At 35.2% G+C, this 72,089-nt stretch overlaps 1 long non-coding RNA gene across 2 annotated transcripts; it reads right to left on the bottom strand.

The window, feature by feature from the left end:
* Positions 1-27,324: 27,324 nt before the first annotated feature.
* On the bottom strand, positions 27,325-70,030 carry LOC123839788 (uncharacterized). 2 transcript variants are annotated; one of them, XR_006789743.3, is made up of 3 exons: positions 69,680-70,030; positions 43,884-43,963; positions 27,325-28,713 (listed from the first exon to the last, which is right to left on the bottom strand). It is a non-coding gene; the product is annotated as an uncharacterized LOC123839788 (long non-coding RNA). The 2 variants fall into 2 exon arrangements; XR_006789744.3 differs by having other exon boundaries at positions 69,731-70,025.
* Between the last annotated feature and the right edge of the window lie 2,059 nt (positions 70,031-72,089).

Below are 72,089 nucleotides of genomic sequence, written 5' to 3'. Positions count from 1 at the left end.
TATTATCTGTGAATGGTAGGATTATGATGATTTCTAGTTTCTTCTTTCTTTTCTACGTATTCTAAAATATCCGCCATAAGCATACATTGCCCTTAGAGCAAATTTATCAAAAACATTAAAATAACCTATATTAGTGAATTTGGGGGAGACATTTTGCATGCAAAATGTTAAGTCATGATAGTTTAGTTTGGTAAAATAGAAAACTTGTTTTTGTTGGTTGCTGTTATGCAAGGCTATTGCAGTGTTGTCGATTTTCCTTTTAATCTCTAGTGTTGGTATGTCTTTTTTCTCTCTCAATAGGTATTGTTAATACATTACAAATGAAATAATACCTTTCAAGATGGCTAGCTCAATTCTTGATGCACTGCCATGGTGTGGTAAATTTCCTTTCTACCTACTTTCATTTTATTTATTTGCTTATTTAAAAAGACGTTTTCATTTTGGATTTAGTTTTAGATTCATAGGAAAGTTGCAAAAATAGTACACAATTCTCTTCCAGTTTCCCCATTATTCACATTAAGATGTCATCTAACTTCGCTTTACTTATTCAAACCCTAAAATCCCTTGTTCTCTTCAAAGAAATATCTTCTTAACAGACATACTAAATTCTTGCATATGATTTTTCAATATGAAAACTAATCCTGGTAACATTTTTCAAAATGTAAATGTAAAGAAAGATAAAGAAATACGATTTCTTTGGAATTATAAACTTTATATATGATTCAATCAATATTATGAAAATGAATAATTTCATACTGTGAAATGTTACGTTTAAAGGAAGAACAGGGGAAAAAAACTACATTGCTCATTTTCAACTACTGGCAATGTTTGCCAAATACCACATACTTCATATTTGCCACTGTCTGTATCATACCTTTCAGTGACATTGCTCAAGACATACTGGATAGGAGGCTCTAATAACCCAAGTTTTATCTTTGTGTACAGCTCATAATTTAAATATATAGCAATAAATTAAAAAAAACATATATTTGTTGCATTTCTAGAGGACAGATATTATACCATGCAGTATTTCTGACACTTTTTTTTAAGCCCAGAAATATGCTGGATGAAGCAAATAGGAAGTTCTGATAAGCATGTGTAAAGAGATCTTAAATTTTATATTGACTCATTTGTTAGTAACAACATGCGCAGAATGAGTCAATAAGCCATCTATTTTTGCTTTAGTTTAGAAAAGTCTAGGAGGAAAAGTTATAAAAGTTGCATCCATTGCGTGTGTTTGTTTTGATTGTTAAAGAACTAAATCAAGTAAAGTTGCATGTATTCAAGATTTCATTGGGATTTTTAAGCTTGGTAATCATTCTACAATGCAGAAAGCAGCCCTGATGGCATCAGATTAAGAATCCAACTTGGTTATTTTTGTTTGGGTACTTATTTACAGATAATAATAGTATTACGGTCATAGAATTACATATCTGTAATGGATCATACAAACTATTCCAAGTCTTCACTTGGGAGAGATAGAGTTAGGGGTGCTAAACATTATTGAAGATCCATTCTGGATACTCCTGTTCCCCAACAGAATATCAATAGAGTATGCTTTTCACTAAATAGTATGTATATTTAAAATGCATTGGCCCTATGTAATGTCAAATTTATTGGAACAAAAAAAAATCCATTTCCCTCTTTGTTCCTATTTTTTCACCAAGCCAAAAATAACTGTAATCAGATTTTCTTTTTTACACTTTTGTCAAATATTCAAAATACAGGGTAGCATTTTTAAAACCTAGAAATGCCATAAATAGTGGTTTTCCTATGGATTTTCTTCCTTCTCAATTCAAATGATTTCATTTTGTATACGCAATTTTCTTTTCTGTCTAAATTCATTTTGAGTTGTGTCTTCATGGGTCCACCTGTCCTCTCTGATGTGCTTATTTAATTAATTTATTTATTTAGAGAGTGGGGGGAGGGGCACAGGAAGAGGGAGAGAGAGAGAAATCCAAATGGACTCCATGCAGAGCATGGAGCCTGACATGAGGCTTGATCCCACCACCCTGAGATCATGACCTGAGCTGAAATCAAGAGTCAGATGCTTAGCCAACTGAGCCATCCAGGCGCCCCTGACCTGCTTATTTTCTTTGCCAAATAATTACACCTCATTCAGCTTAGGTAATTGGTGGACGGTCAATTACTAATAGGTAACTTAAAATAATTTGAGTATTTTCAATATATTTGAGGTCTTAATTGAAACTGTGTTCAATAAACATTTTTAAAAAGTATTCATACTCTAGATAGCCCAAATTAAAGACAAACTATGTATAATTTTTGGGAAAAGTAACTAAAGTGAAAGCATAAGCATAAGTGGACTAAGCATAAGTTGTTCAACTGGAACCCATGCTGCTTTTTTAGGATGGTATAAGTTGAGTTCATGGTGGATTGGGTTAAGCTGCCTTAAGTCTGGTCCTGCGTTTTAAATGTGACTTAACATAATAGGAAGTAAATGTTTTCTGCTTTGTGCTTTTAAGTTTGTAAGGATTGGAAAATATCAGTGGACTTGTAGGGGAAAGAATCACCAAGCATAGCAGATCCAGGCCTCTAGACAGAAAGGCTGGGGCCACTATAATCTGCCTGGAGACTAAAAGGAGGAAAAATATTGTCCTTCCTCTGCTCATATAGGCCCTCACTGCGAGGTGAAGGAGCATCTCATGTGCACACTTGTACTTAACAGGCCTTACCCTTATATGGTCTGTTGCTAGGAATAACAATAAACAGTAGCTCATTACACAAGGTGCTGTCTCATTATGTGAGGAGCTACTCTGGCTTATTAAAAACAAAATACTGAAAGCCTAAAAGAAAACATGACCGAAACTAAAAGCAAACAACGGTGCATTTTACTTTAGATATATTGATCTACAAAAGACTGACATACTTAATGAATATCCTTAATGATTTTACAGTGGGGCAAATTATCTCTGAAAGTAACATGGCTTAAAAAGACGGTGTGATCTGGCACCCAGTGAAATCCAATATTCTTGTAAGCAACACTAGTCACCATGTTACAACTCTCTGGGAGCAAGAAAGCTACAAAATCAGGAAGGGAAATAAAACTACTTTGTTTTAGCCATAGTTTCCAAGTCAACTAAAATACTTCCAGGGTGCCATGAAAATATTTCCCAAACTAATCTAATCCTGGTCTTAGTAATTACTTTCACCCTTTCAGGCAAAATGCAGATGACAGAAAACAGCAAATTATTTTTAGGGGGATTTAATAGGGATGAGATATTCTAGTCAAAGAAAATTTTCATTATTTTAAATCATAACGTCTTGAGACTTTATTTTCAGGAAACTTTCCAAATACTTAAGGTATGATTGAGCTACAAAAAGGTTAAGTTAAAAGGAAGATAAATCAGTCAAATTTTTGAGATTGGGGTTATGTGAATGGTCTACAGAGGTTCAAAGAATTTGAAAGTGGGCAGAAAAAAAAATGCCATGAAGATACAGAAATACTTGATACACATTAAAGACAAAGACATTAAATTTGGATAAAACAAACCAAGAAAGGTTTTGAGCATTAGAAATAAAAATTAAGGAATTTCTGGTAGGTAACAATAATTTAGTGTATTTTTGGACACAACAGATCATGAACTAGATGTGATTTGTATCCTTCCAGAGATATAACTGGCCAAATAATTTTCTGCAAAGGAAAAAAAAAAAAAGAATCCAAAAACATTAAAATACATTAATGAACATCTTAGAATCATGTCAGTTCTATTTGCAAAATGAAAGGCTATCAGACATACTTTTCTTGAAAGCCCTAATCTCTATTTTGGCATTGTCCAGGTTCTGCAAGAACACAGTTTAGACCACTTGCTATGATAAAGGACTTTCAGCAGAACTCTGTCAATCCCAGGGGAGATCTTACATATCAATCTTTATTCCAATAGAAGTATTGAATTATTCCTATTATAGAGTTATACCTATAGAAAATTGAAGGTGAAAGAAAATTTAGTACAAATGCTCAGCCACTTCGGGGTTGCCTGGGTGGTTAAGTCTGTTGGGCATCTGCCTTCCACTCCAGTGGTGATCCCAGGGTCCTGGGAGAGAGCCCCACGTCGGACTCCCTGATCAGGGGGACGTCTTTTTCTCCCTCTCCCTTTGCCCCTCCCCCTCCACTCGTGCTCTGTCTCTTGCTTTCTCTCTCTCAAATAAATAAAGTAAAATCTTTAACAAACAAACAAACAAATGCTCAGACATTTCAATTTACATATAGGAAAACAAATACCAGAAAGAAAAAGAAATATTTCAATAGGAGAACTTACTTAATCTTCAAAGAAATCTTATGGAATTTATATTATTGCCCTATGGATAAAAATATAAGGTTCAAAGTGTTTAAAGAATTTGCCATAAGTTTCTCAGCCAGATGTCAGTGGATTTCAAATTCAAACATTATAATGGAGTATTTAATTCTCAATACCACAGCAATATGAGAAAATGTGGTGGACATAAGGCTAAATTCTCCTGATTCAGTTTCAGTAATTTTCAGAGCCTAGACAGGGGGATGTTTATTGCAGTAGATTAAGAAATATAATACATATAAATAACATATACTTATATATATCATAAAATAAAACAATTTATTTCAATTTTCCTCCTATCCCTACTTTGTCTCATATTCTTACCTAGTGTAGAGATAGAAAAAAAATTCAAAAATTTAACATAGAATCATAAATAAAGAATAAGCTATGTTGTAGTAGGATGTTAATTTTTGATTACAAATAACATCTGAGAGAATTTTTAATTAAAATCCATTGTAATGGCTAATGGAGCCATGGGAAGGAGAGACTGTGAAGACAGGCAGTAAATTGGAGGAGAAGGTGGTGTGTTTTGCAGGAGAACTGTGTTCCTATTCAAGTTTTCCCTTTAACTTGTTCTATGACTTTAAATAATTATGGAGGACCAATCCAATGCAATACCTAAGGATGTTCATCTCTTGTGTTTATGTCTTTGGGTACCCCTCTGTCTTTGAGTGTGGGGGGAACCTGTGACTTGCTTCTAACTAACCGCATCTGCCAAACGTGATGGGATGTTACAGTATATAAGACTTGATCTCAGCAGACTGAAGCAAGAGACTCTCCCTGTGGTTCAATAAACGAAGTAGCCGTGTTGGAGAATCCCATGTGGCAGAGAGCTGCAGACAGCCTCTAAGAACAGCGAAAAGCCAGTGTCCTAGGAATATAACTATGAGAAAATGAATTCTGTCAACAACTTGAAAGAGTTTGGAAGCAGAGTCTTCTCCAGTATAGCTTCTAGAGGAGAAAGTACCCTGTGACACTTTGAGTAGGGAGGAACCAGCCCCTGTGCCTTCACTCCTGACTCACCAAGACCGTGATACACAAAACATTTGTGGTAATCTGTTACGCAGCAATAGAACACTAACATAATGGCTTACCTTAATTTCTTTGGGACTGAGTTGAAAAATTAAATATATTTTGAATACTTTTTTTTTCTAAATTTTTTCTTGGTTGTAGGAATCTGGAATTTAAAGATTGTAACCTGAAAAGTCAATGCTCTCATGTAAGCAAGATTGTGAGCCTGAAATATAAACCCATGAAAGCATATATGGTGTAAGGACCATTAAAAAGGGCTGAAGTTTAACTCTGTGTTACCTTCTGTATGGGTTTCCTGGTGTAGCGACCTCTTTAAGTAGTCTGAACCATTTCACTTTGAGCCAGTAGGCAGATTTCATAAGTAAAAACAGCTATCCATTATCCCTGAACTTTGGGAAAGTGTCCCACAGACCTTGGGGAGATATCTGATTGCTCTGGCAGATGATCCTCCTAAAACTGACAGAATACTGGATCCTTAAGTACAGAGTTAAATGCATTTAACCGTCTTTACCTCGTGTGATTCCTCTACTTAAAATAAATTCAGTTTTCAAGTTCTAGGGTGGGTAGTGGTGCTTGTAGATTTGTTCAGGTTTCCTTAATGCTGTAAAACAAGCACAACAATAATTATACATAAAAAACCCTAAGAAGAGACTGTATTCTGCTTTTACAATGACTTCCTCCTACCAGGCTCACAAAGCTGAATTTCAATTTATTTATCTTTTTTTTAGACTTAGGCCAGATAACAAATCCAGAACATGCAGTTTTAATTTAAAGAATTCTCCCTCCATGCTTACTATTTGGTCTATTGTTTAAAAACCTTGGACTAGAATGTGTTTTCCTACAATTAGGAATGATTCTTTGCAAAGCAAGGACACACAAAATACCAGCGTGCTGCTTTATGGCTACCGTTTTATATCTTTATTAATTATATTTTAATAACAAATATACCTTGTTTGTATTTTGATAACCTGAGATACTTCGGTTGCCTCATCATCTCCTAGAGAAAAAAGTAAAGGAAAAACCTTATAAAACATTTTGTAGCTGAGAAATGTGAGCTACTCTATAAAAATTTCTGTTAAACATACATGAAACATAAGCATTTACTCATTTTACATTTCTTTATTTTCAAATAGGTATGTTAATTTAATAAAGATGTCACTAGGTCATTAAAAATTGCCTGTCTTCTCTGCATTCTTGCCTTTTCTATTCTGCCCTCTTTTATTTTGCCATTCTCCTTCCAAACACATTGGGCCTGAGTTCTTATAAAATGCATGTAATTTAAACTTTTGCTTCTCTTTAATAGCTCTTCAGGGATGTTGGAGAAAAGCAAAGTTTTATACATATTAAAACTAAAATGTGAACTACCAGTTTGGAATATAGACAAGAGTTGGTGGAGTTATGCGACGGTAGAAAATGGGTTTCCTTCCTGAAAGTTTAATTTGGTGGTATTTTCTGTAAGGTGCCCGGAGCACTTGTTAACATTCGTAACATGCTAACGAGATTTATTTTTCATAGAGAATATAAATTGGGCAGGAGAAAGCTTTGGGAATGAACAACAGGCTGGTATGGAGAAATGCAGGAATATGGTTCTACCTACTGCCCTTCCTTTTTCAAGCACATATGCACACCATTAAGCCTGAGCCCTGCTTTCATTTTCTCTCTTTGCTTTTTTTGCCTCTCTTTGCTTTTTATTTCTCTATCTCCCTTGCAGTTTCCATTTGCATTCCTTTCTCCCGAGGCCTTTCAGTATACAGTTCAAAACTGTACATTTCTGTCCATTCTAACACCCCTGGTAGTGTCTTTTTTTTTTAATTCAACATATTTAAAATGATCAACATATACTATAATTCCTTAAAACTTGAATTTGGTGTCTCTAACAATTTGAATTATACTTTAAGCACAAATATTTCATCAAAATATATTTGTCATTTTATTTTTAGATGTTTATTATATGAAGTGTGTATGTTGAGTAAGATTAAAACAGAGAATCCTGATTACCATTACTTGATATTTCAATTACAAATCTCACCTAATTACAAAATTAACATCATAAACATTGTATGGTTAATATTTGTGTATGCCATGCGTTATTTTTATGTCATTGTATTTTTATGAAATTTAGTGAACTTTGTTGAGTGCAGTCTTGGCAAAGCACTAGTCACTGATCTGTCCTGATCAAGTCAAAGAATATCCTCAGATTCTGAAACAGTCTTAGAGCTGAGAAGAGAATTCAGTTAGATCTGAATCTCATTTTTATCTCCAGTTTCACATCATTGCTAGAACTCAGCTTCATTTTCAGAAATTACATAAAAGAAACCCAATTTAATGAAGGAGACTTTATAGAACCATGGACTCAAACATGAATTCTAGTTTTTATATTTTGCTTATGGTCTCAGGAACACATTCACTTATTCCTGAAATTCCTATTTTACAGGAAGCTTTTAGTGGACATAGCATATTTTCAGCTGCTTAGGAAGCTAACATTCAGAAGATGCAGAAACTTGTGGCGCCTGGGTGGCTCAGTCGGTTAAGTGTCTGCCTTCGTCTCAGGTCATGATCCCGGGGTCCTGGGATCGAGCTCCGCATCGGGCTCCCTGCTCAGCGGGGAGCCTGCTTCTCCCTCTCCCTCTGCTGTTTCCCCTGCTTGTGCCCTCGCTGTCAAAGAAATGAGTTAAATCTTAAAAAAAAAGCTCTCTCTCTTTAAAAAAAAAAAAATGCAGATACTTTATAATTGAGACACTTCCTGAGATTTGTACTTCAAAACATAGCCACACAAAATAAAGCACATTTTACAATCACTAACCACTTTTGAAATTTAGAATTCATTTTCTGGCAAGAGCTGTGTAATTTTTAAAAATCTATTATTTCTTCAAACTCAGGGCAGTACAGCAAAGAGAAATAAGAACAGTTTTACAGCACCATCTGTTTAATACACATGTTCAGTATCAATCTAAATATCTGGATTTCTGTAAACAATAGAACAAAGTTTCTTTTTATTCTCTGGAAAAAATTTGTTTGTATCTATCACTGTTGATCTTTTCCCTTCAATTTCAAAATGATGTTCACTGAAGAAACCAGGACTTTTGTAACAGGAAAAAGAATAAAACAATGTTTACATTAATTCCCATTTCACAGAGGCCAGATCATGGACCCTGAATCAGGCTGCCTGGATTATAACCTCAACTCCAGCCCTTACAAAATATCTAAATTTAGAGAAATTACTACATGAGCCTTAGGTTCGTCCCCTATAAAATGGAGTTGATAAGAGTGCATAAATAACAATTATTTTGAGATAGACGTAGACTTTTTCATTTACTGTGAGTACCACACTCCCTGGCATACCATAAAATCCAACAAGTATTACTAACATCATTATTTTTCTTTAAGGATTTATTTTAGAGAGAGAGAGAGAGACACCATGTGAGCAGGGGGAGGAGCAGAGGGAGAGAATCTCCAGCAGATTCCAGCAGACGCTCTGCTGAGCGGGGAGCCCAACCCTGGGGCTCGATCTCACAGCTCTGAGACCACGGCCTGAGCCAAAATCAAGAGTCAGACACTTAATCAACTGAGCCACCCAGGTGCCCCACTAATATCATTATTATTAAAATCAAATTATTTTTTAAAAAATTACATACCATTTTGTGAAGATTTTATGATGTCATTTTCATTTTTTTCATGTGAAAGTGAAAAAATACATTATAATATTTAGGCTTACTGATAAATATGGTAGTAATTAAGTATCCACGGATATACATTGAAGTTAAAGCAAAAATCAATAAGTATTAGAATTTCCCATTTTTCCTTACACATATAAATACTTAAAGAGAATCTTAAAGGTCCAGGTCTGTGTATTCCATAATGAAACAAGAAGGATTTCTAACTGTTCACATTTTAACCCACTAAAGAAAGCAAATAAATACATGTAGATATGCATACAAATGAAAATGTAATTATAGATATTTCTCAACCTGCACGATATTTGAGTTCATTTTTCCTCCACTTGTCTTCTTCAGTATCCAACAAAATATATCTGTTGCAACACACCCACTAGTTTACTTGTGCTAGCATCCCATTTCGAGAGACTCTCAGAGTACCATCATAAAGTAAATGGCAGGTATTTATTAACTGTATTCGGATGTCAACAAACAAATATCATCCACTAAATATTTGAAAAGAAGAAAATAGGTAAAAGAATGTGGAAAAGAAGGTAACTATAAAAAAAAAAAAAAAAGGTAACTATCATTCCAAGGTACTTTTTAGAAATAAGGAAGGATCTAAGGAATATAAAGTTTTTATAATTTAAAGTACATGGGACAATCAATGAAGAAACCAGTATCTGAAAAGCATGCTAGTACTTTATCATTCTTTATTAAGAAATTATTGCAATGCTGTCCATAAATAGTGATATCAAATGAATCATTTCACATTTTATAATTACAAAAACACTTAATTTGGGTTTTAATAGGCTAAAGTACGTAAAGAAATATCAGTGTTTTAAATTTTGTGAGTAAATAGTAGCCTAGATTTTTGGAGCTCATCAAACAAAAGAGCTATACTTTCTTGTGTCACTTAGCCTCTGTGACTTAGTTTCATTATGCATAAAGAATTGGGTAAGCTCAGGGGCACCTGGGTGGCTCAGTCGGTTAAGCAACTGCCTTCGGCTCAGGTCATGATCCCAGAGTCCTGGGATCGAGTCCCACATCAGGGTCCGAGCTCAGCGGGCAGCCTGCTTCTCCCTCTGACCCTCTCCCCTCTCATGCTGTTTCTCTCTCTCTCAAATAAATAAATAAATAAAATCTTTAAAAAAAAAAAAAAAGAATTGGATAAGCTCATACTTAATGCTCTTTCCATTGCCAAATTTATAATTCTACAGGTTATTTTAAAATAAGCAGGAGTTATATTTTTATATCTAATATGTTCTTTTTAAAATTTAATTAAGAAATATATGCTTTTCCTATAGTTAAGTCTCTCAAGGTTTTTCTCCCTCTCTGATGACTTCCCATTGTTTTCCCTCCCTTCCCCTACAATCCTCTGCCCTGTTTCTCATATTCCACATATGAGTGAAACCATATGATAATTGTCGTTCTCTGATTGACCTATTTCTCTCAGCATAAAGGGGAGGTGGGTGGGGGGATGGGGTAATTGAGGGATGGGCATTAGGAGGGCAGGTGATGTGATGAGCACTGGGTACGCAACTGATAAATTATTGAACACTACATCTGAAACTGATGTACTATAAGTTGGCTAACTGAATTTAAATTAAAAAAGAAATTTTGAAAAGTATGAAAACAAAAAGAAATATAGGCTCTTTTTTTGCCTTACCCAGAGAGGGGTCCATACAGTGTTATTCTGAGTTTCTGTCCTTACTTAAAGGGAAATTTTCACCATGTCTAGAGCCCTTGATGTCCTACAAGTGAAGGAGGGGATCTCCTTAAATTTCTTACGGCAGGAATCCACTTAGACGGCACCAACCTTGACTTCCAAACGGATCGGTACATGCACAAAAGGAAAATGGCGTCTCCACCATACATCTGAAGACAGCCTGGGAGAAGCTCTGCTGGCAGCTCGCGCCCGTGTTGCCACTGAAAACCCGGTGCGGTCATGTCACATCCCCCGGGAATACTGGCCCGCGGGCTGCGCGGACGTTCGCTGCTGCCGCTGGAGCCGCTCCCGCTGCGGGCTGCTTCGTTGCTGGAACCTTGCGTCCATAGCCGGGTCCAGGCAGCCTTCCAGAGCCGAGACTCTGGTGGTGCCTGCTCCCAGGGCTCACCCAACCTCTCCAGAGGCATCGCGGGTTCACCGGCCTGCCCTCGCTCTGTGTGACAGGCGCTCCTCCACCGACGTGGCCGTGGCCATCCTGCGCAACCACCGGGGGCGACCTCGGTGGGCCTGAGGAGGCGGACGCCGGCTGGGAAGTTCTGCGCACGGGCGGTCCCGGTTCCCGTGAGCTCTCCCGGGAAGTCACACCAGCTCTCTGCTTCCACGGAGATCCCCAAGAGACTGAAGGAAGCGCAGGCTGCTGCGGGAAAGGCTGTGAGCAAGGAGGAATTTCAGGCCGAATGCACGGCCCCAGCTCCAGAGTTCGCTGCTACTCAGCCCGAGGTGGTGGTGGGGTCTGCAGGTGCATCGGGGCCCTCCGGGCGCTACGGGCCCTTGGTTCCCTGCGGAGGCCTGGTCTGCAGCTCCCACTGCTCAGGCCTGAGTGTGGGGACGACCACTGACCAGTCTGAAGCTCTTCTACTGACTCTAAACAGAAAGTGGAAATAAGGTTGATGGAAAATAAACAGCTTCTGGAAAAAAAAAAAAAAAAGAAAAAAAGAAAAAGAAAAAGAAATCTAGAATCTTTGCTCTAAGGAATAGAAAGTAGTAATTTTCTGGATATAGGCTCTGGAGGGTATGCTGTCAGATTTTAAATTCTGATCTTAATCATCATCATTGGGAACAGCCTAAAGAAAGCATGAGATACAATTTTCATTATTAATTGTAATGTCTTGTAGAATATAATTTTCTAAATTGATCTGTGATAAAGTCATGAAATATACTGAGTGGTGAAATCAAGTTTGTTTATTTCAAAATTAGTAAGCCTTATCGAATAGGAGAGCTGTGGAATAATTATTTTAGAATACATTTGGGAAAGACATCAACAAATTTCCCTGATTAAATTAGATTTGGACTTTAAAATCATGATTTGAAATCATGAGCTTTCTGATGGATTTGAAAGAATTAAGTTTAATGTATCTATGAGAAACGAAATAGTCCTGAAGACTATTTAAGTATTTTTTCTGCTTTGTTGGAATCCTCAAAATAAATATGGGAAAATGGCCAAACAATAAGAGGTGGAGGATTTTCATTAGGATGAGGCAGTAAAAGTTGTCAGCAGAGTCTGAAGTATCAGAATCTGTCCTTGCCAGAAAAATAATGACAAGAGCAGTTTAGACCTCTAACTAATCTACGTATTTTGTGAAAAGGGGAAGGGAATTAATATTAAATTGAATATTTTGTGAGATTGTAGGGAAGATTCTGTAGCAAGTTAAACATGAATTTGTCACAGGTAATAGGAAAGAGGAAAAAATTTATGAAAGAAGGGAAAATAAAGGGTAAAGATATAACAAAAAAGTAAGGGAAGACGTCAGGTGACGCAAGCCAATGTAGAGAGAGGAAACAAATTAAACTAGAGCTTAAAAGAGAATCTACTGAAACAGAGAAAAGTGAAAAAAAATAAACTCCCATTTTTCTTTCTTTTTTTTTTTTTTAAGATTTATTTATTTATTTGAGAGAGCGAGAATGAGAGAGAGAGAGAGAGAGTACATGAGAGGGGGGAGGGTTAGAGGGAGAAGCAGGCTCCCCGCCGAGCAGGGAGCCCGACGGGGGACTCGATTCAGGGACTCCAGGATCATGACCCGAGCCGAAGGCAGTCGCTTAACCAACTGAGCCACCCAGGCGCCCCAACTCCCATTATTCTAATGAAGTGCTAGAAAGTAGGCAAATAAAGGTGCTAAGCTCTTGGACATATTAAGAGAAAATTTCACCTTATTTATTATGGTAGTTTTGAGAATAATTTTCACCAGTTGCTCAGTAATTCCTAGATTCTGGTAGGTGAATATTTAGCAATCCAGTCGTCTCTGGTACCAGATGGAGTTCTTCAAGAATATATAGCTTGGCAAAATGGCAGGGTATACTAAATGAGGATAATTAGCAATTCACACTGACTTATAAGTAATCCTTTTGCTGACTGAAGGTGTTCTGAGTAGACCAAGAACAGAAGATGTTTAACAAAGTAATGGGCAACTTCACCCAAGGCTCTGGCACAAATTCAAATTAAGGGAAATAAATAATATTCAAGCTTGAGATAGCCAAACTTATGCCAAAGTGTTGGCATAAGTCTGCAAAAACAAAGTGAGAATGGAAATAGTTAACAATAAAATTTTGACATTAGAAATTCACTTAATTTTTGATCAAATAAGAAAGAGCTGTTGTGAATATCATTTTGTCATTAAAACAAAAGAGTTTTAATCAGTGAAATCTGTGTCTCCCTAAAAACATCTTGAAATATTAAACTATTAGTAATACAAGCTTAATAGAATAATGAAAATTTCTTAGGGTTGTAGTATTTCCGCTACATTTCTGTTCCATTAAGTATTTACATCAGGAATAAAAATAAGCAGTAGCATGTATTTTAAAGAAGGAAAATCCAAAATTATATCTACTAAAAATCATTATTGGATCAAATAGGAAATTAATATTATATATTTATCAAAATTGTTTATATGTATTAATATTTTTTTTAAGATCTTATTTTTAGTAATCTCTACACCCAATATGGGGCTCAAACTCACAACCCCAAGATCAAGAGTCTCATGCTCTACCTACTGAGCTAGCCAGGTGCTCCTACATATCTTAATATTATATGAATACTTTCTGTGGATTAGGACAGAACGCCTGGGCCAACATTTCAATGATGATTTAACATCATAATATAGAAAGGCAAATACATAATTTGGGAAAAGACAGAGCTGGGTTCAAATGCCAATTCTATTATTTACTCTCTGGGTTAAGATTGGAAAGTTACTTCGTTCTTCTGAAACATGGTTCTCTGTTTCTAAAATGTTGTTAAATGCCTAGTCGTAAAGATGTTTTGAAGATTGGATTAAATTAGTGAATGTAACAACCTAGTATCCCGCCAGGCATGGAGTAAAATATTCAAGATGGAAATTGTAATTGTGATTTCGTGAAAGAGTGACACCAACTCCATTCCAGTGTAATCTCGAAACCTTCCTAGCCTCTCTTTTAAATATCCCCACATGAAGGCAATGTTTTCTCAGTGGTCCTCAGATCTACCCCATCCCCCTCCACCCAGGCTCCACTGAAGTCTCTCTCTCTTTTTTTTTTTTTAAAGATTTTATTTATTTATCTGACAGAGAGAGAGACAGTGAGAACAGGAACACAAGCAGGGGGAGTGGGAGAGGGAGAAGCAGGCTTCCCGCCGAGCAGGGAGCCCAATGTGGGACTCGATCCCAGGACCCTGGGATCATGACCTGAGCCGAAGGCAGACGCTTAACGACTGAGCCACCCAGGCGCCCCTGAAGTCTCTTAATGTCTGCAATTGCCTGAGGAACCCGTGAAGTATATCTCCAAAAACTTAGTCGCACTTTGTATCGGTGATATTTATTTATTTGTCCAATTCTTGTGACTTCAAGGTTTCAAAAACCTACCCAATGCTGTCAGCTACCTCACTTAATCTTTGCTTTCTGTTTAGCACTTCTCTTTTCTGAGATACTACTGTTTCATAGGAGGAAACCAAGCCACAAATACTGTCAAATAAAAAGGGAAAAGACAGGGCGCCTGGGTGGCTCAGTTGGTTAAGTGACTGCCTTCAGCTCAGGTCATGATCTTGGAGTTCCAGGATCGAGTCCCGCATCGGGCTCTCTGCTCGGCAGGGAGTCTGCTTCTCCTTCTGACCCTCCCCCATCTCATGCTCTCTCTATCTCATTCTCTCTCTCAAATAAATAAAATCTTAAAAAAAAAAAGGGGGGGGAAAGACAGAGAGGATTCTCACCCTTCCCAGTTACCCTTCTTCTATTATCTTATGAAAAGTAGTTTTATCTTCTTATCCTCATTGTGGCTTATTTCATGAAAATCTGAATTGCTACAATATTTGTTTTTGTGTGTGTGAAAAAATGTGATTTGACGGATACAATTCTTTATATTGATTTAATTATGCAAGTTATAGATATGCAAAGGAAGAGGGACAGATTAGGAGTGTGTGATGGCATTATAAAACTTGTATGAAGTAAATGCAAATGTTGACTAAGTTGGGCTTCCATGTACAGTATTTGTTTTACATGTTTCTGCTTAAGATGTGCACTGCCTTACTGTATTCTGTTCTATTGTACTCCACTCTCTTCTGCAGTGTCTGATAAAGTGAGGATTGTGTTTTATTGGAGCATGTGACTCTGCATACTTGTACTGAAGATGGTAGTGAATTTGTGGAAGCAGATTGCATGTTACATGAGCCTACTTATGTCAACACGCAATGTCAGAATCCAACTTATAAAACATGCAATATGAATTAAATCAAAGATAGGTAAAAGCACTTTGGAATCATTAAGCAGGCTAAGTCTACAAGAGTTATCCTGGGAGGGGTTGGGGAATATTTATTTTTATAAAGTTTCTGCTTTTTAAAAATTATTTTGTTATGCCTGATTAGGCACAATTATCTTGTCCTTTTCTAAACTCCAAAAGCATTCCTATGTGTACAGTGTCATTAGCTGTTGGTAATATGCTCTCTTGTGATGGCACTTTATTCTCATCTCACAATGTTAATTAACTTTTCAAGTCAGACATAAAGTTTCCTTAAGGCAGGGCAATGTATTATACTAATTTATTCAATAAATAATTTTGATAGAAGAATAAATGGTTAGTGAATATGCAAATAATACTGAAGTAAAGCACACAAAAATAAGAAAGTTAATCAAAAAATTTTTTAAAAAGCCATTAATATTGTTCTCCCAACTTATGCTCCATCAAGGTATTATTTTAAAGAATTTGAGAAGCTGGGGATGGTAGAAAGAGTATGAATAATGAATGGAGGCAGTCAGACCTAATTCCAAACCCTAGCTCTGCTGCTTGCTGCTTGTATAATAATAGGGCAATTACTGAGTTGGGTGATTGTTAATTCTCTTATTGGTATGATATGTAGACTAGCAGAGATCTCATTTTTTTTTCCACTGGGAACTTGATAACATAAATATGTCTTAAATGTATCTCTCAAAACCTATTCGCTATGTCTGAGCATATAGTAGATGGTAAATAAAGGCAGGTTGTTTTTTTTTCCCTACTAATTTACCTACTGCTCTATAACTCCTCATCATGGGGATGACTTTATGGAAGGAAATGATGCTGAAGCAAAGATTTGGAACCTAGTAAAAATGATAATTTCTGGATTAATTTGTTAATTTCCAAAATAATGGAATATTAACTAAATCTATTATGTTCAACTTAACTCATGTTTCCTTATCAAGGTTATGTCTGACATTTTAAGTTGTATAATATTTTTTAGTTGTTTATTGCTTGTCAGATAATTTCTATTTTCTACATTTTCAATTAAATGTTATGTCTAAGAGAAATGCTAATTCATGAAATTATAAAGTTGCATGTGACATTTTGTGGAATGAGGTAATTTTGACTAGTTAAAATCATTAAAGTCTACTGATTTTGAGTTTCACAATTTATTGACAGTATAGTTCATTAACTGCTGGTTCCATAGATGATCTACAGTCAATGAAGTATAATTTCCTACACACATACTTAGAAAATTGCATTCAGCAGAAAGTGAGTACCAGAGGTCCCATCAGTATCAACCATTCTTCTTCTCCTCCACCTCCTCCTCCTCCTCCTTCTTCTTTTTCCTCTAGATTTATTTATTTATTTGGCATGGGGAGGAGGAAAGGGAGAAACAGACTCCATGCTGATTGCAGAGCCCAACTCGGGGCTCGATCTCATGACCCTTAGATCACAACCTGAGTCTAAACCAAGAGTCAAATGCTTAACCGACTATGCCACCTAGGCACCCCAGGATTGTTCTTCTGATAGATCAAGACAATTAATAGATTAAGCCATAGATCCCTAAAAATTCCATTAGCTAGGCAAACTTGTTCCTCAATTGCGGCTGATCCTCAATTGCTGCTGACAATTTGCAAAACAAAGAAATTGAATTTTAAACATGAAGATTAGTAAAAATGGGGAAATAAAAATATTCTTATTTTACTTAGTTTTCTAATTGTGCATTATTAAAATGATGGTGTTGCTCTATGTACTTCTTTCTATCATCTCTGTTATAATTCTATTTGAGGCCTCCAATGTATCTAGGTTGGATTACGTCAATTATGTGCTAACATTTTGTACCTGTATTAACACTTTCTCCCACCCAGCACCATCTACTTCACCTCAGAGGAGTGCCCTATTTCCTTTAATAACTATTCAAACCCATTCACATTACTTTTAAGGCACTGAGAATCTGACCTCAGCTCACCTCTTCAGGCTTCTGTCCTGACCTTGTCTCTGACTGCCAGTTCCCAGAAGCCTTACTAAACTTCCTTCATTTCTTTACATGTGCTCTGTTATCTCTCTCCTTCAGGTTTTTCCATACTTCTGCTATGACATTCTTTCCCTCCAAAATTAACCTGGCTAACTTGTACTCATCACTCAAATGTCAGCTTAGACATAATTTTCTACACTAGGTGCTAACCCTTGTTTGACCCTGTAATTCTGAGACAGATGTTGTTCTTACGAGCTCCTATAAAACACTGTTCTATGTCCACACTAGTGTGTAATTGCCTGTTTAATTGTCTGCACCCCACACCAGATGGCAAAGCTCACCCTTGAATCCCCAGTCAACAGCACAATGCTTGGCACATTAGTTAAAAAAAAAAAATAGCCATAGAATGAATGAATAAACTCTCATGATTTTGGTTTGCTTATTTTACAGGGAGAGGAAAACGCTTGAATGGGAATATGATTTTTATTTTTTTAGTTCTGCAAGACAATGTAAGAGCAGATAATATCATTTTATTGGTTATACTTCTTACAAATGACTCAACTATCTTTGTTTATATTGAACATCATTCCTAGGCTCAAAAATTATTCCCAAGTAATAAAATAAGTGGAAACATATTATAACATAATGCTCAAATTTGTTGAAATTAGAGGATATTTGTAACTTAGACCTATGTGAAGAGCAAAAACAGATTAGCGAGGCTTGCAGAGGATAACACAGATGAGAAACAAATTGTTTGACATTGCAGAAATTAACATCTTAGAAATTGGAGAGGACAACTTTGGTGGAAGACAAGGGGGAGGTGGAGGGAGATGCTGAAACGAAAGGTATTGCTTGAATGCTTATTAATAGAGTAGAATGGGGGCCAGGTCCCCAGTGACTCCTAATTTGACCTGGATACATTCCCCTTCACCACCAGTCCTAGGCAATGTGTTTTAGAACCTGAACCTGAAAGGTTTCAGAGAAAAGCAGAGGTAAAAGATGGGGCAAGAAAGAATAACTGAAAGTTAACACAATGAATTTTGTAGCCCCGGATCTCACAAGGACCCAAAATACAGGTGGGATTCTTTCCTGATCTCATTCCTTTTCTTTTTCACTCACCCCCTCAACCTTGTCACAACAGAGTAAAGGATCCCTCTTTGGAGAAAAAGAATGGCTTTAAAAGATTATCTTGCAGAAACTAAGTGTGGGAAGTAAACCCCATGGTAAAAAGAGTACAAATGATTTCACCACTTGACTAACTCGGTCCACCCATGGGGAATATTTGCAATTAGTTTTTTAGATATTTAACCTTAAGTATAAATTTCTTTTAAAAAATCTTCTAAAGTAAATGGGGAATAAAGCAAAGGAAACCATGAGAGACATTCAGCAGAGAAAAATTTCAAAGAAAATTTGGTCACCTATCAGAGAGATAAGATATTGCATTGTGTAACAATGATATGCTGCTCTAAAAAGAAACAAAAGAAAATAAGAAATATCAATTGGCAATTAAAATTATGAAAGCTGATGGGGTGCCTGGGTGGCTCAGTTGGTTAAGCTTCCAACTTTTGATTTCAGCTCAGGTCAGGATCTAAGGGTCGTAAAATTGAGCCCTGTATTGGGCTGGGTGTGGAACTTGCTTGGGATTCTCTCTCTCTCCCTCTTCCTCTGTCCCTGCTTCCCCTCTGCTCATTCTCTCTCTCTCTCTCTCTCTCTCTCTCTCTCTCTCTCTCAAAAAAAAATACATAAATAAAATTATGAAAGCTGAAATTTTATAAAAGTTCATTAGAGAGATTTAGGAGTTAAAGTTGATCTTTCAAAGGGTAAAAGAAAAGAAGTTGAGAAATAAGGAAGAAAAGTTAGAAGATTGAAGAAGTAATTGCTACATCTGATTAATAAGAGTTCCAAAGATCACAGTGGGGAGGAAATTTCCAGTGAAATAGCATAAGAACCTTTATTAGAACTCAAGGGTATAAAACTTGGTAGGAAATAGCCTACCAAGTCCAAATACAATGAATTGAAAAGGAGATGCATCAATAACATAATTTTGAAATTATAGATCACCAGGTCTGAGTAGTCAATTCTAGAATTTCACAGGGTAAAAATAAGGTCATGATAAATATTCAAGCATAGCATTAAATTACTCAAAAACATTGGGAATCAAGTTTGAATGGAGCACTGCCTTCAAAAGTCTGAGATGAAGTTATTTTTATCTTAAAATCTTCAAATTGCAAAAATGGCAAACCAAGGAAAATAACAAAATAAAGATAATTTCAGACAATGAAATGTCAACATTTTATTCTCCACTCAGCCTTTCCTGGGAATCTATTAGAAGACATGCTTAATCAAATACTGAAGGCAAACCAGTAAGTAGTAATGCAAGGGGGTTCCAAAATAATACATGAGAGTGTAAAACTATAATAATAACAAATCAACAGATAATATAAGATATTATGAATGGGTATCAGTGCACTGAAAATATTAATAAATAGGGAAATAAAAACCAGCCTCTATCTAAATAGTTTTTATAAGAGTTGAAAACAGTAGATTCAAAGGACAAACTACTTTTTTGTGTGTGTATGGAACAGATGAATGGATAGACAGGCTACTGCTAAGTTCTATTATAAGCTTTTCATCATAAATTTGTGCTTAAAATATGCACAAGTATTAATATAAAAATATAAAAATTAATTATAAACAAAATTATCCTTTTTTTTTTTCCATTCTGTATTCAACAGAAGCAGAAGTGATTGAATGACAGAATGTTTTCTAGGAAAACCACAAAATTTATACAAATAATTAGAGTCCAAGTACTCCATGCCTTGAAAACACAACACACAACATATTAACATATAATAAAAGTTAAATTTGCCAGAATGCTCTTTTTTGTGATATACTTGTTGATTGGTAAAGTTTTATAAGCCTTATTTAACTTATAATGTCCTTTGAATCAAATAACGTACTTTTGATATATGAATCCCCTTGAATTCTGGAAGATTTAAATCTGATTCAAATTTGAAGCAATGTTTTGAATGGATTTTAAACATAGCTAAAAAAAATCTTGAATTTTCATCTGTTAATGGTAAAAATCTGAAGGTTTCACACTAATTCTAGTGACTTAAGACAGGCTTATATTCAAAAGTCTTGTTTTTACATAAATTATCTTGTTTAAAATTCTTAGATATTTATGTTAATCCAGAGAAGAGCACAATGGAGAGAATTTAAAAATGTAAGCAACACTTTAAATCAGGAACATCAGTTATGTATACTAAACCAAGATAAATTATATAAAATTTACCGGTTCATCCTCTTCAGCTCCTTGAAGAGCATTTACAGTATTCTTAAGAAGGCAGAAGGATCCCTTCTTTCACAAAAAAGAACTATCCTATGGTAAAATGGTGCCACATACATTTCAGGATTCCTTGTTTAAAATTGGAACATAACAAAGTCCAATTTACTGAGGCAAATTCACTCAAATCAAAGGAAATTTGGACTTCTCCATTGCATCAACCTGTATTATCAAAGAACAAGTTGAACCTACCTTCTCTGTCCTAATTGAACCCTCCAATTCATTGCTCTCTGCTCACAGAGTAAAATATTTATTATTATGGTAAGTGGCATCTTGTGTCTCAACATTACTTTAAAATAACGGCTGATTTCCTCAAGTGTGTGACAGAGACAAAGGATAGTTCTAGATGGCAAATTGCTTTAATAAATAACTCAGAGAAATAGATTTTATAGAAGCCACCCTACCTAAAACAGTGATTTTTGCTATTTTTTTCCTCCTCCGTAATTCTTCCATGAACTCATCTAAAGTAATTTCCATTTAATTAGCAATTATTACCAATTAAGACACCTTGTATTTAGGGGACCGTAAGTTGTTGTTACTGAGTTGTCATTGTTACAGCAAAAGAAACAGACAAATTAATGGTAAAGTGATTTGATAGAATGAAATATATGAAAACTATCACACCCTTCCAGCTTCATTATTTGAAAAGAATGACCATGGAGATGTTGGTACACCATGCTAAATAGTTTGTGTATTATCCTTTTGTCTTGTCAGGAACAAATGCAATGTAAAGGGTTAGGATTTGAGTTTATATTCTATCTCTCAAATATCTGTTTTCCCCTTTGTTTCTTTATCAATAGACTTTCCCTCCTCTTTTTGTCTTTTAGCTGAAAAGACTATAGAGGACCCTATTATTTTCTTCCTTCACACAGATATACCTATGAAATTAGATTCTTGGCAATGGAATATGAGGAAAAAGTAACATGTGCAAGTTCCAAGTCATGGCCTTAAAAAGCAGTTGCTAACCTCCACTCCCTTTCTCACTTCCTGAGGACCTGAATGTTATTCTGGTCATGATGAGCTGGCTACAATCATGTGTATGAAAGCTACATCTGAGACAAAGCAGAGCAAGAAGACAGGACTCTGAATCCATGGACGATTTTTGGAGGAGCAACCTAATTCTTTCTGGACCATTCACCAACCCCAGAACTATTATGCTGAGAAATATATTAACATCTATTTTCGATAAACTACTGTATTTGGTGGTCTATTAGTTGTAGAAATTTAGTTTCCCTCCTATGCAATAGAAAAAAAATGGTATCTGGCAATTAAGTGCTTTTGTAATAAAATCCTAAAGTATATGGCATCGATTTCAGAATCACAAGCTGGACAGCAAGGATATGGACACCATAGTCTGGAAAGCTTTTGATCCTGGTTAGTAGTGGAAAATATTAAACCATTTTATAACAGTTTGGAAGGCGATCACATTTCTACATAATCTGTAGCTCTAGAAGTGGTTAGAAAATGTTAGAATATTCTTGTTTTTTTTGGTTTTCATCTTACAGCAGTTAGCAAGGTATCATCAGAAATATGAATTTATAAAAGAATCAGACCGAAGCAGAGATGGCAACAGATATAGTTCTTCTATGGAAGATTCTGCCATGCACTGCACTATAACGTGACCAGGGGTTTTATCATTAGAGGTTTTCCAGTGTTGGGATGACCAGTTACTTTTTAACCCCGAACAGCAGGATTTATCATTGTGACCTCAAGCGAGCTTCACAGCTTCTGTTTAAATGTCTTTGTTACCCAATGGGAATTAGCTCAGTAGTAAATATTAGATTCAGGTTGTTCTAGTTTCACAAAGCATCTTGTTTCAAGTGGCATCAAGGTAATCACAAATAGCTTGAAGGAGAGGGGGATATTCTCAGCACAAAGATGTAAAGCTTAGGAAACATTTAGATAAAGTATTTGGCTAAAGGCACTTGTACATGGAACTAACTGGAAGCATATATTTGGAAGCCTAAAGAGCTGAAGTATGTTGCCAAAGAAACCATAATCCTGGCTTGCAAAAGTCTATGTCTTTTAAACCCCTCCCCCCAAAAAAGGACAAATCTGCACTAGGACAAATTTGGGCAGATCTTATCAGAGCATACTCTTCAGTGGCAACTACAGAAATGGACACAGAAAGCAATGAACAAGCAGCGGCAACTGAGATTGCAGATGGTGTTAGTAGCTGCCAAAGAACAATTCTTCACAAATTCTGCCAAGCAGAATTTGATAACACTCTAGAACAGTGACTGTTATGTGTTCCTCATTCTTTCAGTTTTCTGAGTAAAGAATTTAATGCAATTACTCTGCTCATACTCCTTTTTTTTGTAAATTAAGCATAATGGGAAGTAGATAAATCCATTTGTTGAAGTAGAGGTCACCATAACATTACGGAGCCACATCTGGACCTGATGGAATGGAATGTTCCTCATCCAGAGATTGTGAATGGACCTTGAACTGGATGGAGAACATGGATAGGATGTTGGGATGTCTTCCTAGAATGTGTGTGTGTGTGTGTGTGTGTGTTGAGGATGTTTTATATATGAAAACAAAGGTACTTTTGTGTTTATGGGGGTTGGCTGAGGAAGAATTTTCCTTTTGAAATAAAATACTTGTCAGCTAGAGATTACATTCAAGTGTGGCCATGTGAATACATTCTTGTCAATAACAGGTGAAGGGAAGGTATGTATGCAAATTATAGGACATGTCTGAAAAGGAAGCTGCTTACTCTCCATTCTCTTTTTCTCTTTTCCTGATATCAGAAACAGGCACGGTGGTGTGAATGAAGTGACATCCTAGTAAATGGTGAACACTACATAGAAAGGTCCTGAATGGCTAGATTACCCTGTGAGTATTACCTTATTACTTGAGAGAACAATGAACTTTTATCTTCTCCAAATCTCTGTGCTTTCAGATCTTCTTATTAACAGTAGTATCTTTTACTAATCCCAGAGAAGATAAATATGAGATTTACAATTTAAGATGCTACCTCTGACTGTGGACTGGGTGACAGACTAGAAGGAAATAGAGAGTCCAATTAGACATCTAGAAATAGCCCTTGTGAGAAATGATGATATAAAAATATAACACAATGACAACAGCAATGAAGATGAAGAGAGTGTTTTGACAGATATTGGAGAAGTAAAAGTGACCAGACATTTTTAACTAATTAAACATGGAAGTTGAGAAATGGAGAAAGTTTTAGATGAGTTCAAAAATTTTCAGTAAATGCCTACCATTTGCCAGGCATTTGGTTATTTGCTGTGTGAAAAAAAAAAAAAAAAAAACCTTCATTGAAGACATTTATAATTTTGTTTATAAGATAAGAACAAATGCACACACATATGTATGAAAAAATTAAATCAGCATTTGCTTAATTACAAGAGTCAAAGACAGTCTAGAAAGGCTATCAGCTTTCAGCAGAGAAATTCATTATAGGAGACTTCATAAAGAATGTTCAACTTAAGCTATTGCTAAAATGATGAATCAAATTAAGATAGAAAAGAGAATAGATGGAAAAGATAAGCTAGCTGTGTTACTAGTGGTTAATATTAGCTATTTCAAAAGTCCCAGTTTGAAAATTTGTATTTAAATTGTCATAGAGATTGCCCATTTTTCAATCCATGAGATATTTCTTTTGAATAGTTTGGTAAAGTTAAAGAAAATGCTGTTATTCTAATTAATACACACATATCCCATGTCTAAATATCCAGATTCCCATATTTTACCAACTGTATAGGTTAAAAAGTAAATTATGTAATAGATATGATGGGTTTAGGTTTATTTTAAGATTTGGCATGATATTTCCCATGGTGTGGATCATCATCAAAGATTTCTAAAGATTAAACTGTTGTTATGTTTTCTTTATTCTGATTTAATAAGGATCATGAAATCCTTACATTGTATTTTAGGCACATAATAATGTATATCATTTATTGAATGATATTGCAGGTCCTGTTTGAATAACTTCATGTGTATTCACTCATTTAATAGAGAAACATGGAAAAAAGAAAGGAAGGAAGGAAGTTAGGAGGGAAGGAAAGAAAGAAGGAAGAGAGAGAGGTAGGGAAGGGAGGGAGGGAAGGAGATCAGTAAAAGTGCATTTTATAAGACTAAGTGTTTTTTTTTTAATTTTCTAAAAGTTGAGGATGACTGTATTCTTCGATGTTTGTAAATACTTACACAATTGATATTGCTGAAATGTGTATTCTGAAATGCTACGAAGAGAGGAACGTATTTATTATGTTCCGTAATATTTTTAAATCATCTTTCCCATGGCTGCTTCCTCTAAGTCCCTCCTACTTTGCAGATGACCCAGTCTCTTAATAATCCCCCTTTCAAACTCCACAAATTTATCTGTAGTTTGTATGTATTCACCTTCTACTTTTCCTTTCTCTCTCTACTTTTCATTCTATTTTTCTCTCTCCTGCCAGTTATATTCTGCCCATAAAATGTAAAATCCTTCTACATCTGCACTTCTCTAATTCAACCATTCCCCACCCCCCTTAACACTACTCCGCAACCCCAGCCATAATTTACTATCCCAAATGCCACGATAAGGATCAGAAGGCCAATCAGACAGTGTTAGCATATTCATCAGAGGATTTGTGGAAAGGAAAAAAGGCCAACGAACATTTATGAGTTAAATTTTGCATTATTCCTATCACAATTATAAGAGTGCTATGCAAAAACTTCTGGAAATAAAACTCTTTTTATACCTTGAGGATTCAGTGTCCAGGGCATTCATAACATTAAAATAGTCTGACTATAGAAAGTTGTTAATAAATCCCTGAAGGTATATTCCACATTCTGGGAAACTGAACACATACAATAGCAAGCAGTGTAATTCTATCTGGTTCCAGTAATTGCACCAATTTGTTTGAAAGATAGAAATGTGCCTTTACTTTAAGAAAAACGAAATTGAACATCCATATCCAGTGCCTGTAGCCAACTAACTTTGTTCAGGGGAAGTTCTTTGCAAAATATGATATTGCCCAAATTTATCAGCACTGTCCACTTTGGTTTTGTAAATGCTCAGTCATTTTTTAAGTTTTTTCTTTTTCAGTTGAATTCCTTCCTCATTTGTTAATTTAGCAGACAGGCATTTATTTCACCCCAGAGAGTATTCTAAACATGATTACCTGTTTCTAGGACTATGATAAGAATAGACAATGGCTCTAATCTCAATGAATTTATGGTCTTCACATATGTAAATACATAAAGATCACAACAAGTAACAGAGGCCTTAGTAGAAAGAAATGCATAAAGAAGGTCCATCTTAGAAATAAGTATAGAGGAACCACTGAGAAATCCCATTACCTGCTCTGTACCAATTCCAGCTCAAGAAAAGCTGAGACTTGAAGGCAGTATGTTAAGATTACTCAATTACTTATTTACTTAATTAATTTTGGAAAATTTAGCAAATGTTGGAAACTACACAGTTGAAAAAGTTCAAAGTTAACCCAACCCACCTCCCATTTACTACAAGAAGTGGGCCAAAAATTGGCAGATGCATGGCCATTGCTGATTCAAAAGAGTAATTCTACCACTTAAGGAATGTGATCATTAAATCAGCTAATTGTAGTTATTTAATGAAAAAAAAGAGAAAAGGAAGGAAGGAAGGGAGGGAGGTAGAGAGTAAAGAAGGAAGGAAGAGAAAGAAAGAAAAAACAGGTGTTTGATATTATTGAATTCTTTAGGCCCAAAGTGCACGTAGACTTAATTTGGCAAGGTTGAACCGCCCGAAAATATTTGATAGAATCCATCTCAGTTCTTTTTTTTTTTTATCTCAATTCTTAATGTTGAAATGAAAAGTAGTTTTAAAAAGGAAAGGAGGAATTAAGCTAAAAATGTAGAAGAAAAATACCCAAAAGATTAAAAGATGTCTTATCTCTTATCACTAAACAAAAATGTGGTCTGAAATTCTGCAGTCTTTTCCAATCCTTGACTTTGTGAAGCCTTTCCTCCTGATGAAAAGATGTTGCCTTGTTCTAGACAACTCTTCTTGGAATGCCCATTGTACCCTTAGCTTTCTTTGTTAGTTCTTGCTGAGACTACTTTCCATGCCTGTCATTAAATATAGCTTCATCAGTCTAGTGAGAGTATCTATACCCACTCTTTTAAATGCTATCTTTATGACCATGGAATCTACTAGTAGGTACCTATCTGGGAAATAGACTGACCCCTTATTTTAAACATTTTATGGATATCTCCAACAGGATGTTCATGAGGCACATCCCTACCAATCTGTTTAAAAAAAAAAAATCATCCAACTCCTTGCTTCTGTATGTTTTGTAAAGGGCTTCTTTAATAAATCTTTGATAACAACCAATTTTATTTCCCCCTTCACTGATGTATTTTGAGAATATTAACCTTGCATTTTCCTCTGTTTTCCTTTCTCTCCAGAATTATGTAATCCAACATTGCTCTGCCTCTAACATGCTCCTTTCCTCTAGTGTACACTCTGGTCTTAGCGTATTAAATTGTCCATGACCACTTATCCTTCAGAGCCTCCCAGATGGTATTGTTAGACCGGTCTTTTGACACCACAATGAAGATTGCATGACTCTTATATTGAAAGGTATATAAAGACTACTTATAGGCTGTAAAATTTAATTCAATTTATTCACATAAGCGTTGCGTTTAAGCATCTTTTTCATGATACATATTGAAAAACTTTTTTTTTGAGTCCTGTGATGCCATATATTCTTGTTTATTCTAGTACATGTGTTCACTTTCTTTTTTTTTTTTTTTTCTTTACACACTCTCTCCAGATCATCCCCATTATTCTCATGACATTTAAGTCATTCATATGCCAGGAGTTCCAAATGTATATCTCTAGTCTGATTTCCTCTAGAAAGCATACATTTAATTGCCTATTTGTTATTTCTATTTCAATGTCTTACCAACATCTCAGAACTAACTTGTCCAAAAAGAACATTTTTCTGACATCTGAAATCTGTGTCCCTCCCCAGATATTTCTCATCACAGTACATACCACCACTTTCCCACTTGTTGAAATCAGGAATCCATATTTATTATTTGTTTCATTCTTCATTCTCATCCCCAAATGCAACTCATCAGCAGATTTATAGTTGTATCTTCTGTACCAATTTGCTTTAGATCATCACTTCTCCTGGCTTGAACTATGACATCTTTCTAACTCTATGTTTTCATTCTTATTACCTTCCACATTCTTCACAAGGCAGCCAGAGAAATCATATTTGGATCATGTCAACTTCTATTCATAATTCATTAATGGCTTCCACTGTATGTGGAGTACAATTCAAATTTCTCAACATGGTTTTAAAAGCCCTGCATGATGTAAGGAAATGGTCCAGTTTCCTTCTTCTGCATATTGCTGTCCAATTTTCCCAACACCATTTGTTGAAGAGACTGTCTTTTTTCCATTGGACATTCTTTCCTGCTTTGTCGAAGATTAGTTGACCATAGAGTTGAGGGTCCATTTCTGGGCTCTCTATTCTGTTCCACTGATCTATGTGTCTGTTTTTGTGCCAGTACCATACTGTCTTGATGACAGCTTTGTAATAGAGCTTGAGGTCCGGAATTGTGATGCTGCCAGCTTTGCTTTTCTTTTTCAACATTCCTCTGGCTATTTGGGGTCTTTTCTGGGCCCATACAAATTTTAAGATTATTTGCTCCATTTGTTTGAAAAAAGTTGATGGTATTTTGATGGGGATTGCATTGAATGTGTAGATCGCTCTAGGTAGCATTGACATCTTCACAATATTTGTTCTTCCAATCCATGAGCATGGAATGTTTTTCCATTTCTTTGTGTCTTCCTTAATTTCTTTCATGAGTATTTTATAGTTTTCTGAATACAGATTCTTTGCCTCTTTGGTTAGGTTTATTCCTAGGTATCATGATTTTGGGTGCAACTGTAAATGGAATCGACTCCTTAATTTCTCTGTCTTCTGTCTTGTTGTTGGTGTATAGGAATGCCACTGATTTCTGTGCATTGATTTTATCAACATCTGCAAATCAATCAATGTAATACAATACATTAATCAATGAAAGAACAAGAACCATATGATCCTCTCAATAGATGTAGAAAAAGCATTTGACAAAGTACAACATCCTTTCTTGATCAAAACTCTTCAGAGTATAGGGATAGAGGGGACATACCTCAATATCGTAAAACCCATCTATGAAAAACCCACAGCGAATATCATTCTCAATGGGGAAAAACTGAGAGCTTTCCCACTAAGGTCAGGAACACGGCAGGGATGTCCACTATCACCACTGCTATTCAAAATAGTATTAGAAGTCCTAGCCACAGCAATCAGACAACAAAAAAATAAAAGGCATCCAAATCGGCAAAGAAGAAGTCAAGCTCACTCTTTGCAGATGATATGATAATTAATGTGGAAAACCCAAAAGACTCCACCCCAAAACTGCTAGAACTCATACAGGAATTCAGTTAAGAGGCAGGACATAAAATCAATGCACAAAAATCAGTGGCATTCTTATACACCAACAACAAGACAGAGGAATGAAATCTTGCCATTTGCAACCATATGGATGGAACTGGAGGGTGTTATGCTGAGCAAAATAAGTCGATCAGAGAAAGACATGTATCACATGACCTCATTGATATGAGGAATTCTTAATCTCAGGAAATAAACTGAGGGTTGCTGGAGTGGTGGGGAGTGGGAGGGATGGGATGGCTGGGTGATAGACATTGGGGAGTGTATGTGCTATGGTGAGCGCTGTGAATTGTGCAAGACTGTTGAATCACAGATCTGTACCTCTGAAACAAATAATACATTATATGTTAAAAAAAAAAGAAGAAGAAGAAGATAGCAGGAGGGGAAGAATGAAGGGGGGAAATCAGAGGGGAAGATGAACCACGAGAGATGGACTCTGAAAAACAAACTGAGGGTTCTAGAGGGGAGTGTGGTGGGAGGATGGGTTAGCCTGGTTATGGGTATTAAAGAGGGCACATTCTGCATGGAGCACTGGGTGTTATGCACAAACAATGAATCATGGAATGCTACATCAAAAACTAATGATGTAATGTATGGTGATTAACATAACATAATAATAATAATAATAATAATAATAATAATAATAATAATAAAAAGCCCTGCATGATCTTGGTCCTGCTTACCTCTTTTGTTTCATCTCATGCATCTCACCTACTGCCCTAATCCCCTCTACTCTACCATGCTTTCATGATCCAAGAATTTTGCATACATTTGCCTCTGCATAGAGTTCTGTTTTACCCATAATCCCAAGCTAAGTCTTTCTCTTCCTTCAGCTCTTACCATAAATATCTCATTATCAGAGAAATCTTCCCTGAAAATGTAAATAAGATAGGCAACCTTTCTTGGTATCTCTTTTTTGATCCCAATTGGTTCCCTTTTTACCCTTTATTGCGATTTATACTTATTTAATGTATTTATGTATTTATTTACTTGCTTTATTTCCCTACTACATATAAAGTCCTTGAGAGCATGTATTTGATCAGCTTGGAAGTCTAGGTGGAACCTGATATGGTACATGGCACAACATGGTAGATATTCAGAAACATCTAATAAATAGATGAAAAAACTCTATGTATCATCTCCCTTGTCTGCTTGATATTTTTTAGCGTATCTAAACATATTTTACTTCTAGTGTACTGGTTTTACTCTTCTTGTTTCCTTTGAAATCTCATTATACTTTCAAAGCTCCAAAGTAATGGAGCTTTCCTGAAAGCCACGGTCCTTTTCCCAAAGCACCAATTAACCAATTAGTTATAAAAGTAAATCTTTCAACAAATGGAATATAATTTATTTCTCTGAAATCTCACAGCACTTGGGGAAAGGGGTCATGTCCCACGGAATTCTCATATTACTGTGGGTGTAGGAATTGTGTCCGACAAATGTTATCTTTTTATCTTATACCAGAATGCTGCACTGTTCAACATTTGCTGAAGGGGAGTTTCTGATACACACACACACACACATGCACACACAAACATTTGTATTAAAAAATTCTAACTTATAATAGTTAACTACTAACCTGTTAATGTGTTATGCTGGCTGTGGATGAGGCATACAGTACATTTGAAACTCTTAAGATGTGATATTATTGGTTTTGTTTATAAGTAGCAAAAGAAATCATGAATAATTATGCTTCTGAAGTTTTTCATGAGTATGTATAAAAGCATAATTTATAGATACTAGAGACTCTAGACTGGAAAAAAATCTGCTCCTGCAGGATTCCTGGGATTAAACCCATGTTAATTGTAAGTGCATTGAATATCTATGGACCAGTGTTATGTTTGTATGAGTTGTATCTTTTTAAGGGACCGAATTAAAGACAAATCCAGAACACATAGTCATCCATAAGTAACTGCTCACTTGCTTCCCATCTTTACTGCAATCCAGTATAACACGAACCTAGAAAGTGGTAGGGATCCTGATTTGAGGTTAACTTAAAACATGAACATTAATATAATTCATCTTTTTTTCTGCTATTTTTTCTGTGATGTAAACATGTTTTATTGTCTTCTGAAAAACAGAGCACTCCTAAAACCACCAAACACAGAGAACAGGTGGATTTAGCTCATGAAGTAGTATGGTGCTTAATAACATAGATCTAGTAAAAGTACTTTCTTCTATACAGAAAGTGTTTTGGAAACAGAGCTAAGAAATTTTTGAAATATAAATCATTATTTTACTAGGATCTACATGTATCATTAGTTGGAGGGAACATATTTTTAGTTATTTCTACACAAATATATTCTAGCCAACTGTTATGGTAAACTAAAATTTCTGAGGGATGTGATAAGTCAAAGAGTGACCACTTTTTTATGAGCTATATTCAGCAATGTCTGCTTAAAAAGCAGAACATCTTAAAAGATCCTATCCTGTGATCTCAGTATGCAGATTATGTTTCTCCTTCATCCAAGGCTAATAACTACAACCCTTCATTACATAAGGTAAAGTAAATCCATGATTCAACAATTTGATCCAAAAATCGGGATAAAGTCTTAACTATCACTAATTTGCAAGTCTACTATCTGATTTAATTGCATGTTACTTTATCTTATTCTGTTTACTCATTAGGACTTTCTTTTTTCAATGCATATAGTGATTACTAATTATATATAACCTGTTGACTTCTAGTCACTTAAATTCTTTATTAGTGTTATTTTTTTGCAATCTAGTTTTTTGTCGTTATTAATTCTTTTACCCCTTATGATTGTTTTTGTGTTTTGTTTATAAGCATCACTAGAAAACATGAATAATTAAGCTTCTCATGTTTTCCATTGGGTGTACTTAAAAGCATAATCTAGAGTCATTAGAGAGAGTCAGCTGAAAGAAATATAACAAATATATTGTTTCTGTTTTGTAACAATTGGGCAACGTGATTATTTCTCTACCTCTGTTTCTTCTACAAATGTTTTTCTAAGTATCAGAATTCTATATCTGTCTCTCTAGGTCACACCTATGGTTGGAAGCTAAGTGAGAAATCAATTGTGAAAGAAGTCCAAATATTCAGCAGGAAAGATGAAACTCTAATATTTGAAAGAGTCCAGAAGACAAGTAGCTTTTCTGATATTTTTTATTGATTTAATAGTTCTGATATTATCATTTTTATGATATCCTTATATTTGTTTAAGGCTTCAATACTCTTCGGTAAATTTGTTTTCAGGAATTTATCAATATTGCCTTTTTATAATCATAGCAGCTTTGTGTGCCTTTACCATCTTCCCAACACTCTTCACTTCATTTTGGTCAAGGCTGCTAAAACATCAGATATATTGCTTTTTTAAGCAATCTGTCTTCTATCTACAGTTTTCAGAATTAACTTATTAATCTAGTGCAAGAGAGAGATGGCTTCCTGCAAGAAGAATGTGCAGGTTGAACATCTGCTGTGGGGAGAGGCAAGGGTCTGAACTTTGTGACTGTCTCAGGATGACTGTACAAGGGGTCAGGGGTCAGAGGGAGCAGCATCATTCACCCTCATTGCTAATCTGCTGAACATGGATCTGGGAGCTGGGAGATCAGAATGCAGAGAGATGGTTCATGCATGTGGGAACTCATAGTTTTGCCTTCAGTTAAGGGATCCGGAATTTAAAACCAGGTCATTTATATATTGTACAGAACACTAAATGTTTTGATTTTACAGATGGAAGGCAGAACTGAGATTAATGAGAGCACAACACTTGAATTTAGATCGAGTTTTTAATTCCATTTCAATTCCTGATTGGTAAAAGACCCTCAGTTTACTAATCTGTAAAATGTAGATAATAATAGCTTTCTACACGGCTATTGGTAATAAATGAAGTGATAATAACTAACTGCTTATCATAAATATAGTACAGAGAAAGCTCTTATAAAAGTTACTCCATTGTTATTTTGATGTAGAGATATTAGGTATTGCTGCGGTAAGGATGTACTTTGTTTTTTTTTCCTTCCTCAAGCTACTGTACTCAAACAGTCTCATATTGCAGACTATTTAGTAAAGAGGCTGGTAAGATGTCATTTTTACTTTGCAATACTTTTCTTCTGAATATTCCACGTGTGGAAATAATAGCTAAATGCAGACAAATAGGCATTGGGTCTTTGGCTACTTTGGATTTTCTATCAGTTACTGTCAAAATAAGAAACAGATGGCACACCAGAAAGAGGAGTGTTAGGTACAAAGAAACCACATAAGAAAGTGCCATAATCCACGTCCAGAAGGAATGCAGGTATTATTAGCACCTAGAATCCCAAAGAAATGAAGGAAGGGACCCTAACTGGAGACATCATCTTGCAGAGATTCCTGGCTTGAAGAAAGAGAGCCAAAATGAAAAAGTACACCATTCTCTACCATACAGTCCAGTTCTGGTACCCCTTGGTATTTACCCAAATGAGTTGGGAACTTATGTCCACACAAAACCTGTTCACGGAACTTTACAGCAGCTTTATTCATAATTGTGAAACTTGGAAGCCACCAAGATGTTCTTCAATAGGTTGATGGATAAATAATTATAGCCTGCAAATGGCAAGATCTCATTCCTTTTGATTGGAGGGTATTATGTTGAGTGAAATAAGTCAAAAAGAGAAAGACATGTATCATATGATCTCACTGATATGAGGAATTCTTAATCGCAGGAAACAAACTGAGTGTTGTTGGAGTGGGGGGTGGGGTGGGAGGGATGGGGTGACTGGGTGATAGACACTGGGGAGGGTATGTGCTCTGGTAAGCGCTGTGAATTGTGCAAGACTGTTGAATATCAGATCTGTACCTCTGAAACAAATAATGCAATATATGTTAAGAAAAAAAAAAAGAAGAAGGTAGCGGGAGGGGAAGAATGAAGCGGGGGAAATCGGAGGGGTAGAGGAACCATGAGAGACGATGGACTCTGAAAAACAAACAGGGTTCTAGAGGGGAGGGGGATGGGAGGATGGGTTAGCCTGGTGGTGGGTATTGAGGAGGGCACATTCTGCATGGAGCACTGGGTGTTGTGCACAAACAATGAATCATGGAACACTTCATCTAAAACTAATGATGTAATGTATGGGGATTAACATAAGAATAAAAAAAATAATAAAACAGCCAATATTATGTGACATTTACCAAAACCCACTAGCATTAAAAATAATAAAAAAATAATAATAATTATAGCCTGTCCACAAAATGGAATATTATTCAGTGCTAAAAAGAAATCTGCTATCAAGCCATGAAAATACATGGAGAAACAACATGCAAATTACTACAGGAAAGAAGCCAATCTGCAGGGCACTTGAGTGGCTCAGTCGGTTAAGCGTCTGCCTTCGGCTCGGGTCATGATCCCGGGATCCTGGGATCGAGCCCTGCATCGGGCTCCCGGCTCAGCGGGAAGCCTGCTTCTCCTTCTCCCACTCCCCCTGCTTGTGTTCCCTCTTTCGCTGTGTCTCTCTCTGTCAAATAAATAAATAAAATCTTTTTTTTTAAAAAAAGAAGCCAATCTGCAAAAGCTACATACTGCATGATTCCAACTCTAAAATGTTCTGGAAAAGGCTAAACTAAGGAGATTGTAAACGATCAATGGTTGTCAAGGGTTAGGAAAAAGGAGAGGAATAGCACTTGGAGGATTTTTAGGGCAGTGAAACTGTTATGTATGATACTATAGTGGTAGATATATATTATTATATACCTATCCAAGGCCATAGAGTGTATAACTCCCTAATGTAAACTATGAATTTGGGGTGATAATAATCTGTCACTGTAAGTTTATTGATTGTAACAAATCACCACTGTGGCTCAGGATGTTGACAGTGGGAGATGCAGTAGTTTGTGTGGGGGCAGGAGGTACATGGGAACTCTCTTGTACTTTCTACTCAAAATTTTGTCATAAACCTGAAGTTGCTGTAAAAAATATAATCTGCTTTTAAAAAGTACATGAGGGGCGCCTGGGTGGCTCAGATGGTTAAGCATCTGCCTTCGGTTTAAGTCATGATCCCAGGGTCCTGGGTGGAGCCCCACATCGGGCTCCCTGCTTGGCAGGAAGCCTGCTTCTCCCTCTCCCACTCCCCCTGCTTGTGTTCCCTCTCTCGCTATGTCTCTATCTGTTAAATAAATAAATAAAATCTTTAAAAAATAAAATAAAATAAATAAAATAAAAAGTACACGAACCTTACTCTCCGCTATAGCTCCAACCTCTTTCCTGGTTACCTCTGGGGTAAAACAACCGGAAGCCGTTAGAGTACATGCACCTTGTTAATATAGTCTATGCAGTCCAGCTGACCAGATCAGAGGGCAGGAGGAGAAGGAGGGAGAATAAAAAGATCTGGAGGCATAAATGGAAGATATCTAGCATAGACTTCTTATGGATGTTGCAACTATTAACAAAATTTCCTGACAGTGTTTTCATAACAACATTCCTCATTATCAGCAAGTCAGAGCATTGCATTAGAGCTTGTTGGAAAAATTCAATATGTGTCGAGTGGCCTTGACAACACTGATTAAAGAAAAAAAGTCCCATAGAAAGTACCATTGAATTATATGTATCATATTCAAATATAGCACATAATTACAGGAAAATATTAATACCTATAATAACATAAAAGGCAGAGTTCTAATAAATAGTAGGGTGACTCTTAATGTTTGGTTGAAATAGGATGTTCCAGAGAAGAGCACAAATAAAATAAAGCCTATTAACAGGGGCCAAAGATGAATTTATTCTTAATGTACTGTATGAGAGTGACTAGGAACCTGGATATGACAGACACACCTGGGTATGAAGCACAGCTGTGACAGTTTCTCACTAGATAATTCAGATAAACTGTTTTTCATCTAAAAAAATGAGAGGAATAATAACATCTATCTCAGAGGTATTATGGAATAATTTAAATTAGATAATATATATATATAATATTTAACAGAGTGTAATGGTCATAGAAATCCTTTAATAAATATTGACCATAATACTATTACTAAAATTATTATTAATATAATATCATCAGATTTGTTTTTATAAATCTCTGTTGAATTTTCCAGATGCTCGTGCATTTTGGTATTGGACATGGTTGATACAGTTGTAAAGAGCCCTGTTTTATCTCTTTGAGTATTTTATTTAGTAGATCACTTATGTGAGGAGCACATTTTGTGTCTTTTAAAGCTACTATTGGCCAGTCTGTACCTAGGGAAAACCGATCTTTATTATCTGTTTTATCACATGCAAGGGAAACATTGCTGCTAAAATCTTTAGATTGCTACCAGTATATTGGCAGTGAGAGTAGCAAAGAAAGAGCTTAATCGAAGGTCATTTACTCAAATCATATTTGCAATGTGGAATTTATGGCTGAAGAGAGAACAGAAGACAAACATAGAATTTGACATTTGAGAACAAATATCAAAGCATAAAGTATAGAGAAGGCCTATAGCTTTGAGATTCAAAACTATATGGAATTTTAACAGTAGCCATCAAAATACTTTATTTCAATATGATGTAAGTATTTTGATTAATATTAGTTTTCTGATTACAACACCATTTTGAAATAATAACAGCCTCGAACACTATCTAGATCTTCAGAGTCAAGTTTTATTATAATTAATAACAAAGATCAATCATAAATGATTCATAATGTAAGTACCAGGTATTTAATAACACTCTTCTTAAATAACAATCTAGAGAATATAAACAGTTGCCATTCATTCAAACTTTCTCTGGGATACTTACAGCCTCATAGATGTGTGAGTTACAGGGATACATGCACCTATTTTTTATTGAAGCTGCTTTTATAGGAAACAGCAAAGTGAGAAAATGGTTATATCAGTAGCAGTGATTTTGAAAGAATAGGAGGTATCTATCGGAGGCAAAGAGCCAAATATGGAATGTTCTTTCTGCCAAACTTTTCCTCTAGGACCAAATAGAAGAGGGATTTACCAAACTTGTTAAATTGATGTTAAGTGTGGAGCGATGTATGCCATTATTTAAACTAGAATATAAGCAATCCACTGCATTTAAGAATGGTGTAGTCCACGGGTCACCTGGGTGGCTCAGTGGTTAAGCAACTGCCTTTGGCTCAGGTCATGATCCCAGGGTCCTGGGATCGAGTCCTGCATCGGGCTCCCTGCTCAGCAGCGAGTCTGTTTCTCCCTCTTCCTCTGACCCTCTGCCCGCTTGTGCTCACTCTCTCTCTCAAAGAAAGAAATAAAATTAAAAAAAAAAAAGAATGGTGTATTCCAAATCCTAAACAAAAGGAAAATCCATGAATGATGCACAAATATGTACAGAAAAATTCTAATTAGTGAATAAACAACTAAAGGTCATTCTCATAAGAAACAGAAAAATAATGATATTCCACCATCTATGGGTTAAAACTACAACCTCTTTTCCTGAAGTTTTGACAGAGTGAGATGAAATGGATATTGAAAAAATATGAAATCATAAATTGTGAAACCAAACGTAGGAAGGAATTTCTCTAAGCTCATGATTCTTTTGTGGAAGTAGGAAAACGAAATGAAGGTGGAAATTACTGGGGTAATTGTAGGGACAAAACTAGCTAGGATTGTTTCAAACATTTTATGTCAGTTCTTCTCACAACACTAATACGTTTGTGGATTTTATTAAATACTTTATTGTTGTAGGGATTTGGGAATTTAACCCAGCCTTGGAATAATAAAAGGATGTGCCAGATTCACAGATCTATGGGGTATATTACATAAAGCATTTTAAATTGGGGAGATGGGAGAATAGTTCCAGAAATCCTTAAATATCATAAATTTTTAATCAATTTATGGATGAAGAACAATTTATCTTTAGTGTTAATGATTTGGCTTTGGGGAAATAAAAATGCCATAGGATGCTAATTTTAGTGAATTTACTAAGCATGGGTCATGATGCAAGAAAGAGATGGGTTCATTTTCTAGCATTAAAAAAAGCAACCTAGAAAGAAAGAAAGGGTACTATAGGAAAATATTAGAGCAAAACTGGATCTAACAATCTGCCAATTATGCCTTTGGATTAAAGGAATATTTCAGAGAAGAGAGCTCCTAGTTGTTTTTGTTTTTGTTTTCTCTCTCATTTTTTAGAGATATGCTGAACAGAGACCTTTTTCTTGGGGAACACTTCACTTACTCCAATGAGAATGAAAGCATGCCTGTTTAGCCCAGGTGGGGAATACCACAAGCCACAATAAAAATGGACTGCATTGATACTGAAGACCTCTGCTCTGTCTAAATACAAAAGACTTTATGTTGATAAGGGGTTGACTGGCAGTCATAAATCAATGATTAGAAATATTAGAATGTGTAAATCCATCAAGTAATTGCGTTTGCTTTTCTGGAGGAGATTTGGATTAAAATCTCCATTCAGAGCACATTTATTTTTAAGCTAAATGTTTTTTACATGATTTTTTTAAAATGTAGTGAGAATTGTCTCCAAATGGTACCTATTTTTGGAGAGAAATCCTGAAACAAAAGACACTTGTCCAGATTCTGTTGGATCAGGATGGAGTTGGATTGGAGTTGATGCAGCTGGGAACATCAATGAAAGTGGGAACTCCCTGTTTCCCAATATTAAGATTACTTTAATGTCCCTCCATTTTCTATCAATCTTGTACTTGTGACACATTTGTTACCTGACATGTAGAGTTGCTAATCAAGAAAAACACCCCCAAAAATACATAAAAAATAAAGAGGAATAAGGCATTTCTTCAGTTATAAAGAACATCTAAAGATTAGTTCTGAAACTGATGGTTACAAGAAGGGAGGTGGAGGGGGGTTAGGCTAAATGAGTGGTGGGGATGAAGGAGGGCACATGTGATGAGCACAGGGTGTTGTATGGAGGTGTTGAATCACTATATTGCACAACTGAAACTAATATTACCCTGTATGTTAACTAACTAGAATTTAAATAAAAACTTAAAAAAAGGTTTATATGCAGTATAGTTGCAATGAGTCAAGCATATAGGTATATAAAAAAAAAAGATTAATTCTGAACTTTGCATGAGCTGTTATTCCTATAGCCAGAAAATGCCAGAAAGTGTTAAATTTCAGAAATAAGCTAGTTTAAAAAAATTTTTTTAAAGATTTTATTTATTTACCTGACAGAGAGACACAGCGAGAGAGGGAACACAAGCAGGGGGAGTGGGAGAGGGAGAAGCAGGCCTCCTGCAGAGCGGGGAGCCCGATACGGGGCTTCATCCCAGGACGCTGGGATCATGACCTGAGCCGAAGGCAGACGCTAAACGACTGAACCACCCAGGCACCCCTAAAATGTTTTTAAAAATGGCATGCGATCTATCAAGTCCTAAAAGCAAAAGCAAAATGGTGATTAACGGACACTAGGATTGGGATGAAATGGAGAGGTTAAAGACAGCAATCAAGTAGAAGGAAAAAATCATGCTTCCCTTATGCTCCTTTTCTTTCCCTGTGAGCTGTTTCCAGGAAAGGACACAGGGAGAGAATGCTCCCGGTATTGAATCCTGATGTATAATTTATCAAATCCACAGGGTAACTCAGTCAATGATTTTTATGTTTTTTCCTTTATGCAAGATTGCACTGTACATTTTGCTTAGTCTGTTAAATGCGTAGGAAGAACTGAAGGCAAGTGTTATATCAAATTTTCACTTAGAGTCACCAGATGCCCAAGGATTTCAATTAGTTGAATTTTCATTTTGTAGGACAGCATTCTGTCCTGAAGTTTTATCCTTATCTTGTGCTTCCTCTGGTATTGTTCTTCAAGTAGGCAGCATTATTTTAAATTATTTCCATCTTATTATAATTTACACTTCAGTAAAATCAATCAAAAGAGTAAATTGTTTTCTTTCCATTCTACTTGCATTAATGAGATGAAAAAGAGGAAGAATTTCATAACTGCTCTGTTTGGATAAAGAACTTTAAATATAATTGCAAAATAAAAGAAAAAATTACTAGCTGAAAGTATTCTGAAGTGGGGAACAATATCACTTCTTGAAGCAAAAAGTAGGTTCTGCAAAGATTGATGTGATGTTTTCTAAAAAGAATCTATTAATCATGTTGAGGGAGCCGTAGAGAAAAACTCTCCAAGGCAATACAAGGGAGTTTGAATTTTGCCTCAAGGATGGTCTCTTTGGGGAGACTGACCTGCATACACTATGAAGGAGACAAGAAAACCGTATTATATTTTCTTCTTAATAGTTCACGGCTAGAAGTAAGACATGAAATACAGACTAGCAAAATGTCCTCTTGTTCTTATTAGACAGTCTGGGTAAGTAGATACAAACCAGAATTTACACAGATTATTAATGCAACTAGTCCACAGGTGTAATACCTAATAAAATTATCACAATGTGGCAGATGTTGAAATAAAAGTGGAAATAAAAGCAAAATAAAGGCTTTTTTTGGGAGAGAATAGTAGCATTGGTTTTTCATAGATATATTTTCAGAAAAGGAGATGAGATTTTACATAGGCTTGATTGCTTATTACCTAAATACATATTTTTTTTTTTACTTATTTGTTTTACTTGCATTTATCTAGTAACTAAAATAAACATTTGTAATTTGTTTTACCATCTGACACAACAAAATTAAGACTGGCAAAAGTAGCTGCAACCATTACAGGGTAGAGGTCCATAAATTAAATAAAAGATGTTATTATAGTTGTGGGACTTTTAAAGAGACTGGAACAAAATAGTAAAAAGGAATTGAAATTTCATATGTTTTGCAAATTGGAAGTTTATGAGTTTTGTATAAGTGGGAACATGCTTGAAAAGAAAGGGAATCCTAGAAAATTAAGAAAAAAGATTTTAACAATAGATATCCTTTTGGAGAGCAAGCAAAGATGTATGAGTAAAACGGATTCTATGGATAGCAATTGGATTTAAAATTTCCTCCATCTCTCACTGAATGCGGGGTTCTACTGAATAAGACACATAGCAGGAAGCTATTTCTATTCTTCACCCACAGGAGAAAGTATTAAGACCAAAATAATTGATAGATTCATTAACACTACCTGACTTAGTCAAATAGAGTTAATGTACATTCAGGGGATTCTGACCGGGAAATAGGTTTCTGTTACGTTTCAGGAACAATATATCTGACATAGCCATTTGGCTGTTTTGAAGAAATAGATGTGGGCCTGCTTCATCTCTACTGTGCATATTTGGTAGATCTGTCATGATTGTGGAACATAAGAAGATGCAACCATTAATGTGGCTTGCCTATTTATTTATTATTTATTTCTAGTGAAAGGAAAAGGATAGTGTATATAGTAAGAAGTAAATTGACATATTCCAGTATATGGTAATGTGAGATCTATAGGACATACATTTTGAGCAAGTTGGTTAGCACATGGGATACTTTCTGATAGCAGAGGTTCACCTGAGAACCCTCAAAATATTTTGAAGTTGTTAATTCATTAACTTTTCAATAGACTCCATAGTCATCCTGTATTCATAAAATGTTGAAACAATTGGATTCATGTTTAACTATTACTATATACTCTAGCCACATCATTTAAATTTCCTGAATATTCTCAATTAGTATAATTCTCTGCTTACTTGAAGTGACTACTGTAAGAGGTAAATAAAATTATGTATGTTAACTTTGAAAAATATAAAAATGTTACATAGTAATGATTAATGTCAGTGTTTGGGTTTTTTTTAACATTTTAACCTGCTCTTACTTTATGAACAAGGGTGTACCAATGAGTATTTAATTTATTTACTTCATATATTCACTTCTTATTTACCTTTTTTATTTTTTTGGTGGGAATATTTAAGTTCTACTCTCAGAAAATTTCAAATATACATATGGTGTTACCAGTCTCTCTCTTTTTTTTTTTTTTAAGATTTTATTTATTTATTTGACAGAGAGAGACACAGCGAGAAAGGGAACACAAGCAGGGGGGGTGGGAGAGAGAGAGAAGCAGGCTTCCCGTGGAGCAGGGAGCCCGAGCGGGGCTCGATCCCAGGACCCTGGGATCATGACCTGAGCCGAAGGCAGACGCTTAATGACCGAGCCACCCAGGCGCCCCACCAGTCTCTCTTTAATAACTAACTAAATTTAAGTTATTTTATTGATATAAGTGTGTATGTGACATTGTATTTCTGAAGTCTAAATATCAGTGAATTTAATATCTGGATGCACTGGCTAGATTACAGGCGAGTAGAAAAGTGAAAGCAATATGTTCATAACTTTCCTCAAAGACATATTTTGTCATTTACCTTTGTTTATGTGTGTAGCTTTAGTTAACTAATGTTTTTAATAACTTTTTATTTTGGAATAATTTTAGTATTATAGAAAAGTTTCAAAGATAGTATAGATAATTCCTATATTAGACAGGGTTCTCCAGAGAAACAGAAGCAATAGATGTGTGTGTGTACATATTACCATCACATATTTGTCAAAATCAACAAACCAACATAGGTACATTACTATTAACTAAACTTCATACTTTATTTGAATTTTGCCATTATTTTCTATTGATGCTTTTTTATTGTTCTAGGATCCAATCTAGGATGCTGCATTGTATTTAGAGTTAATTCATTTTAATTTTATAGTGTATTTCATCATATGATTATGCCACAATTTGTTTATTCTCCTGTAGATGGCAATTATTTCCAAGTTTCACTCTTACAAATATAACTAATTTTTTATGAAATAAGTTGAAATCATTTAGGTAAATTCATGAAGCAACTCTGCTCTTTCTTCTATTGTCTCTTCAATCTGTCTTATAGAAAAAGAAATCTGCTTTATTCCATACCATTCTGTGTAACTCTTAGTCTTAAAACCAGTTTCCTTTTATTTTTTTCATCTTTATTCAGGTATAATTGACAATTGAAATTGTACGATTTTAAAGTGTACAACAAGATGATTTGATATACATAAATATTGTGAAAGGATTCCCCCCATTGAGTTAATTAACACATACATCACTTCACATATTTACCTTTTTTATTTTTTGGTGAGAATATTTAAGTTCTACTCTCAGAAAATTTCAAATATATATACGGTGTTACCAGTCTCTCTTTAATAACTAAAATGTATAATACAGTATGATCATAAAAGCCCTGAATATTATTCAAATTAAATAGATAGCTTTTCCTCCATCTGGGGTGAGCTTCAGACCTAGAAGTGGCCTGTGAAGCGTGGGCATGGTTAGGAGATGTCATTAAAAGTGGATTTTTATTCTTGGAGATTGGCAAGGTGAAGGGAGTTCAGGATAAAGATAAGAATAATTATTCCAACTTGGAAATAAGGCTAAAAGGTGGGCAATATGTCATTTTAAGGTCATATAGGGACATTGTTTAACAGACCTATCTGAGGATTATCCAGAGAAATATATACTTTGTTGAACTCCCATTTTTTTTTAAATTTTATTTATTTATTTGAGAGAGAGAGAGAGAGAGTGGTGGGGGGAGGGTCAGAGGGAGAAGCAGACTCCCCGCTGAGCAGGGAACCCGATGCGGGACTCCTGACCTGAGTCCGTGACCTGAGACGCTTAGCCCACTGAGCCACCCAGGTGTCCCAAGTCGTCTTATTGTCAACAGTTTTGTTTCTCTTTCCACTTTCAATCATTCTTCTACCATGCACACAGCTTAGAAGGTGCAATAACAATTGTACCTTTTTTAATATAAGTATTTAAGGAATTTTACTTTATTTACAGTCTTCTCTTTTCCCAGCACCCACTCTGTAGCACTTCCACCCCAACATTCACTCAATTACAACGTAGCTTCCAATCCATCAGTCTCATTACCTTCTTCTTCAGTCTCTGCTTAGTCTGAGGGTCTCTTCTTTCTGCATTCACTCACTTTCCAGGTGTTCAACTGGTCTCACCTGTATGATGATAGTAAGTTTACATCTTCAGCCCTGACATTTGCTCCTGATCTCAAGACTCACATATTCTGATATCTTCACTTTGGTATCTAAAAGCCACCTGAAACTTAGTGTGACCAAAACCATAACCCTATACTCTCTACCTTCCACAAAAAAGGCTTTTGCCTTCAATGTTGTTCATCTTAATAAATAGTAGCGCTATCCATAGTTGGTCAAAGAAGAAATCCTTCAGTCATCTTTTTTTTTTTTTTTTTTAAGATTTTATTAATTTAAAAGACAGAGAGAGAGAATGAGCAGGGGGAGAGACAGAGGGAGAGGGAGAAGCAGACTACCCCCTGAGCAGGAAGCCCAACATGGGTTTGATCCCAGGACCCTGAGATCATGACCATTTATTTGAGAGAGAGAGAGAGAGAGGCAGAGAGAGAGCATGAACAGGGGGAGGGGCAGCAGGAGAAGGAGAAGCAGACTCCCTGCTGAGCACAGAACTGGAGGTGGGGCTTGATTCCAGGACTCTGAGATCCTGACCTGAGCTGAAGTCAGATGCTTAACTGACTGAGCCACCCAGGCATCCCTTGTTTAACTCAATTTAAACAAGTCCCAGACTTAGCGAAATTATATGCTAACTTGTGTATTTTTGTCCAAGAGAGATGCAGATACTTTCTCTCTACTAAAAAAGATAATCCCAGAAATTATGATTTGTTGTTCTATAAGAAATCAACAAGTTTTATAAGTAACCAAGCAATCTTATTTTAGTATTCATTTATTACATTGTCTACAAATGTCAACTCCTCAGATGCTCTTTGAACCATCATAATGGTTTCTCTTAATTACTTTTTCTTTGATACATGTTCATTTTGTATTTGAGTTATATGTTTAAACTTTTTGAAAATCAAACTTTAACAGGTAAAAGGGCCCTGCTTTACTTGTTGGGGGTGGTATTTAATCTGGCTTTTGTTTCCTCTGAGTGATGCAGACAGGTAGTTGCTAGTTGTTTTTTTTAGGTGTTTTTGTAGTTTGTTTTTTGTTTTTGTATTTTTAGAGATTCTCTTGTGGCAACTTCTGACTGAAGCTACTTGGCAAATGATGTCTTTTATCTGGAAGGCTGCTTTACACTCCTTTCTTCACTGATAGGTCTAGAGGCCTCATATGTCTCTTTTGTTGGAATTCCACTGCCTCTGAAGATTCAAGTAACCTACCATGCATCTTTATACCACCATTTAGAAAGTACAGAGTGCTTTGAATGCAGTCAGCTAGGAAGACTCTCCCAACTATACCTTTCTTCTTTACCCTTCCCCAAATGGAAACCAGACACAAGGCTCTATGGTTCCCAAATCTGAGAGAATACTTGTTCAACTCTCTAGATGGTTGGCTTAAAACCTCCTCACTTAGTTTGAAATAAGAGAAAGCAGCCCTTTCACTTCCTCTTTTTCTTCCCCCATGAAGACTCATTATATTGGCATCTCTTTCTCTCTGGAGAAATCTCCACTGTCTCTTTAACACCCACTCTTATAAGTCTTATCATCTTTGCTTCTTCCATATTTCCTTGGCTGTCCTTTGCACTTGTACAGTTTGTCTTTATACATGCACAGTTTCAAATTATATAGTCTAGTAGTATGAAAATTTTGTTGATATTCTGAGTGAGAATTTATAAATTTATGAATTAATTTTGGATAATTATCATATAGTTTTATTCATATGTGTAACTTAAGGAATAGTGCAAAGGACCTTAGGGGAAGGGAAGGAAAACTGAACATAATAATTAAAAAAAAAAAAACTGAATGGGAAGAAATCAGAGAGGGAGACAAACCATAATCTTCATAATTTTAAATAGTATCATCCATGAACATGGTATGTTTTTCAAATCTTTAAAATCTTTTATTTGCTTTAATATAAATTTATAATTTTCTTTATAAAAGCCTTATACATCATTAGTTATGATTTGTTTGTACCTTATAGTTTTAGGTTTTTATGAGATATTTAAAATATTTTAAATTATTTAATTATGATTGTAAATTGTTCTGACTTTTGAATATTGATTTTATGCCAAAAAAACCTTGCTATTCACTATTTTATTTCTAATGATTTCTAGATTCTCTAAAGTTTACCTGTCTTATATAATTAATGACAATTTTGTTTATTTTTCTAATTTTATATCATGTATTTAGTTCTTAGATTTATTGAAATTGGCCAGGATCTGCCATCCTCCTTGACCACACACATAGCCTATGAAGTTAAATGGAAATGATAGTGAGTATAATTCTATGAATGATTTTATTGAAAATATATCTAAAGCAACTGTAAATCTGATGCTGGGCTTAGATTTGTTTGTGGGTATGTTTAGGTCATTCCCTTAATTAGTTAAAAATTTTTTTAGCCTGGGGCACCTGGGTAGCTCATTTGGTTAAGTGTCTGCCTCCTGCTCAGGTCATGATCCTGGAGTCCTGGGACTGAGCCGCATGTCTGGCTCCCTGCTCAGTGGGGTGTTTCATTCTCCCTTTCCCTGTGCCCATTTCCCCCACTGATGCATGCTCTCTTTCTCTCACTCTTGCTCTTGCTCTCTCTCAGATAAATAAAATATTTAAAAAAATTTTTAGCCTACTGTATAACTAAGAATTTTTTTATTACAAATGAGATTTTTTTTAGGTCTTTTTTTCTTGACTTTAACGGTATAATCATATACTTTTCCTTTATATCTTTCAATTCACTATATTAACCACTGTTTTAATATTTTAAAACCTCAAATTCTTGCAAGAGAGTTTTCTTGATGATCATATACATAAATATCTTGACAAATAAGCATGAACAAAATGTAAACATAACTGTACATAGTGATGCACAATATATCGTACATAATTTAGAATCTACTTTTATTCAAGCACTTCTTATGACATAGGTTGAGTACTCAATGTTTGGATTTAAACTTGGATATTATGTACTTGCAGCTTAGGTCCTTCTCCTAAACGCTTCCAAAGAGAATGAAATTATTTTTTTTCTTTACGTGAATGTCATGGAAATTAGAAGATTCAGATGAATCATAAATATGCAACATAGTTATATTATGGAAGCAAGGTTTTATGATTTTTGTAATTCATGAAATGTGTTCTCAGAATAAGCATTGACCGGGGCGCCTGGGTGGCTCAGTCATTAAGCGCCTGCCTTCGGCTCAGGTCATGATCCCAGGGTCCTGGGATCGAGCCCCGCATCGGGCTCCCTGCTCCACGGGAAGCCTGCTTCTCCCTCTCCCACTCCCCCTGCTTGCGCTCCTTCTCTCGCTGTCTCTCTCTCTGTCTTATTTGACAGAGAATAAAGATTTTAAGAATAAAATCTTAAAAAAAAAAAAAAAAAAGAATAAGCATTGACCAAATCCTGTAAATGCAGTAGTGTTTGCTAAGGACAGCAAAACCAATCCAAAGCAATATTAATACCCACACATTATCTAAAACATAAGGCTTGACTATAATTCATAAAATTGTGAGATATTTTCCTTTGTTATGCTTATTTATATAAATGTTAACAAAAATGTGATTACTCTGCTCATAATTTTTCTTTGGAAGGTTGTAAGCATGTAGCACAGAATCTACAATGGGAAGGCTGGCAAAGGCTATGACAAGAACATATAGAGTAGAAAAGATTTTCAATTCAAAATTTTAGTAAGTATTTAAAAAGATGTTCAGCCTCTTTATTAATCAGGGAAAAGCTAATCAATGATAACAATTTTCATTGATCATATTGGCAAATAAGTTAAAGATTAATAACATCCAATGCTGGTGAGGGTATCAAAATGGGCACTCCCCTCCATTTCTGATGGAAGTGCCAATTACAGCAACCTTTTGGGAAGCTAACACAGCAGAATCTAATTTTGAAGTATGCATCCCATTAAACTCAACATTCTCACTTTGAAATAAAATATGAAAGGAGAACTCCCATCATATAAAGATTTCCTGCAGAATTCCTTGAAGTGATAAAAAATAAAAACATCTAAATACCACCAATGGAGGAATGACTAAGAAAATGATGGCATATTTATAAATATTTGATATTATATAGTCATTAAAGAAAAAAATAAATTTCCACATAAATATAGAATTCTATTAAAGAAGCAAGATGCAGAGTGATATACGTAAAGGGGACATATTTGTAAAATATTTTTGTGTGTATAGATGTTTTCCTATGCTTACATGGACGTAGAAAATTACCTGGAAAGATGTACTTTATACAGTCAATATTTTTTCTTTGTGGGGTGAGAGAGGGGAATGGAGAGATGGGAGTGGGTGCTGAATTTTTATGTACATTTTATGTCATCCATTCCAATGAGCATATTATCTTTTATAGTTTGAAAGGACAATACCATAGAGCATAATTTTTTATTTTTACTGAAATATGCATACAAATCTTACAAATATTGTACTATACAAGGCTTGGTTTCTTGTGGAAAAGAAAGAACATTTTTCTCTTCCATTTCACAATTAATTGAATTTCAAACCAATAGCTGATATTGAGCTTACCAAGGTTTATGAAATCTTCAAAATTGCCTGGGAACCTTCAGAGGCAAGTAATGCTTCCTTTAAGGGCATTTTAGCTATTTGGATGAGAGTTAACAGATTGTAGCTGTTGGAACATTGTGATCTAGTCTGAGTGATAAAGTGAAGCACTATAGTTCATGGCAATAAATGCCACCTGCAGTGACTTTATCAGTCAACTAATATTAAGCACGTATTCGAGGGCACAGTATCATTTCTCAGTACTTGACATCCAGGCACAAAATATTTTCTAATGTTTATTAACACCATATCACTTGGTAAAAAAGGTGGTTTTGTTGATTTCAGAGTGCTTTTTCCCAGGACCGTAATAACTGCTGTCTTTGACAATGTAGAACCTGAGATTTTGTAAAACTATAAAACCTTTAACTTGAGTTGTATGCATTTACTGAACATTCCCTAAGTACTTGCAGCCTTATAATTTACTGCAGTGTTAGGCATGTGCATAAAACATTTTTTAATTGTATAGTTTAAAAAAGAGAAATTAAAATGATCAGAATATTAAAAAAATAGTAATTATAAAACTGACCATGCTGATTAGGTGTTAATATCATCTATACTGCCATTGATTAATTACACTCCAAATTGTTCAATAGTGAGAGGAAGTATGTGTGATCCTCATTAAATTAAAATAAATTCCCATAGGACAAAAATACTCTGAAAAAAATGTGTTGTGAAACCTATCTCTGTGTTCAAGAGCTTGATTGAAAATAGATGGTGATAATGATATCCTGAAAGACATTTTTGGATCCTCATTCAGTTTGAATATTGACTTTAGAAAGTGCTTGCTTCCAAATGTCCCCATGCATAGACTGACTTTTCACACCAAGCTTCTCAAATTACTAATTAATTCCTATTAATGTAACTTGTTAAATGTATGCTTTGGTCGGTTATAGAACCTCTTCGTACGGTATTTCTCTCCGGGCTTCTGATTCCTATTTCTTTTCCTATTCTTTCTCTTATACCTCCAACTCTTCTCATTCTCACCACAACTAACTCAAACCTCTGTTAGTGGCTGATAATGTTCATTCTATTCTGCTCTTGTGCCAGAGATAAACATTTTACCCTACAGTTCTCATTAATTTAAATAATTTTTATTTACTTCTGCCAGTTTATCTTATTTTTCTATTCTCTCAATTGCATAATGATATATGCTTGAATTCCAGTTTCTTTGATTATTTGTATGTTCCCTACATTTCTTAGAGAAGATATGATATAACTTATATACTCTTTTTTATTTGTATTTGCTTGCTTGCATTTTCTGAAATACACTTGAGTGATAACTAATAATGTAGGTGGGGAGTATAAACCATGTGCAGAGCACAAGAAAATCCTTAAATATTTGTGGTCAGTTTATCCACTACATTCTAAAATAACAGTTCAAATACAGGGAAGCCCTTAGTTAACAAAAATGTTAATATCCCTGTTTCAGGTTTAAGTGAAGAAAGTGAAGAGTCCTAAAAAAATATACTTTGGTTAATCTCCCTAAAAGCTGTTGCCTGATTTTAACATTGGAACATAATTTATTTGACTTTGTTTTTAAGATATCCTAATTGATACAACAATTATTATATATATATTAACTGAAACTCTACAAATAAAAGTCCAAAACTATTCTAGCAAGTCCATTAGGAACCTGTTTTTCCTTCCTAGTTATAACACATATGCATTTCAGTTTAATCAATTTACAAATGCAGTTCTGAGGCTACAAAAATAAAATACAGCCTCTAGCCATTGCTCCTCAGAGAAAGAACCCCTCAGGGCAAGCTCTCAGTTTACATTGCAGTGAAAAAAAAAAAAAAAGTTTCAGAAGCATCAGCCTCCAAGTAATAAGTACATAAGAAACTATAATATAAAACCCATATCACAGAATTATCTTGATTTGTGTGAGTAGCACAGATAGAATTACCTAAGGGGATATGGAGTACGATTGAAACAGAAAATGCTAAGTCTCAAATTGTGCCTCACAACAGTTTGCAACAAAGAGGCCTCACTCAAGAGGGTCATAAACTGACTTTAATGGGAGTCAGTAATTCAGCTACTGCGTGTTGAAACATCTAATTGTTATGTTGATGTAATTGTTATGATGAAAGCGGGGGGAAAAAGCCTAAACCAATTTTCAGAATATTAGACTTTTCTGAATTTAGAGTGTCTTATTAAATTAAAGATGAATAATAAATTGGTTTGACTGGCTACTAAATCGCTTTTTTAAAATTTTGCATGATAAAATATGCTTTGTAATAAGAGACAACAGACACAGAGAAAAAGAAAAATGGCAAACAATGAATAGTGCTCTCTGGAAGGCTGATTACCACTGATAGGTCCCTCTTTATCTTCTCTGATTTTCTTATTCATAATTTAGGTTCATTTTAAAACACTTGATGTTATGTTATTGAATCAAAATTATGACTGTGAAAACCAGATTGCATGGATGGAGAGGAAAATAGGGAATGACAATAGTACATCAACAATCTCCTTTTCTATATTATAGTAAAAAACACTCATTAAATGTGAACTTCAGGATAAAAATTAGATGAAGCTTACTGTAATGGTGGAAACCAGGAAAGGATGGTAGTCACACAACGAAATTAGTGTTTATACAATTGGATTTATACTCTATGATAAAAAGTAAAAATTCCCTCAGAGAGAGGTTTAGAACACAAAATCTTGTGAGGTTTCAAGATACCTAAAAGAGCATGTCTAAAAAAATAAAAATAAATAAAATAAAATAAAATAAAATAAAAAATAAAACACATGACACAAAATGCTTAGTTTATAGCCCCAGTGTTTATGTAAGAGCCGTGTAGCTCTTTGCCTCAAGTAACAAAGCATGGTATTAAATAAGGCAAAGTATGTAATGAGTACAAGAAAAGACAAACATAAACAATTATTTAGGAAGACTTTAATAAATTGTTCTGTCTTTGAAAGAAAAAATAATCTAAAATTCATAAGAATATATCTTAGAATAATATAATTCATTAAACTTTCTGGTGTTGATGGATATATAAAGTAACATATATAAAATGACACACAGTTATGTAAAATTATTTATAAAAACTTTTGTGTATGAATAGAGGATACAATTTTCCACAATAAAATCAATAAATAAGACTGCAATGATACTCCAAATTAATATAAAAACAATAGATAAAGGCCACATTCCTTGAGCTGCATTGTAATAAAACTAGAATTCAATAGTGAACAATTAATTATAAATCACCAAGTTATTGAACAATATGTATCACCAAATAGATTAATAGCCCAGAGAAAATTCAAAATATTTTAATATATTTTCATCAAATAAACTCTCAAACTTCTTGACTTACTTTTTAGTTATATCTAACTATTAAGGAACACATAATATCTATCCATATATATATAGTTTGAGAGCATTGAAAAAAAAGTTAACTTTATGATATGTTCAAAATCCTAATTTTAGTGGAGAACAAAAAAAAGCAAACTTCACCAATCTTATTTATCGGCAGATTTTGAGGCCAGCACAGTGGGGAGACTAGGGGAGCTTGAAGAACTCCTACCATTAGGAAGATGCCTAATGGCTGCTGTGTGGAGGATACCAGGAGTGCAAAGGTTGTTGCACGTGGAACAGTGCGGAATCAGTTGAAGTCATGGTGTCTGGGAATAAGATGGCAGCTGTACAGGTCATAAGTTGTGGTTGGGTACTGGATATATTTTGAAGATAAAACTAATTTGATTCTCTGAATGATTGGCTGTGAAGAGTCAGAGAAATAAGAGGCAAATGGCTTTCCATATTTTATAAAATAATACCTAATTTTATTAGCTAAGGGCTATGTAAGATTAGACCCACTTGCCTGGCCTAACTCAGCTCCTCTTCTTCTGGTCTGGTGCCTAACACCCCAACTTCACTGAGCTTTCACTTCCTAGAGTGCGCTCTTAAGTCTTTCCCCAACTGGGGGGTTTTGGCATAATATCTCTCAAATGATTATCTTCAGTTCTTGTCCTGGCTGTTTTTGTTGTTGTGATTGTTATTACATCATTCTGTAGGTCTCAGCTATAAATGTGCTATCTAACAATGACTTCCAGAGCATCATATTAAAGTACTCTTTCTGCTTACTCTTCTTCACCTTCTGCCAAAATCATTATTGCAGCATATTATTTGATTTCTTTGCAATACTTTAAATTTGGAGTAATTTATTTCTAGATTTGATTTCTTACCCTATTTTTGCTGTCTCACCAAATGTCGGTAAGTTCCATGAAGGCAGGAACTAATTCTGAATTAAATTTTAGTAAATTCGGGTACCTGCTGAGGACTTGGCCTATAATTGGCCCTCAGAAAACATGTAAGTAAATGAATAAACCCAAATAAAATTGGACAAACTGAATATTTACTCTTGATTAATAAAAAAAGAGCTAATTAGTAACACAGTAATAAATTAATAAAGAACCTTTAGCTAGGGAAAGTTTTTTAAAAATATAAATAAATGGAAAGAATCAGCATGTCCCTAATTGAGCAAACACATTTTTTTATAAAGAGTTCAATTCTTCCCAAGTTTTTTAATAAATCAAGACAAAATCAATTCAAGCTCACCATGGGATATTTTCACCCCAAAATTGACAAATGATTCTGAGGTTAATGTGAAAAATAAATGAACAAGAATTTATATCAAATAATCAAACAAAAAGAGAGTATCATCAAGAGGCTTGCCAGAGAGTAAAATATAATAGAAAGACATAATAATTCAAGTATGATCTACAAGGAAAAAAATAATAAGAAGAAGAAATAGACCATAATATATTCATGTATGTAATGGATAAAGGAAACTTTTAAATTTCTGGCAGATTTTCAGTGAAAAGTTCCTGGACTAATAACTCACCTAAATGAAAACTAATGAAGTTGGATACCTATTTATAACATACTAAAAGAAATTCTGAATGGGTCTGAGAGTTAAATATGAAATGAATCAATCAATCAACCAGTCACATGAGATTAATATGATCTGTCAGTGGGAAGAACTTTCTATGCTCAAGAAAAGAAATTATACACACACATACTACATATATATGTATATATATACACATGCATACATATGTATGTATATACATATGCATACACATATACATACTTAAGTTATATATATTTTAATTTCATTATTGAAACATTTGTAAGTCAGTGTTATATATAATATTATGCAAATAATATTCAATAAGCAATAGGAATATATATGACAAAGGATTAATTTTCAAAGGCTATGAATTTTGTTGAATATGGAGAAGACAAACTCCTCAAAATAAAAATGGATGGGTAACATGTATAAACAATTCAGAGAATTAGATTTGTCAAATGTATACACTGAAAGCACCATACTTAACTAGTAAGCAATAGATTAAAGGGAGATGTTTCTTTCATACAAAAGGTTAAAATCAAAGATAATGAAATTATACCATTAATGAGAAGATAATAAATTATTCTTTGTAATAACTGACACATTTCCAAGCCCTCTTCACAGCTGAACGAGTACTATATTGAAAATTAGTCGTCCAGCTCAGAGATGGAGGTGGGTGGGAGGGATGGGGTGGCTGGGTGATGGACAATGGGGAGGGTTTGTACTATGGTGAGCACTGTGTATTGTGTAAGACTGATGAATCACAGACCTGTACCCCGAAACAAATAATACATGATATGTTAATTAAAAAAATAAAAAAAAAAGAAAATTAGTCATTGAGTGTTAAAGAAATATTTCTTAGACTACTTAGTAAGAGGAACATTAATAAGTAGAAACAAAGTTCTTATACCACAACCAATTCTTAATCATTATGTTTTATAATGTTTATAATTTTTCCCTGAAAATTCTATTATAATCACCAAAATATTAACCATGCTTATATCAGGAGAGGAGGGGAGACAATAATTGCTGAAAGAGGAATATGTATTTCATTATGTCTATAAAAATTTTAGGATGCAATTTTTTAAATTTATTCATATCTAAGCATTATAAATACAATTGCCTAGAGAATAAAAAGTAGATCTTCCCATATATGTTTTCAACTATGATTATCTTGAATGGAAGAAATATAGGTTTTAATTTTTGATCCTTTAAAATATTATTATTTAAAATTTTTTCCATAAGGAGCATATGATGCTTTAAGACATATGTAAAGAAAACTGATACATTTAAATTTTTCTTTTTAAATTTAAATTTGTAGAATAATGTGTAGGAGTCACTAAATCCCCAAGTACAGCATGCTTCAGCCTAAGATAATTCCTGTACAGGTTTAAATTTTCAAGAGTTGTTTGAATAATTTTGGCTGCATCTCAAGCACAGGAGAAGGGCAAGGAGAAGCTGCAAGAGCTTCACAAAAGTATTTATTGACATTTACAAGAGCAGTGACACCATCAGATGAATGGAGATCTGGCAGCTTCTAAATCATTTGCATCACTGAGAATTACACCAAGATTGTGAGGGTTCATTATGATGATTTTGACAGCAGTGTGGACTACAGGAATCTCTTCATCACCCCACCTTTCATGTTCTAGCCTCATTCTCCTCTTTACTCCTCCATAGATCTTTTAGCTTGGCATTTAAAACTTTGAACTGGTGAAGTTTATTTTATTTTTCTAACCTTGTATCTCGTGACTGCAGAAAAAGAAACTGCTACTAGAGCAGTCATCTATGATTCCCCAAATATTCTATCAAAAACTTTGCCTTTTCTCCTCCAGCTCCTGACATTCTAACAATTTTTCAAAGTCAAGATGCAATCCCACTTGTTTGATATTTCTTTCTGATTTTAATAACCTTAGTATATCTGCCCTCCTAAAACAAGTGTAGTATAATCCAATATATAAGATATTTAATACAAGGCTCAGGAAGGTTGAAAACAGTTGTGAAATATTCTTTTAAATATGCTGGAAAATCTCACATTAAATGCAAATAACAGCAAAAATAAGCAAATGACATAAACAGGCACTAACTATTGTTATACTCTTTCTTATACCTCCTTGATTTCTATCTATATCTTTTTTTTAAGATTTTATTTATTTATTCATAAGAGACAGAGAGAGGCAGAGGGAGAAGCAGGCTCCCCACTGAGCAGGGAGCCCGATGCAGGACTCGATCCCAGGACCCTGGGATCATGACCTGATCCGAAGGCAGATGCTCAACCATCTGAGCCACCCAGGCGCCCTATCTATATCTTTTTAACCACATTTCTCAAGAATGGTCTTTACTTGTCGCCTCTGTTTCTTACATCCACACTCAGTGGGTTACTCCAAACTAGACCAATTCACTTCCCTCACTTTAATTAACAGTCCTGGAAAAAGTTAACAAAGAAAGCTTTTCTAAACTTTCCATTTTGTGATGTCTCAGTAGAATTGAACACAGTTGACCACTCCTTCCTTCTTGAAACTCATTATTTCTTTGGACTCGGTAATACTTCCCCTTTTATTATGGTTATTTGCTGTCACATTCAAAGAATGACTGTCTTCCCCACAAACTCTAAGTATTACACCCTGAACCCTTATCAAACCTGACTCTCTAACAAGACAGTCTCTTCCAAACACACAACTATGGTTTTCACATAAAGGTCAAAGATTTGCAATTTTATCTTCAGCTGAGATTTCTTCCCAGAGCTCCAGCTTTATATTTCCACTGTCTTCTTGGTCTCATCACGTTAATGTTCCCAAATCTCCCCAAACCAGTAAGTCAAGAACTGAATAATGATCGTCCTCATTTCTCCCCCAGAGCCATTTCTCTTCTAGTGTGTCCTGTCACAATGAATGGCAGGTGCTCTTACATGAGCCAGAAAGCAAGTGGTTGTCCTTGACAACTTTTCCTTCTTTTTCCTATATCTGTATGCAATGTTGTCCTGCTAATTTTATCTTCTAATTGTATGTTGAATTCATTTTCTTCCATCGCTAATATTATATCCATACCTGCTACTCTTGTTCATGCACTATCAAAATAGCCTCCCCATTGCTTGATTGCTTCTATTCTAGCCTCAGCTACTGTACTCGTCTCTGTTAGATACAATGCTGTTTTCACACAGTCTTCTCCAGTCATTTAGAGCTGCTGATTATAGTTGTGCAGGTTGTGTTTTGAACAACTTTAGGGAGCATCCTTCATTTAGTAGTCTTGTTTATATAAGTATTTGACAATTTTCCAACAAATGTCATTAAAGTGTCTTGGAGAAAGGGCCCTTTTGTCTGATTTACACAAAAGTCACCCTTTGACCTAGTAGCCGAGTGTGTGTCCCTCACTCTCTTGCTTAAAGCCATTCAATTTCTCTCCAATTATTGAGGATTAGGTGCAACATACTAAACATGCATGCACTAGAAAGTTTCACAAATGGGCTGACCCTGCCTTTCTCTTCTGCTTTATTTTATACCATACTCCCTTTATTCTCTTTGACTCAGTCATCTTGACCTTTTTCAACTCCATGGAACATCGCTCTGCTGCCACTTTGCTTTTTCACCTTTGCTTTCTGCTCATGGAGTGCTCTTCCCTCTCCCTTCACCTAATTAACTTGTAGTCCTTCTTTACATCTCAGCTCTATTTTCAGTTCTCCTGGAGAACGTTCTCCAATCTTCTATCTAGGTCAAATCTATTATGTCGTCTGATTTTTTTTTAAGATTTTATTTATTTATTTATTTATTTATTTATTTAATCATTTATTTATTTGACAGAGAGGGTGATCAAGAGAGCACAAGCAGGGGGGAGTGGCAGAGGGAAAGGGAGAAGCAGGCTCCCCACTGAGCAGGGAGCCCAACATGGAGCTCAATCCTAGGACCCTGAGATCATGACCTGAGCCAAAGGCAGATGCTTAAACAACTGAGCAACCCAGGCACCCGTATGTCCTCTGATTGCTCCATGAATCTCCCTACTCATAATATTTACCACAGTTAATTATTCCAAAATTTTGTATGGCTTTTTAATTAACATAATGTTTTCCTTTCTAAACTGGAACATTCATGAGGGATAGTGACCATATCAGTTTTGCATAATACTGTATCCCTAATTCTACCCAGTTCCTAGACCCAAGTAGATTGAGCCTCAATAAATAAGGAAAGAAGGAAGGAAGGATGCAAAGAAGGAAAGGAGGAAGGGGTGGAGGAAAGAAGGAAGAGTCTGTGCCTACAAACTGCTGTTGGCATGACTACTGGGGATGGATAACTGAATTACGTTGAAGGTTTTATTAGAAGTTTTCTGATAATAATGGCCTTAGTTAGAGGACGAATATTTATGTAAAAATGTAGAGTATAGAGAACATGAATATGTAAAGGTTTCTATTTAATGGAGTTTACAAAGTAATTTTATGTTAAAAGTATGATAAACAATTTAGAATTCCTCACACAGATATGAAATTGAAACCTTTCAATTGTACATAATGTACTTTGAAATTTTTTTTAAAAAAGCATGTTATTGACAATAGACTGGCTTTAACTACTTAACACATTAAATATGTTTCACACATTTTCCATTGAGTATACCAATTTTTTTTATATAAAGTTTCCTAAGAAGACTTTCATTAAAATTTTACACTTCAGTAACTGGAACATTAATAACAGGTGAAGATATCTTTTCATTATCCATTTCAGTTTCAGAAAATTAGTAAGAATGTTATATTTGAATAATACTCAATTTTGGTGGATGCTAATGAAATAAGAATTCAACCTGTCTGTGACTTCATTTTTCTTTATTATGATTAAACAATGTGTTAAAAATAAATGTTATTCAAATTCATTTTATAAGGTGAGTTTCCTTTAGATTTAAAGCATGCAAAATTAGAAGGATGCAATAAATTTATTAAAAGCACTAATAGGATTTTTGTTGGCCAACAAAATGGACAGTACATTCATTCAATCTTCCCATTGCTTAATAAACGTATATAAAATCTATATATGTATTTATGCACATATGCATTATATATATATATATAGTCTGTGCTATGTCATAGACCAGGTTATTCAACACTAATTGAGACATAGTCTCTGCTGTCACATAGCTTATAGTTTCATGAAAGAGACATGAAAGACTGCCATAAGCAAGGCAAAGGGCCAAAAACATGAGATAACCTCATCTTAAGATCCTTTATTAGAACCTAGAAAACCGTCACTGTCCTGGAATGATTTGTTTGTTTTGGGAGGACCATGCAATTGTTGAGTAAAAGGACCTTCATAGAAAAAGGAGATAAATAGAAAAAGTTGATAAACAAATCTTAGTTCAAGGTGAGGGTAGAGAAAGGATCTGAGAAAAATGCAAACACTATATTCATATTTAAATACAGAAAGCAAAAGTCATATTTCTAAGCAAAATTCTCTGAAATTAAAATCTTCTTAAATGAAATAGAAATCAGAAAGTAGACACTAGTGGCTGAGATTCTCAGTAATCCAGAATATTTGTAACATTCCATTTAAAAATAAATGTGTCATTCCCTGAGCACTTCTTCACAGTGATCAGAATTTATACTAACAGGACTTAGTAGTAGGTTAATACTAGGTTTTCTTTAGAGCCAGCAAGAAAAATTGAGCCAGTCTTGAAAAAAGGATCCTCAAAGAATATAGAAAGTAATGGTTGCTTTAAAAGGAGAGTAAAAGGCAGCTTTGGCAAAGAAATGAGAGTATATGTTGCCATCTTGGGGCTGAGAAGTAGCCCTTGGGCCTACTGATATATAAATCCACAAGATTAGGAAATGCAAAGACAAATAGCTCCCCAAAGGCTATAAAGGTTATAGAGAGTTGAAGGCTACAGCCAAGCTAAGAACTATTCATGAATGATCAGCAATGCTCTTGTGAAAGATACACTAATTGACAGAGAAGGAAGAAAATTGTTAACGCTATTTTGACAGAATGGCATCTGACGAGCCAGTGAGCACAAAAACAAGATAAAGGTCAATAAAATTGCAGTGCTATCCACCAATCATACAAATGTCAGATTTGGAAGACCAATGTTGTAACTTTAAATTAAGTGCCCCCCAGAAAAACCTCTGAAATCAACATACTTGAGTGTGAACTGTAAACTGACATAAATGCAATACATGGATCTTATACTATTTCAAGAGTCAATATATTTTGAGGATGCATTATGTACATTATAAACTATATAAATAATCTTGAAATGCTGAAAGATTTTATTTTAAAAAAGCTATTCAGATGAAAAGTTTAGAAATCCCACAGAACACCACATATTAGAATAAATTAATATAACATTTATATACTTGTCAGTATATTTTAATTTGATAACACCTTTAGGGTTAAATTCAGTGAAGTGAATTTCAATGAAGGAGGTTAGTTTTATGGGGACTTGAATGATTATGCCTAGAACTGTATTTGGAGATAGACGGATAGACCTTAGTTTTTCAGTACTACATCAATATGACTGTTAGCAAAAAACAATATACTCCACAAAAAACAAAATATTGCCTCCACTTAAATAGTCATAAAAAACAGCCCAAATCAACTGCCAGGCTCTTATACTTAGAAAATGCAAAAACACCTTCCCTTTTGTTTGAATCACACTTACACATGTTCCCTTTAGAAGAGTCTCTTTGTTAAGGGATTCTTTCCTACTGTCAACCTTTTGAAAAAATGAAATAGCATATTAGTTTTCTGTTCTTTGATTGCATCATTCGTTGGTTCTAGTACATTTGGGGCTTTTTCAAAATGTGGTATACAGTAGGGCATCATTTGAGAAATCACCTTTCTTAGAACGTTCATTGTTGCCCTTTGATTTGTATTAATAACATCTGAATTGACAACTTATTCATCATGAAGCAAATGTCAACACAAACCTTTGCTACACGCCTGGTATCTGATGTCCCTGAGCGGGCCTAGCTGCCTCAGGCTTTTGTACTCAGTGCACTCTGTGCTCAGATCCCCAAAGAGGGATTTTCTTGACCTCTCATTTGTACTCTGTAGCCCATTTGTATGCGGTCCTTAGACCTCGTTTTGCTTTTCAAGCTCTCTCATTCGAGAGCACAAAATTTTCCAAGACCTTCAAGAACTAGTTGGGTATTACTTCTACCAAAACACATTTTATAAAACCTTTCAACAGATGACTACTGTAGCTATATTTAAGACTTATATACTTTTATATATTTCTCAGTAAATGATACCTTTGGACACTGTGATCTGGAAGGAAGACCATTCTCAAAGAAACCAGTCAATCCAACAACTAGGTTAGTTTATCTCAGATTCCGCCTTAATCTTCCTCAGATTATTCTATTTCCATACTATTTTGCCTCACAGGTGAGGGCACATAGGACATAATAACATGTCTGTAGTATTAAAAAACTCTTGGGCCATGTTTCTACACTGAGTCTTTGCATTAGCATTGTATAATTTATCTATTTACAAATATGTTATATCTCTATCATGGGCTTCTCTAGGGCAGAGATACATTTTTCCCTTATCATCCACATTAGGTAAGAGACAGTGTGGTAAATATTTAATAAACTACTAAAAGGATGCATGTCTGAAGTGTACAGTAATGACAATAATTTTGGAAGAAATAAAATTAAATCTTTGTTATAAAAGTATTTAGATAACCAGACTTACTATATCTTAAAGTAATTAGTGGATTTTGATGAGAGATATATATCAAAGAGTTGTCCTTTTTCTTTCATAGAATAGTTGTCTTTTCTTTTATTGAACCATTAATACATGTTGCTTAATTTCATAACTAAGAGAAAATAACTATCAGAGTTTTATTTCTATATATTCATTCAGTCATTCTCTATGTATGTTACATACATGTGTATATATTCTACATATTCCAATTTGTAATCTGATTTTTAACATAAAAATAAAATCCATGTTTTTTCCCCTGTGTCAGTATCTCCACAATGTAATTTGTAAGCTTTGCTTTTAAGAAGTCTTTTATATTTTATTTAACCAACAATTAACTAATCCCATATTGATGTATGTTTAGGTTTCTTAATCTTTCCACTTTTCTGAATAGTGTGTTGATGAATGTAACACAAGCTTTGGTCAGAGCTTATTCTCTCATGATAAATGGCTCTAAATATATTGCTGGGTAAATGATATACATTTTTTAAAAATCTTAATATATATTACTAAATATATAAATATGCTATCAATTTAAAAATTCCTAACAGTAGTTTATATCTCTTGCTTTCTATCTTTCCCTCATCTACTCGTGCTCAGATATATGCACTTAGGTTGATCAATTCTTCAGATTATTGCACACTATAATCAGTTATCTATTATCATTTACTTTATTTTAATTTTTCTTATTTCCCCTCCATCCAGACTCCCCAATCCTATCTCTCTCCCTTACACAGATACCCTTTTGAATGTATTTGTTGTATGTCCTTAGATCTACACACCTCTAAAATATATCATGTTCCTTTGTATGTATTTTTGATCTACAGAAACGATATCTTGCTATGAAGCTCATTTTTTTTTTTATCCAATACTCTCAACAATATGTTCTATAAGATCTATTGGTACTTCTGAGAGTACCTTGAGTTCATGCTTTTAGCACTTCATCCTTTACGTTTGCTTCTCCAGTTCCTTTAGTAATAGGGAGCTGGGTTGTTTCCAACCTCTTCCACCTGAAAGAGTGATGCAATAAATGTAGAAATGTATTTTTTGTAGACCATATACAAATAGTTTTTAGGACAGATACATATAATAGGGTAGTCATAGGCTATAGATATACTTAATTTGAATAATTACTCACACAATTCTCTCTAGGATGGATAATTGTCTAACTATGCTTCACTCTCTTTTTTAATTTTATTTTATTATGTTATGTTAATCGCCATACATTACATTATTAGTTTTTGATGTAGTGTTCCATGATTCATTGCTTGCATATAACACCCAGTGCTCCATTCAATACGTGCTGTCTTTAATACCCATCACCAGGCTAACCTATCCCCCCACCCCCCTCCCCTCTAGAACCCTCAGTATGTTTCTCAGAGTCCATAATCTCTCATGGTTCGTCTCCCCCTCTGATTCCCCCCCCTTAATTTTTCCCTTCCTACTATCTTCTTTTTTTTTTTTTTTAAACATATAATGTATTATTTGTTTCAGAGGTACAGGTCTGTGATTCAACAGTCTTACACAATTCACAGTGCTCACCATAGCACATACCCTCCCCAATGTCTATCACCCAGCTACCCCATCCCTCCCACCCCCTCCACTCCAGCAGCCCTCCGTTTGTTTCCTGAGATTAAGAATTCCTCATATCAGTGAGATCATATGATACATGTCTTTCTCTGATTGACTTATTTCGCTTAGCATAATGCCCTCTAGTTCCATCCACATTGTCGCAAATGGCAAGATTTCAGGGGGTTTTTTGATGGCTGCATAATATTCCATTGTGTGTGTGTGTGTGTGTGTGTGTACCACATCTTCTTTATCCATTCATCTGTCAATGGACATCTTGGCTCTTTCCATAGTTTGGCTATTGTGGACATTGCTGCTATAAACATTGGGGTGCATGTACCCCTTCAGATCACTACATTTGTATCTTTGGGGTAAATACCCGTAGTTCAATTGCTGGGTCATAGGGTAGCTCTATTTTCAACTTTTTGAGGAACCTCCACACTGTTTTCCAGAGTGGCTACTAGGCTTCACTCTTAACAGCAAGATATTTACAGGTCTTTTCCCCCATCCTTATCAAAACTTGATGTTATCTGAATTTCTCTTTTTTTGCCAAGTTGATGTCCATAAAGTGGTATCTTATCGCCTTCTTATTTGCGTTATTTTATTAGTGGGAATGAAAACTTCTTTATAAATGTGGTAGTAATCTAATCTTCAATGTCTGCTGACTCTTGGAGCTCAAATGGCAGAGCATCTTGCATGGAGGCTGGGCCTGTTGCACAACCTTCTCTTATGCTGGGCCCCAAACAAAACTAGCAGACTTTCAGGTTACTTGCTAGCTGGCTCAGAATATAACACCCAAGTGAGGGATATAGTTCCACAAAAATCCAAAGAGGCCCACTAGGCACTGCCTCTTTTTTTCTTATAGGAGGGGAACAGATGCAACAACTTATCCTTCGCCTTAGAAGAAATGTCTCAAAATGCCCCACACCACAGGCCTCCTGGAAATTTTACTAAGGTGAAAGTCCCCTGAATTTTTGTGGAATATATTTCTCACCTTTCAACATGCAAATGTTGTAACAATAAGCCTAGAGTAGTAGTTACTTCTTGCTTATTATATCTAATAAGCATAACATCATCAATATAGTAGACTGGTATAATATCTTGTGAAAGGAAAAAGCAATCAAGCTCCCTACAGACTAAATTATCACACAGGGATGGAGATAACCCTGAGGGAGGACAATGGAGGTGTATTGCTGGCCTTCTGAGCTGAGAGCAAATTGCTTCTTGTGATCTTTACTACCACTCCTCAAGGAAAAAAAAAAATATTTGCCAGATCGATGGCTGCATACTAGGTACCAAGGGATGTGTTAATTTGTTGAAGCAATGAAGTAACATCTGGAATAGCAGCTGCAATTGCAGTCCCCATTTGGTTAATTTTATAAAACTCTGCTGTCATGCCACAAGATCCATCTGTTTTCTGCACAGGACAAATAAGGTAATTTGAATAGGGATGTAGTGGGTATCAGCACCTCTGCATCTTTCAAGTCCTTGATGGTGCCATTACTTTCTCAAATAATTATATAAATGTGATATTTGGTTTGGGTTTACTATTTATCCGAAATAGAGGCAGCTCTGGTGATTCCCACATCACCTTTCCTACCACAGTGGTCCTCACTCCACGGGTACGGGAAACAATGTGTGGAATTCTGGCAGTTGCTAAGTAAGTCCATTCCAATTATACATTCTGAAACTGGGGAAATAACCACAGGATGGTCTTGAGGACAAAATGGGCCCAATGCAAGATGAACCTGAGCTAAAACTCCATTGATCACTTGACCTCCATAAATCTTTCCTCTGAGTAATAAACCACAATGACATATGGATCTCCTGGAATTAGTGTCACTTCAGAGCCAATGTCTAGTAATCCTCAAAAAATCTGGATATTTCTTTTTCCCCAGTTTGTAGTAAACCCACTAAAAGGCTATATGCTCCTTTTAAGAAGTCTGGGAGAAAGATCAACAGTATAAATTTTTGACATTTCTGGACTCTTTCTCAAAGGAAGCCAGCCTACCCTTCATTCAAGTTCTGGGTCTATAAAGTGGTTCACGTCTGGGAACTGATTGAGGGAACATGGTTCTGTTTTGGTGATTCAAGTTACTCAATATAGAACTCTTCCATTACATTTCATTAATCAACAATTTCATAGACTCCCTATCTCTTTCTCAACACTTCTGGTTACCGCTTTGACTTTGCGATCCATTTTGGTAACCAGATCCACCTTGTCTTTGGTGATTGAGTTCTGGCCCCTGTTCTCTGACACCATGACATCAGTTATCCCCATTTCATAGAAGGATCACTGTTCACTAGCAGCAGTTCTACACTGTAATTTCTGGCCTACAGAAAAGAGATAACCAAAGCTCTTCAAAGATGCTGGGGCTCACCTCACAAGTTATTTCTCGGGGTAACATGAAAGGTATCAGGGTGTCAAGAGGGCCACAGTCCTTTCAGAGGCTCTGGGGGTTACCCATTCCTTCCTCTTCTAACTTATTGTTGTTATTGTCTTTCCTTGGTTCATGGCCACATCTATCTTTCCTTGACTCATGACCACATCTCTTTCTGATCCACCTTTACATCACTTTCTTCTCTATGTATCTGTGTGTAAAATCTCCCTCTGTCTTTCTCTCACTTGTGATGGCATTTAGGGCCCACCTTGATAATCCAGATAACCTCCACCTTTCAAGATCCTTAAACACATTTTTTGCCATATAAAAGAATAGCCACCATTTTACCATATAAGGTGATAATTATAGGTCCAAAAAGTAGGTCATGACATGTATTTTGAAGAGTCACCATTCAGCCCACTATACTCATATTATTTATAAGGCCCTACACCAATCAATTTCACCATTTTGCTTAAAGCATGTCATTGTCATTTTGCCATAGTATTTGATAAGAAAAGTTATCCATCTGTATCATCTCTTTTTCTGATGTTATGAATAATATCTCATTTTCTATTATATTTTAATTGACTATTGATGGTATAGAAAAACACAGATGGCTCCATAATTGGTCTTGCACAATAGGATATTTGCTAAATTTTCTCATAGCTCTATAAATGTCTCTTGATCCTGTTGAGTTTTCTATATAGATAATCATATCATCTGCAAATAACATTGTCACTTTTCTATACCAAGCCTTATAACTGTTGTATCTTATTTTATAATCATATCATCTACAAATAACATTTTGACTTTTCTATACCAATCCTTATAACTGTTACATCTTATTTCAAAAAAATAATTTTGCTGGCTATAGATTTTAATCCTTTATTTATTAGTAGTGGCAATAGTGAGAATTCTTATCTTGTTTCAGGTCCCACAAGAAATATTTCTAGGGCGCCTGGGTGGCTCAGTTGGTTAAGCGGCTGCCTTCAGCTCAGGTCATGATCCTGGAGTCCCTGGATCGAGTCCCGCATCGGGCTCCCTGCTCGGCAGGGGGTCTGCTTCTCCCTCTGACCCTCCCCCCTCTCATGTGCTCTCTCTCTCTCATTCTCTCTGTCTCAGATAAATAAATAAAATCTTTAAAAAAAAAGAAATATTTCTAACAATTTTCTATTAAGAATCATGTTTGTGTCAAACACATAGAAGCAGAGAGTATAATTCACACAACTAGAAACTAGTTACCAAGTTCTGGGCAGGGGGAAAATGATGAGATGTCAATCAAAGGATACAACATTTCAGTTACACAAGAAAAATAAGTTCTGGAGATCTACTATAAAATATGATTAATAGTACTATGTTGTATATAATTAATAATTTGTCACAGGGGTAGATTTTATGTTAAATGCTCTTACCACAAAAGGAAAAACAAAAAGAAAATCATCTTTGTTATTAACTTTTAATATACACACTAGGTCAAGTTAAGAAAGTCTCTTCTTTAGTCTTGTTTTTTTGGTTTCAAGCATATTAATCACATTATTATAATTTCATATACAGATTTCCTTTTATTATGTGATTGGCATATTTCTTTCTGAGAGGTAAATTTAAAACTGTAATAGTTTATTTGTTCTTTTCCCTCTCCAACTTTTTAGTTGTGTATTTATAAAACTGGGGGTTATATATTAACAATTTAAAATTGTTGTAACTTCTGAATCTATTTTCTGTTTATATGTATTTAAAGTATTACTGCTCATGATACTTTTAGCTTAAATTATATATCATTTGATAGTAAAATTTCTATATTGAATTATTTGGGGGCTTTGTATCCTTTTTTGTTTAGTGAATTTCTTACAGACAACATATTACTGGATTTTCTCCCCCTATGTAACATCTCTTCTGATTGATTGGGTCACCCTATGTAGTGGGCTAAATGATGGCCCTCAAAAAGAGATGTCTACATCCTAACCTGGGACTTGTGAATATTATTGTACATGGCAAAGATGAGATTAAGTTAAGGTTATTGAAAAGAGAAGCTTATTCTGGATTATCCACATGGGTCCTGAATGAAATATAAAAATCATTAAACTGCTTTGTGTCCATTTTCTTATATCCTAAATAGGAAAATTTGTGCCTAGCTAGTCTTCCTCATAGCTTCTTAGTTGTGAGGATTAAGTGATTAACTGGCCACAAGTCATTTGGCTCTACCCCAATATGGCCCCACTTCCTAAGCCGACGACCTTAGCTTAAGACCTTGGAAAACAGAGGCTTACATAGTAGATATAGAGATACTGATTATAGAAAGAAAAAAACTCTTACTCTGAGGTGAGTTTATATGAAAATTTGGTCATGGAATACATAAAATAACTGGGATAAATATGGAATGCATGTATAAGTACAACAATATGGTAAAGTAGGTATGGTAAAAGTACTCAAAGCATAAAACACAGTATAAACATAGTAACCTCAGCAAACCAATATGAAATAAATGAACATGATAAAGTATCCATTACAATTACTTATGGTATTTCATTGAAGAGAAAGTTTTGTTATAAACACAAAAAGTAGCCAGAAACCTCAGTAACCAACATAGAATAGCAACTTCATAAAAAAATATTAATGTTATACTCTACATACCACCACCAATCTCAGAAATGCCTTGCAGTAATTGCAGATCACAATTTTATTATTAAATTATGATTTGACATTTGGATGAAGAAGAGGAAAAATTAAAACCTACATGGTTTCATGGTTGAGAAGTAATAGAAAATTATTTTATACTTTTTGGTTTTATTTCTTCTCAGTTATACAGAACTATATAATTAAATAATAAAAACTATTAAAAGTACATTTTATGGTGTCATAAAATTTATGTGTTTCTTGGAATTTGAAATAATTAAACATATGTAGAGTACATGTTTTATCTCTAAGTAGATGAAAGCTTCAAGAAAATATAAGAGCTAAATTAATTGAAAACTGTTAAATTTAAATTAAAAATGTTTAATATGTCACAAAAGGATGGGAACATATGCCCATGTTTATACAAGTCTGTGTAGTTCAAATCATAGTGAGATCTTAAAATGGCACACTTAAACACAATTTGGTAAGTATTCATATTTTTTTATGTACATAGAAGTTTCAAATTTATACATAAACATAGGTGAAACTAGCCAGAAAAAATATTGCTAAGGATGCATTTGCATAAAGTACTACTACAAATAAATAAATATATATGTAAAGGTTTTATGTTCTTGGCAGACTTCAGTCTAAGCAATATATAACTTAAAGCCATATACATATTATTAAATATCCACTGTATTCACTACTTTTTGAAACTTGGTAGCACTTCTTAATTAAAATATGCTGCACACTGTTATATATTCTTGCTTATTAATATATTTAATATTTAAAATAACCCTGTAAGGTATCATCCACATTTTACAAATGAGGACACGGTAAGAAAAATGCTAAATAACATAGCCAAATTCACACAACTAGAAACTGTTTTAGCCCAGTTTCAAACCTTGGTAATTTGGTTCTAGAAATGACACTCTTCATCATTTTGTGACATGGCCTTTGCAGGCTTTAACAATTAGAGTCAGTTCTCCAGTAAAATGTTGATAGAGACAAAGTTTGCAGTCCACATATTCAGCATTTTTGTCAAACCCCTCTGCTCCCATATCTCTAAGTTGCTCTGAAGTTGCTGCCCTTTCTAATTACTCCCAAGGTGATAATTAATAAGAGAAGTATCACAGATTGCTACATTTGTATTTTAATAACCATACTAGAGATGTACCTACAGATTCAAAGAAAAAGATCTGAAATTGTTAAATTTGAGATAACATGCAAGTCAGTGGTGATGGTGGAGGCAGGGGCTTGGCAGGTACATAACTGTAAGCAGGAGATTTTATTTAGTTTCCTTGAATTGCACCACAGTAATATTTAAAGTTTTTTTACTTAATTATATTATCTTGCTAGCACTGAAAGTATAATATTCTTGCATATTTGTATTAATCAGGGTTCTTCAGAGAAACAAATCTAACAGTCCAGTCCAAGGATAGGAGAAAGCTGATGTCCTAGCTCAATCAAGCATGTAGGCAGGCAGGGAGGGAGTAAATCCTCCCATCCTCCACTTTTTGTCCTGTTCAGGCCCTCAGTGGATTGGATAATGCCCACTACATGGGGAAGGGTAATTTACTTTAGGAGTCCACCAATTCAAATGATAATCTCATCTGGAAATACCCTCACAGACACACCCAGAAATGTTTAATCTGGATACACTGTGGCCTAGTTACATAGACAAATAAAATTAACTCTCACAAGTCAACCCCTTGTCAACTTGGAACTCATATGAATCTCCTTAAACCATATTTTTCTCCAAATAAATAAAATAACAAGGTCATAATTCTGCCTAACATGTTACAACTATCCAGCATAAACCAAAAGTACAATAATCCCTTCCCAGAAGAGAAGGTAAAGTCCTTGAGTGATATTTACTCTTCCATTTGATATCCCTTAATTTAAATAGTGCAAATTAAAATTAACAGTAATTAATGCAATGATATGAAGTCAATACATCTTATGTATCCCATGTTACATAATAAAGGAATAAGAGACAAGGAAAACAAATATATCTAATCTTTGGTGGTCACATGCTCACAGGTGGTATTGACGACCACCTTCTTGCACTACTCACTCTGCATTCCCATTGACTTCAGAAGCACCTCGGCAAGTCTTGGTTCTTTACCTGGTATGGTGACCCAAACTTTCATTCCTGAAGAATCTGTGCCTTTAGTAGTAGTGTCTGGATTGAGTTGTTGTTCTTTTCCATTGACCTTAATTGCAGGGCATGGTAATACTAAGAGATCCCTAAGGAATCTCTTGTATTCTGAACATTCTCTCCCTTTACCTCCACTGGGGAGTAGTCCAATTTCCCTTGGTATTCAGAATCATTCACCCCAGCCAGTACTGCAACTTTCTTCTTTGCCTGCTGATTCAGAGGCATGAGAAATCCAAACTGCCTGAGCGGCAGTCTTAACTTGTAGTTAAACAGAATTATTTTTGTGTCTCTTGGTAGAAGCATTCCTCCCTCTAAGATTCTGGGCCAGCAGAACATAAATTCATAGGGAAAAAAAAGAAATGTTGCTGCTTCAGGGTGGTGGGGAACATGGTGAAACCAGTGAATTCCATGAGCCACGTGGCAGCATATATTGTGTGGTGAAGTGAGTTCTCATGGTAACTTGGTGGCTCATGGTTAAGCATTCAGTCTCGACCGAGGCCCAGTAGCAGGCAAAAACTGTTCCTCAAAAGGAGAATAGTTGTTTGCTGAGGATGACAAGGCATTGCTTCAAAATCCTAAATTGCAATGCACTTAAAAGGGCCTGCCAAAGGCTTCAACAGCATCACTGTCTGCCACCAATTCTTAATGCACCATAGATCTGCCGGATCCTTTGGTTCAAGCTACAGAACGAAAATCTTGTTCTGTTGCAGAGCCTTGTCTTTTTCTGGGCTCCACTGAAAACTAGCAGATTTTAATGTCCTTTGGTAAATGGGCCAGAGTAACACACCCAGATGAGGAATATGTTGCCTCCAAAATGCAAAGAGCTCCACTAGGCATTGTGTTTCCTTTTTGGTTGTAGCAGGGACCAGGTGCAACAACTTATCCTTCATTTTAGAAGAGATATCTCAACATCACCCAAAGCACAGGGCTCCTGAAAATTTCACTGAGGCAAGAGTTCCTTGAACTTCTGTTGGATTTATTTCTCACCCTTTGATATGCAAATGTGTCACTGTTCCATCTAAAGTAGTTGCTACCTATTGCTCACTAGGTTCAATCGGCATGTCATCAATGTAATGGACCAGTGTGACATCTTGTGGAGACAAAGGTGATCAAAATCTCTGTGAACTAAATAATGACATAGGGTTATGCTTGACCTAAGCTTGAGGTAAGACAGTGAAGGTGTATTGCTGGTTGCCAGCTAAAAACAAGCTGTTTTTGGTGAACCTTACAGACAAGGTAGAGAAAAAGGCATTTGTCAGATCGATAACTTCATACTAGGTACCAGGGGATGTGTTAATTTGCTTAAGCAATTAAACCACGTCTGGTACAGAAGCTGCAATTTGAGTTTCCACCTGGTTTAATTTACAATAATCCAGTGCCAATCTCCAAGATCCGTCTGTCTTCTACACAGGCTGTACTCAGGAGAGCTGAGTGAGGATGGGTGGGAATCCTCACCCCTACATCTTTCAAGTCCTTGACAGTGGCACTCATCTCTGCAATGGCCCCAGGAATGGAGTATTGTTTTCGTGGAGGCTGAGAATTCCCATAATCTGGTGTCTGGAAACTGGAGGCCCAAGAAAGCCAGTGGTATAATACTAGTCCAAGTCCAAAGACCTGAGGACTATGGGAACCAAGAGTATTAATCCACGTCAAAGAGCAGAAGACTAATGTCCCATTTCAAGCAGGCAGGCAGGAAGGCATCATGCCCATCCACATTGGAGAGATGTTCCTGAATTCACCTGTTCAAATGTTAATCTCACCCAGAAATACCCTCACAGACACACTCAGAAAAAACCTTTAATCTGTGCACCCTGTGACCCAGTCACACTGACACACAAAATTAACCATCACAATATTTTAATGGCTATATAAATGCATAATTTACCTAGTTTTCCCAGCATTTGGGGAAAAAAAATGTATTTAACCAATGTCTAAAATGACTATTCCCTTGAAGTGGAACCATACTAAGATGTTACTTGAAATGACTAAATGTCATTTTGCAATTACTAACAAAATTATATTTCTTAAGATTCTTGTCTAAATTCAGCATTTGAACATGCCACCCTCACCCTTGAAATAAGCTATACTCTGACTAATGGAGACACAGTAGCCATCACACAGAAAGGCTTTTCAAATGAAGCTCATGTACCCTGCAAGTTTGAACAGCTCCAGTGTGTACAACCAAAGGCTTGTGACCTTTGCTATTGGAAAAAAAAAAAAGTCTGTTGACTCCTGGGCTCATTATTTCACACACACAGCCAGTTGGATTAAAGTTTCCTAGAATGGAAATACCAGTTTCCAAACAAAGTGATTTTATTTTCTCTTA

This window comes from Mirounga angustirostris, unplaced genomic scaffold, assembly GCF_029215605.1.
Source record: "Mirounga angustirostris isolate CCGP_5_RB_7025 unplaced genomic scaffold, mMirAng1.0.hap1 SCAF_3, whole genome shotgun sequence".
NCBI classification, from domain to species: Eukaryota; Metazoa; Chordata; class Mammalia; order Carnivora; family Phocidae; genus Mirounga; species Mirounga angustirostris.
Note: the sequence above shows the minus strand (reverse complement) of the source record. Positions and strands in the feature narration are given on the sequence as shown.